This window comes from Spinacia oleracea, chromosome 3 (genome assembly GCF_020520425.1).
Source record: "Spinacia oleracea cultivar Varoflay chromosome 3, BTI_SOV_V1, whole genome shotgun sequence".
Taxonomy (NCBI): Eukaryota; Viridiplantae; Streptophyta; class Magnoliopsida; order Caryophyllales; family Amaranthaceae; genus Spinacia; species Spinacia oleracea.
In genome coordinates, this window is record NC_079489.1 from 98234203 (window position 1) to 98300217 (window position 66015).

The 66015-nt window shown below is 38.9% G+C and overlaps 3 protein-coding genes across 3 annotated transcripts; 2 read left to right on the forward strand and 1 right to left on the reverse strand.

The window, feature by feature from the left end:
• Positions 1-30394: 30394 nt before the first annotated feature.
• On the reverse strand, positions 30395-36716 carry LOC110783456 (GATA transcription factor 5). Its single transcript, XM_021987794.2, has 2 exons — positions 36063-36716; positions 30395-32067 (listed from the first exon to the last, which is right to left on the reverse strand). Exons 1-2 carry the CDS (start codon positions 36306-36308, stop codon positions 30781-30783), a joined length of 1533 nt encoding a protein of 510 aa, XP_021843486.1. The 5' UTR covers positions 36309-36716; the 3' UTR covers positions 30395-30780.
• A 5139-nt stretch (positions 36717-41855) lies between these two features.
• On the forward strand, positions 41856-56261 carry LOC110783437 (uncharacterized). The gene is made up of 2 exons (XM_021987775.1): positions 41856-42375; positions 55999-56261. Exons 1-2 carry the CDS (start codon positions 41856-41858, stop codon positions 56259-56261), a joined length of 783 nt encoding a protein of 260 aa, XP_021843467.1.
• A 124-nt stretch (positions 56262-56385) lies between these two features.
• On the forward strand, positions 56386-57956 carry LOC110783438 (uncharacterized). Its single transcript, XM_056839434.1, has 4 exons — positions 56386-57033; positions 57082-57260; positions 57305-57416; positions 57549-57956. Exons 1-4 carry the CDS (start codon positions 56386-56388, stop codon positions 57954-57956), a joined length of 1347 nt encoding a protein of 448 aa, XP_056695412.1.
• Positions 57957-66015: the final 8059 nt, after the last annotated feature.

Below are 66015 nucleotides of genomic sequence, written 5' to 3' on the forward strand. Positions count from 1 at the left end.
TCCATCAGCCCTAGCCTCCCTCACAGCCGGCATCGAACGAGCAGCCAGTTCATCTCCTACAAATCAAACTTCAAGTCCCTTTCAAGAATCAATTCAAATGGCCACTGTCGATCAAATCACTCAGCTCATGGCCGTCGTAGCCAACCTCAATACCAACCTGGAGAAAGTCCCTCAGGATATCTGCTCCAAATCGCAAGATGTTCAAGATTACTGTGGGCGAAGGATCTATGATGAGCGAGTCCGAGTCTGAGGATGAGTCTGGATCTGAGTCTACCAATGAGTCTAAGTGTCTAGAACTAGAGTCCTGCATCAATCAAGAGCCTCTAAAGGCCGAGCTTCAAGTCAAAACAGTCGATGTAATGATTGCTGATTTCAATAACACTTCAATTTCTACTTACTCTTCGAGTCCTAATTCAAAACACAATCCTAATCAAAACAACTTTGCTTCACAAGAAACTGACTTTGAATTTCTAAAAGCTATCGAAAATCACGAAAACAGGACGCCCATAGTTAAGGAAACGGAAAAAATCAACCTTTCTAACAACAGTGATCCAAAACTAGTTCAGATTGGTTTAACTCTTTCTCAAGCAGAGCGGGACGATCTTATCAAGATACTTTCAGAGTATGTAGACGTCTTCGCATGGTCCTATCATGATTTGCCAGGGGTTGATCCAAGCATCGGTCAGCATACAATTCCCCTTATTCCAGGTTCAAAACCCATCAAGCAGAAACTCCGTCGCATGAAAGCGGACGTTTCCCTCAAAATTCAAGAAGAGGTCTCTAAGCAGCTAGAGGTCGGGTTTATTCAAGAGTCCAAGTATCCAGATCCTTCAAGGTATTGGGTTCCAAGTAAGTGTCCCTGTTCATTCAAGAAAACATTACATGCAGATACGGTGTTCCTCACAAATTCATCAGTGATCAGGGAACCCATTCCCAAGGAGAATGTGAAAGCCCATTCAACAAAGTACCAGATTCAAAATTCAAGTTCTATAATCTTTAACCGAGCAAGGTTGTGCCAAGCAAGGCATCTACAATTCCAAAGTACAAAATTCAAGTTCTATAACCTCTAACCGAGCAAGGTTGTGCCAAGCAAGGCGTCTACAATTCCAAGATTCAAAATTCAAGTTCTATAATCTCTAACCGAGCAAGGTTGCGCCAAGCAAGGCATCTACAATTCCAAAGTACAAAATTCAAGTTACTAACTCCAAGGGCTCAAGTTCTAAAAACATCTACAAGCTTCAATAGTTCAAACTTCAATACAACAATCCAAATGGACCCATGCTCCGGGAAATTCAACATCATCGCTCTTCGCCTTATCGCCCACAAACCGATGGGGCAGTCGAAGCAGCCAACAAGAATGTCAAGACCATCATCATGAAAATGACTACCAATTACAAGGACTGGCCCCAGAAGCTGCATTTCGCATTGTGGGGATATCGAACTTCAATTCGCACTTCAACTGGTGCAACTCCGTTCTCATTAGTCTATGGAATGGAAGCAGTATAACCTATCGACCTGGAGATACCGTCTCTAAGGATAGTCCTCGAAAGCAAAATCCCATAAGCTACATGGGTACAAGCAAGATATGACGAGCTAGTCATGCTCGATGAGCGGCGGCTTCAAGCCGCTCACCATGTACAAGTCTATCAGCGCCGAGTGGCCAGACATTTCAACAAAAGGGTCAGAACCCGAAACATCAAGGAAGGCGAGCTTGTCCTGAAAGACCTTCGCAAAAGCACCATGCACCCAAGGGGAAAATTCAAACACAACTGGGCAGGCCCATACATTGTCAAGAAAATCCTCTCCGGGGGAGCAGTCGAACTAACAGACATCGACGGAACAGAATTCAGATCTCTGACCAACCTTGATCGACTCAAGAAGTTCTATGTCTAAGTTCCATGTTCAAATTCAAGAATCCAAATTCAAGTCCTGTAAGGTAGTCAGAACTACGTCCGGCCTGATTCCCTAACGGGACACGTAGGCAACCTCATTTCGAGGCCCGACCACTTTAATACAAAAAAAATTCAAAATTTCCTCAATTAAGGGAATCCTAAAAATCAAATCAAATCAAAATTCAAAACTCAAATTGTTGTTGTCTTTATTCCAAATGTGCCAATTCAAAGCAAAACATGTTCAAGCGGAATTTAACACAATAACTCTTTATCTGGCCCTAACGCCTTTAAAGCTAATTCAAATACAAAGTCAGGATCAAGTGAAGCAAAGTTCAAAAACCTTTTCACTTCCTAAACACATCTTCCAAACACATTCCAAACACAATTCATTCCAAACACATTTAGCCCACAAAGATCTAGGGTCGGGCAACTATGCTATCGAGTCCTGGCACCTTGAGTACTATCCCCTGGCTCCTCCCGCAATCAATCATCAATCTTCCCTTTGCCTAAGCGGAGGGTGAAGGAACTTGCAAGCCTTCCAAGACGGGAGGACGACGAACCTCCTTTGGATTCTGAACGGTCAAGCACCGGATGGGCCACACTCCCGTCACCTTCCTCATAGTCAGTTGATGCATGACGTCTAGCTCTAGAACCTCGGACTCTAGCTGGTCCGGAGGAAGAAATGTCCCTCTGGATTAGGCCTCTCATCCATACAATATACCCCGCAGACAGAGTAACTAACTCAAGTGGGAACTGGATACTCAAGAATGGTTTGGCAACCCAATACCGCCTCCAAAGTTCAAGTCGACTCGCATTCAGCACAACAGGTTTCGGGTTCTCTTCAGTACAGTCTGGGATCTCCTATTTCAAGCCATATTGTCTCATCACTCGAGCGGGCGAGTAGAAGACCAGCATTGTGAGGCTTGGCACCCTCAAAGCAGTAGAACCAGGGGCATGTCTCATAGCAGCAATTCCCCACCAATGAACTACCCACCTTATACAAGATTTAATCCGAGAGAGTGCACACCGCCACTCATCCAATGAAAGTCGGCCATACAACGTGGGTCGCACAGTGAATCCCTTTCTATTATAGCTCGCCATGTTCTCCGGTGGTGCCACCAACATGAGCCTCTCCATAAGCCAAACCTTGGGGAGTATACAAAAAGCGCATTTCAAAATTCAACCTTCAAAATTCAAATACAAGTACAAATTCAACATAAAAGAGAGCTCCAGATCCTTACTTGGAGTAACACCGGACTTCCCGATGGCAAGGAAGAGGGGTCCGACTTCAGCATATCAAGGCCCGTCAACGTTTCGCCAATCACAAGCGGCATTGGGTCCCGACCATTAGCAAACTGCTCTACAATTTCTATTAGGGAGGCATCACCATTGGCAAACCCCTGTTTCGAAAAGAGAAAGCGAACGAATATACAAAAACTCAAGGCTCTTAGGCGGAATACTTTGGGAACATCAAGCCCAGCAAAGTAGATGACAAAGAGGGACAAATCCACCCCTCTGCCATATACAACGGCACTCAAAAGTGGGGGCTTCAAGCCCAAATACCTTTCAAAACTCAAGATAAAGTGTTTTTCAACACTGGGCTTGCATGGCTCCAGCATAATGGGCCACCCCAATATAGCACTAAATTCCTCAAGGAGGGGACATACCTCATTATTTCCAAAACAGGAGACATGATGATTCGGGTCCCAAGCCTCCAGAGCAGCAAGAATGAAGTGCAAATCCAATTTTACAAAGCGGAAAGAGACGAGCACCCCAAGATGCATGCCATCAAGCTCCCTTTTCTCCAATTTGCCTAGCGAACCATGCCACGAATTCAAGGCACTCTCAAAGGACACAGCCATATTTTCTTTTCTTTTCGAGAGGAAGAAGTATGCAATGATAGCAGGGAAGGATAGATGCAAGAAATGATCCAACAAGCTCCCTGTTTATGCAAGAGTCGGCCTGCACGACAGCCCACGAGCGCCAGGCGCCAAACCTGCGCTAGGCGTCGAGGCCACCGTCCTCTCTTATGACTCCGAGTACACACTCTTTAGTGTTTCGTACAGCAGAGTACAACCTCCATTATTCAAGGTTCCAAAGCCGCAAACCGCGCAACTTCAAGCAGTCCGGATCAACGCTTCGAGCAGATTTCGGGTCATTTCAAAATTCAAGCATCCTAGTCCTCGTTCGGCGTCCTAAGTCGAGTCTGCATATGCATAGCAAGAGTTGAATATACTTTGACTTGCGCTTTTCCTAACCAAAAAATCTCAGTCAAAGTGGGGGCTTATAGTGGGTATATACACCCGAAAAAAATGGGCAAATTTTTTCAAAATTTTTTGGCAAATTTCTCATGCATGCATCTAGCCACAAATTTCAAGGCACACACAACGCATACAATTCCAAACATTCAAGCATACAAAAACCAATCTTCAAATTTTGCAAACCAATTCAAAGTTCAAAACCATACAACCATATAAAAAGTCAAGTTTCAATGCATACAAATACAATACAATACAACCTATACAAAATTAACCCAGGCAAGCTGGAACTCGCTACCATGCAGGGTCAGTCCGAGTCGTCACCAGCAGTGATATCAACCACAGGTGCCTTATCCCTGTTCCGCCTCCTGAGGCGCTCCAACTCCTGATCCATCTCCGTCCCAGGGGTACTAGGATCCTGCTCCGAGATACGGAGTGTGTCAGTGGTAGGATGAACTCCCTGCTGAGGAGAGGAATACTGATACGGCGGCGGCATCGGCATATACTGGTACGACCCAAACATCTGAGCCTGTGGCATCCTCTCCATCTCTGCATAGTAAGCCCAGGAATCTGCACCCCAGGGCTGAGGACCACTTCCTCCGAAATAGTAACCAAGGGAAGAAACAAAGGGTCGTGAACCGCCTGCACCTCCAAATGAATGCCTGGTGGGATCAACATGTACAAAACGGGAAGCTCCCCGCTCAGCATCAGAATGCCTCTGATGAGCACCAGCACCGGACCCCTGTCCCAGATCCAAGCTCGGCCCCTCCTGCCTCAAGGGCGTCTCCGCCTGGGGTTCTCTGTCAACGGATCCTCTACGGTCTCGACGGCACTCCTATACAAAATACAATTCAAGAATTAACATCCAAGTTCAAATTTCCATAATATAAGTTTCAAGATCAAGAAAGGCACCTCTCTGTCCCGGCCAGAAAGCTTCCGGGTTAGCTTGGCACAATGCCTCTTCCAAGAATCAAGCAAGAGCATCCAGCGACGCACTCTCGCCCGAGGCGCCTGCATACAAAATCCAGGATCAATTTCCCAATACAAGATTACAAACAGTTTCAAAAAAAATGCAACATTACTTACAACAGCATAGTGCTCAGGTACAACATCATATGATTTCCGGTGCGTAGGAGAAGCAAAAGGGATGGTCTCCACCACCTCTTCCCCATCCGAGTTCTCATAGCGGAGGATCCTATCAGCATGGGGAATATCCTCAAGATCAACCTCCTCCTCCTATATACAATCATACAATCATCCAAGAATACAAGAATACAAGGTTCAAAGCTCACCGGCAGTACGAAGCGTACTGGTGGAGCCAGCCTCCTCAGGAAGTCGTCATAGCTCCCCTTCCTGTGTACAAAATCCCTCCAAGAGCGGCAAACAGCATCGCCCCTAGCCTCCACATAGAGCCGGGACAACTCTTTATCCAACGCCAGCATGGACCCTGGTGGGTCCTTGGGGATAAGTCTCTCCCCGAATTGTGCTGAGGGGACACTCTCTCTCCTAGGTACCACATATGGCGGTACACACCTGGAAGCAAAACCCGCCGCCTAGACAGGAAATGGGCACGTGCAGCCGAGGCAGGTATAAGCGCGTTGGTAAAAGGACACCATACCACCTGCAAAACAGACAACTCAGGCAACAACACAAATACAAATACAAAGAGGGCACAACAGTACAAGAATATTACCTCGTCAGCATGTAGGACTCTCCAAGCTTTGCAAGAGGCCGCTAGAGGCACACTGCTGCGCACCGCTCCTATCCAAGAGGCAGCATACGGGTAAGCCGCATCTCTAGTACGATCCGGCGCCAAAGTCGAAAAGTGCTCATATATCCAAATCTTTCAAGAAGCAAGCAAAACATCAGTCAAGTTCAAATACAAGCATACATGTATAAAGTACAAGGTACAAGGAGTCTTAAATACCTCCAGCACACTCCACAGAGCAGCCATGCTCGGGTCACTCCCCACCGCAGTCTAGGAAGCCCGCTTCATCTCATACAAAAGGTGGCTATATGCCAAGCCACCCCAGTTATAGCTCGAAACAGCTCTCAAGTCCCCTAGAACAGACAGGAACCGGATGTGCACCCCACTATTCCTACTCGGGACCATCACTCTGCTCACCAAGGCTAGGAGGAAGAGCCTAACCCTCTGCTCCGCGGATACACCCACACCGCAGATAGCCTCCACGATCACCGTCACAGAAGCATGGGCATCGTCATCTGACAAGTTAACAACAGGGCCAACCAAGTCCCTGGCAGCGGCAGAGCGCCACGTCAGCTCCGGATCAAAGGTCACATTCCTCTCAAAAAAAGGAAGACCCGTGATCATAGCAAACTCAAAGGGGTTAATGGTGATCTCCCCCCATGCCATGTGGAAAGTGTTGGTGGTATCCCACCACCGCTCCAACAAAGCCCACAGTCAAGGCTTGATCTCAGTTCTCCTCGAAGAGCCTCCCATGGTACGCCAGAAGTCGCCCAGGCCCGTCTGCGACCAAATCTCCATGGCCTCCTCATCAGCACGAAGAGCTTTAAAACCCCTCTGAACCTCCACCAAGGACCTGAAAGTACGAAACGGCTTTCCATCGACCTACAGGTGAACGAGTTAACTCCAAACCTATACAAATACAAGATACAAATTCAAAGCACAATACAAGACTCACCATGCCAGCGTGAGGCCGCTGAGACAAGTGCCATCCGGCCGAAACACCAGGTCGGAAGGGCTCCAACCAGTACCACTAAATGTAGGCGCATCCGAGGGAACCATACCCTCGTTGGGCGCGTTTATTGCAGCCGCTTCATCATCCGAAGCGTCCTCCTCAGCAGCTCGAACTACCGACGATTCGGCGAGCTTCCTCCGAGTGTGACGAGGCATACTAAATCAAGCGGAGTACAAGGTGTCAAAAATCTAAACTGGGGGCTATCATATACTAGCCTAAACAAAGTCAAAAAATTCAAGACGTATCCCCAATAGACCTCTAGTTCAAGGTACAAGTTCAACACCAAAGCCTAGGCTACCCATGCCAAAGCAGGTATACAAGTTTAACACCAACGCCTAGGCTACCCATGCCCAATCAGGTATACAAGTTCAAACACCAACGCCTAGGCTATCCATGTCAAAGCAGGTATACAAATTCCACAACAACGCCTATGATATCCATGCCAAAGCCGATACAAAAAATATACATTCAAGAAAACTTTCAAAAATTCAAAACTACAAGTTCCAACAATTCAAGTTCAAGTGGCTATCAAACAGTCATCTACAATATTCAAAAAGCTTAAGCATACAAGCATCATTTCAAAGTACGAGAAAATCAAAACTACATGCAATCCTAGAGTTATTTCATAAGCAAAGATATGAAATACTTACATGGATAAGGCAAGAACAAGACCAAGGGAAGACAATTCGACCTTTGAGAGAGAAAGAGAGCAAGAAAGCAAGATGTTGCTCCTCAAAATGGCACGGCAAGGGGCACTTATATAGTGCAGCCCCGCGCCACACGCAGCCCCAGCGCCCAGCGCTGCCCCCCTGCATGCGCGAATCTTCAGCGCGCGGTCTCCCGTGCTGATTGCACGTCCTTTGCTGCTACGGTCTTCCGCACCAAGCATCAAACATCGCATCAAGCCATCCATCGTAAATACGGGTATACACCTGTATCTCTAAGTACAAACAGATGCATATTTCAAGAATACAAAGTCCAAAAAATACAACGACTCAGGCGTTCAACTCCCAACGGACCCAAGCTCCTGGAAAGTCGATCGAAATTCAAAATTTTAAGGGCCAGCAAAAAGCTCTTATCCCCAGCAAAGCACATCCCCAACGGATTAACTCCGGGTATTCAAAAATTCAAGATTCAAAATTTTCGATGCCAAGCTCCGTCCTGAACTGAAGGCGGAAAAATACAAGTAAAAACCGGAGTCATCACCAACCGCACCGAGGTAGACTCTATCCTTTTTTCTAACGCCTGTTTTATGCAGGTACCGGCGTACAAAGAGTGGTCTCGATTGCAGAACATCTTGATCATTCTCCGTCCCTTTCGAAATACTTTGACTTGCGCTTTCCTAACCGAACGCTCAGTCAAAGTGGGGGCTTCTGTAGACACCTAATTTGTGTCTCCCCTTTGGGATGATGACGATACCATTATCCTTATTAGGTGATTGGAATAACTCCAAGAGAAAATTCCAATTGGTAAGAATGCTTCCAAAATTCAAGATCCAAAATCCAACCCCTGAGACCGTTCCCCTTTCGACTCTCGGTACAAAATACAACTTTCCAAATCTAATTCCAAAATTCAAGTACAATCTCATCTAGTAGACCATACCATTGGTTTTACTAGGCATTTTCCACTCAAAATCATATAAGGCAAGTCAAATTCGGGCGCCGACCCACAAAACCGAGCATGCCGGGCCCCGTCCCGTAAAACCGGAATTCAAAACCCGAGCAAGGCTTGTTTTTAGACGCTAAATGATGCCTTAACCTCCAAGAAAATACAAAACGCCAAACCTAGTACTATTCGTACAACAGGTACAACACTACAAGAAGAAACAAGGACGGATTCCCCGTCCTTGCTTTGGCGGCATTCAAGCAACGTCACCAGCGCCCAGCGTTGGTCCAGCGCCCTGCGCTGACGTCTGATGGCGCCTTGCATCCATATCCCCTATAAATACCCCTCATTTTCAGCATAATGGGAAGGAGAACAACATTACAACGTCGTAATTTCGACATTACGCCTCAAAATACAACTCAAAAACTCCTCAAAAACACATACAAAATTCCTAAATTCAAAAGCAATTGGGAGCTCTTGCCTAAACCTAACTAGGTAAATCCGAATCCAATTCTAATCAACTATGTTGCTTTGATTTCTAAATGATTAGCAAGTTGGTGTTTTTAATCATTAAAAAACACCACCTGCAACAATCATACATGTTTTCCAAAAATACAAACTTTTTCAAAATACAAAATACAAATTTTCAAGATTCAAGGATTTCCAAGTTGTTTACAATCACCTCTTGGACTAGAATGACCTTCAAACATGGGGTAATCAAAGATGACACCTTTTAACATTTAAAGGTTTAGTCTTTTGAGAGTCAAAACTCCATTTTTAATATACAAGTTCAAGTTTTCAATTTTCAAGATCCTACCATGTTTAGGGTTGTTCATACTTATTTCCCTAACCTAGGATCATTTCAAGTTCAAATTTCAATTATTTCAAGTTCAAAACTTCAATATTCAAGCTTTCAAGTTCAAGTTTAACATGCAAAATCTAGGATATTTGGGTTGAGCAACCTCTCCCAAGTTGAGATTTTTGGCTTTGAATTCGAGTCGGGCGCACTTATTTTTAAGGAGCCGCTTGGCGTTCGAATCTCATGTGCCCAAGTACAAATTTCAATTATGCACCTTTCAATATTGCAATTTCAATATCGCACCTTTCAATACCGCAAATTCAATATCGCAATTTCAATACCGCACTTTCAATACCGCAATTTCAATTCCGCACTTTCAATTCCGCATCTTTACTTGCCTAGTCCATTTCTAGGCAATGTGGACCTAATTCCAAGTCCTTTTCTAGGGGGTCTTGAATTTACTAATTCCGCACTTTATTTAGTATTGTGATGTTGCTTTATTTACTTTATTGCTTTCATCACCAACATGCTAAATACAATAAAATACAAAGGTTACATCACGCTTAACAAAGATATTTTTGGACAAACCGGCCTTAGGTTCCTTACATCAATCTTTAAAGCAAAGTGACCACCATACAATTAGAGATTCAATTTGCTCTAAATTCAAACCAACATAGTCTAATCTAGTGTATATTTTCGAAAAAATGTTGTGCCAACGTACTTGAATATTTCTAAAGCTCGCGGAATAAGCATTTTTGTTCCCGTGCCCGGATCTCACCCATCCGTTTCAAGGATTCAAGGCCTTATCCAAAATAGAGTCACTTGCGGTCTTTCAAGACGAGACTTTAAACAATGTTTGGTGGCGACTCCTTCGAGGTACAAAAATTCTACGGTTTTCTAAAGAACCGCCCCTCTTGTAGAACGGGAAACAAGTTTTGCACAAAAAAAACCCCCCTACACTCTCAAGTAAACTTTTATCCCCATTAAACCCCTCCAATTATTTCTCTCTCTTACCTACATTCATAAGACAATTGTACTTTGGTTGGATAGTCTTAGATTCCAAAATAGACTAACATTCAAGAACGGAGGGGAATAATATTAGTAAAAGTATGTCATTTATATTACTATTTTCTCCAATTTTTTTTCTCATCTAGTAGATCCAATTATGAGAATTATAAGATAATTTTTTAATTAAGACGAAAATCGAACAAAAATGAACAAAACCTAGAAAATTGGGCAAAAATCTGAAAAGCAAAGAGAGAAAGTAAAGAGAATGAAATGAACGGAATTCAGATTTGAAATTTTTGAAAAATAATTTGTTTTTGAATGGTATATAAAGTGGGCTAAGAACAACTTGCATAGAAACTCTCTAAATTATATAGAAATTCTTAAAATCACATAGTTGCTATTTTAAATCGCGAAGTAACTGTCACGTAACAATTACACACATTGTCCAACCAAAATTACTCCATTGCCATGGTTCACGCTAAGTTAGCGGTGGCCAGGTTTATAATAGAGTTTACCTACAACTACATGTACGTTTTGTTACTAATTATTTTAAAATACATAACTAATTTAGACTTTTTAAATTTTCGGTCCATCCCAACCTTGGGCCCTAGGCAGGCGCACTCCTCGCCTACACCACATGGTCGGGCTTGTTAGTAGTTCCTTTATTTTAAAAAGGTTTCCTTCAAACACAACGTAGGAAATATAAAATGCAAAATCAGAAAACTGTTGAAGTTATTGCTTCAAGTTTGTGGTTAATTAGTGCTTCATATTTGAAGCACTAAGTCCAAAAAATTGATTAGGAAAATATTGGCCGAATGTTTGCTTTGTTTGTATAAAGTTGTTACGTGCTGATGATCATTGTCTTAGAAAAAAATTTCGCCCCTACTATGTGCAATCGAAAACGGCGATATCCCCAAGATCTTACACATCTATCCTCCAGAATTTGCATCACCTAAGAAGCAAGGGCGGACCTATGTATACCTGGAGGGGTCCAAAGGGACCCCCATTATTTTTGGAAAAAAACTGTAAAATTGATATTTGGGTAATTAATTGCACTTGATATAGTTAAGTTATGTATAATTAACTTACATTAATAACAATGAAATATACTTGTAGCATAATGGTGGCTTGAATACTATGTTACACAATTTTTCTGGGTTCGAATCCTCCTAAAAAGATGTTAAATATAATGTTTCTTAGACTCAGAGGCTTAATTAATTTACTCGTATGTATATAATAGCATAATTCCCCATAACCGTTAAGAATGTTGTTCCTTTTTTTATTAGTGTCTTTGTGTGCTATTTGTTCAGTGGCAATTATTGTAATAAAGTAAATCTTCTTCTGAAAAACTCATTTTTTTCATTATAAATTGATATCGTTCCAAATTATTGTTGAAATTTGGACTATGTGTTGAGTTTTATTGTTATGAAAACCCAAAAAAATATTCCTAAATCCTACATATATTTTATTATGGTGCTTTTAATATTTCGGCTAGTTATCTCTCAACTTTAACCCACTAAAAGGAGCAAATATGAGAAATTAGAAAGCAGATCATAATTTTTTTGGACCCACATTTATAAATTCCTGGATCTGCCCCTGCTAAGAAGGATTGTTGAACTTATAATAATACTCAGAACAATATAGAGAGAGAGAGAGACAACGCTCACGGGACCCAAATCTTTTGCATGCTCAAAGCCAAATATCAATGATATCCCTATGAAAATAAGTGAGTACATAAAAAGAACTACTATTAAGTACTAATAGGTTTACATGATATGAATGATGCAGTCCACAGCTTCTGGTGCTGTCGCGGGTGTGGTTCTTAGAAAGTACTTCCTCCGATTCTTTTTAGTTGCAACACTTTGTTTTTCATGCTTTCCAATGCATATCTTGAATAATTAATATATTTAATTACCGTTAAGTAAAAATTATAAAAAATAATTTTCGCAAAATATACATTAAGATGAATCTAGCAGATCTCACGTGAATATGTTTTTCTTAAAGTATAGATCATACAAAATAAATAAAGTAGATTTGTGAATAGTGCAAAAAAAAGGGTCGCAACTATTTTGAAACGGAGGACGTAGATGACAAACGTCTTAGCATGAATAGTAGCAACATTGAACAACTAGGAATTTGGGATTTCCTGGCTTTAAACCAATTCCTCGAACATTTGATGACTACATCAAAAGCTTCAAAGATAAGGGCTTTCTTAGATGCTCTTTGGCTTCGAAGAGAAGTAAATAATTCTTAATCTGTATCTGCTGCAACTACATATAGGCTTTCATGTTGGCCATGTACAGTAGAATCTAATTTCTATTCCAATAACAACATAAGATTCTACTTGTTCCGGTATCGGAATCGAGTGATATGGTCGGATCTTTTCTATTCCAATAAAAAATTAAGATTCTACTTGTTCCGGTATCAGAATCAGGTGATATGGTCGGATCTTCGGATCTTGAGCATGGATGTGAGTTCCTGCAAGGTGAACCCGAACCCGGAGGAGGCTCCCTAGATCAGGGCCTCCAACCTAACATTAGTATCATATGAGGATGTGGCAAAAGATGAGAGAGAAAAAAAGGAAGAGAAAAAAGAAAAATAAGATTCCAATGAAACCTAGTGAGAGAAAACCCCTAAACATTAGCCTTGGTTCTTCCGCCGCCCACCATCTTCCTCTCTTGCCTCCATGGCAACTCTTCACCTCCCCTTTCAGAATCAATGGCCTCAACCATTGCCTCGGAATCAAACCTAAAACCTATGGTAATTATGTTCCTAATTTTTCCTTTTTGCCTACTTATCAAGTCCCAAAATCTGGGTTACTTTCTCGAGTTACCTTTTCGGCTACGATCGTCAATCGAACGGTGGAGGGTGATTTCTCATCACCTTTTTTGGGTTTCTTCAATAAGATTAATGATGATTCTGGTTTAGTTACGAATTATTTTTGTGATTTAAATCAAAGATTATCCATGCTGGCCAATGGGTTCCTGGGTTCTCTTTGGATGAAGAGATCTGGGGATTTTCTTCTAAAAAACGCCCCTTTTGCGTCGTATTTTTGCCCAGGGAAGTCTCTTATCTTCCCCCCTTTTATTGTTCCCATGCTCAATTCATCATTATCTTTTGTCGATCTTGTGTTAAATTGTTGTGGATTGTTTTGTTACCCTGTGATTTGTTGTGTTGGCTGAATTTTTACTGTGATTTAATGCGTGTGTGGTTGTATAATCTTGTTCTAAAAACCTTTGGTATTCCGATTTATATTTTGTTTCAAATTTTTTTAGAACACCTTGACCCCCAAGTATCCTTGATCTTCCCAGTTGGTGCCTGCACTTTGAACATCTATATGAATAATTACTGGTTTACCCCCCCATACTTGCATGCCTTGTGCCACGATTCCTGTTTACTATAAATACTGTACTTCTATGATCATAGTTGATCACCCCACCTCTCTCTCTCTCTCCTTCTCTAAGTCTCAATCTGAACAAACAATCTTTGCTAAACTACCTAAGTCTGAAATATTGTCTTAGCCCTCCCTTCATGTCTGATCACCTTGTCCAAAACAACTATGCCGCCATTCTCAAGACGAACCCAACTAAGTTTTCCACTGAGCCTAAACATTCCAGTAATCCTAGTACTTCAGCTGAAGCCATGTCAAACCACCCCAATGCCACCCCAACCGTCTCTGTGGGAAGTGTCAATAATCCTCCTACTCCCGGTACCCCACCTCAGAGTGTTGCACCCAATCCTGGTTCAGAGGTTCACGGTCAACCTGGAGCTGTTGTAACAATTCCTGCCCCTGCCTTAGTTGATTCTGAGATCAAAAAAATGGAGGATACTTGTCTTCATGGGAGAGCTTGGGGGGAATTCATCCCTCGGGCTGCTGTCTTGGCTAGGCTGAAAAAAGACTGGAGTAACACCCATGGTGAGGTAAACTTTAGGTACTTAGGTAATGGCTGGTTTATAATTCAATTTAGCAACCCTATTGATAAGAATGATATCTGGAATAATAGGTCGTGGTTTGTTCAGGGTCTTAACTTTGTGTTGCTGCCTAGCTTGGAGACCTGGTTTTCGTGCCCAATTAAACAATATTACCTCTGTAGATCAATGGGTCAAAATTCCTTTTCTCCCAACCGAATATTGGTCTTGGCGTTATTTGAACCAAATTGTAAGTTGTGTTGGTCATCCCATTTGTCTTGATAGGTACACTAAGAAAAATGTGGAAAAAGGTCAATTTGCTCGTGTCTGTGTTAATTTAAACATTACTAAACCTGTCCTGAGGTCTATCCCTCTGAATTTTGGTAATGATTCCCAACAATTCTATCTGACGTATGAGGGTGTTTGGGAAGTGTGTCCTGTTTGTGGTGATCCTACCCACACTATGAACCAATGCCCGGCTAAACCTGCCCATGTCTTGAACTTGTTGTTGCAAAAATGGATGCAACGTCCCTCACTGCACCTACTTCTTTAGATAATGCTGCTGCTACTAACTGGCTCACTGTTGTTCCTAAGAGAAGGGCTAAACCTCGCACTTTCCTGAAAACTAGTCGTCCTAAATTCCACCCTTATGACAACACTGCCCCATCAGTTGCAATTGTCTCCCCATCCAAACCCATTGTTGTAGCTGGTGCTCCTATCCCTGCCAAGAATCCTTTCCAAGGTCTCGCTGATTTTGAGGTGTCAACTGGTGACACGGTTACTCTTAACCCTCCTGTTGTTGAGCAAATGCTCCCTGAAATGGAAAATGACATGGTTGATGATCTCCCGGGTTTCAAGGAGCTTCACCATGTTCCCTTTAATGTGCTTGATGATGAAATGGATGACATTGAGGCCCATGCTGATTTCTTTAACCCTGGTACCCCACCTGGTGAACTGGAACTGCCTAAGAGAAGAAAGAGAGATGGCTCTAGCCTCTCTCCCTCTTCTTCAATGTAATTCAAGGAATGTTGCTGCTGTACTGTTTTTGGTTGGTTTTTGTTGAACTAGGCTGCTAGTTGCTCTACTTTGGTTGGTGTTTTTGCTCGTTGTTCATTTGCTGCTGGTTTATTAGCCACTTTTTCCCCTGTTGCATATGTTGCCTAGCATTATTTGTGGATGCTGGTGGTGGTCCTGTTATAGTGTACCTAGTCAGGGTCTGGCTTTTTTTTATTACTCTTAGTCTTATTTCGGTTTGTATTATGCCTATGTTCGCAGTGCAGCTGCTGGATTATGTATGTCCCTTTCGTTTTCTCTATTAATGAAACTTTGTTTTTCCCTTACTTAAAGTATCAATCTTTTGCATATGCCCATCTAAAACAGCTTCTCTTATGTCTATTGTTGGATAATCTTTTGTGCTTGGTCCCCTTGCTATGGAATCAGCTCTTTTGTTCATGCTGGATAATTCTAGTTCAATCTTCTGCAATTTGGCCTGGTTTACAGAATATTAGTCCCTTATTTATAAGCAATATGTTGAATTTAGACTATGTTTTTGGCCCTAAATTGCCTAACTGGTCCGGTCCCTTGTCCCTTTGGTTACTCGAGTCAGCTCTCCATTTTGAGCTCCTCATATCCTTTAGTTACCCTCCATTAGGGATGTTAAGGATTGGGTGGAAGTTTAGTCTTGTGAGACAACTCTGAATCGACCTTTATCTCGATGATGCAGCTCAATCTAAGAACACTAATGAGCCTGAGGGTTTTACCCGTAACACTCCCCATAGTAAACTCTCCTTACCATTTGCCATTGTCTCTGTTATTATGTTGTCAAATGATCTTATTATTCATTTATGCTTTGTTCCTCTCATGCCTATGCAGATTCAACCACGATGGCATCAAAAATGGAACACAAGCAAAGATAAATTCATCTTCGATGTGGCATCAACAACTGAATTTTGTATTTTATACGAGGTATTTTAATTTTCGGATTTTTCATGAAATGCCCCTGAGGTTTATCTTAATGCACCAAATACCCCTAAACTTTCCAGAATGCACCAAATACCCCTGAGGTTTAGTATAAATACACAAAATGCCCACAAGGCTAACGGACGTTAAGTACCCGATAGCGTATGTTTACCTTTATGCCCTTAATAAACCGTTTTCTCTACTTATCCTAACATTAACCCCTTAATTATATTAATCAACTCTTAATTACATTAATTAATCCTTAATTAAATTAATTAACCCTTAATTACATTAACTAATCCTTAATTAAATTAATTAACCCTTAATTAAATTAATTAATTATTATCTAAAAAAACCAATTACCCCCAAATTTTTTTGGATTCTCCATTGCCACCCTGTTGTTTCCTTTGGTCTGTCTCCTCAATTCCCACCACCACCATGTCAACCCTCTCTCCATTATCAATACCAACCATAACTCCTGCTTCCAAGTTCCACCTCCATGCCTAATCTCTCTCCTTCCCTCACCCTCCACACTGATCGAATTTGAGGAGTTAAGCAACCACATGACCTTCATCCTCGCAGCACCAACGAATTAGAGGAGAGAGAACGCCACCACCACCAAACCCCACCGCCGCCATGCCGCCACCACCAAACCCCACTCCCCCTTCCTCACCGATGACGTTTCCCTCCCCCGCACTTCCCCCATCTTCCTCATTGCTCCCCACTGCCGCCGCCACCACCAAACCCGTGTTTCCCTTCCCTGCACTTCCCCCACCTTCCTCATTGCTCCCCACTACCGCCGCCACCAAACCCCACTCCCCCTTCCTCACCGGCGTCGTTGCCCACCCCCCACTTCCCCCTCCGTTACGATAATTGCGACTAGATTGCTGATTTGGGGATCAATTTTTTTGGGATCTGGATTTTGAGGAGAGAGGAAAATCGATGTGCTTATCTGCCGTGGAGCAGGCTGGTGTCGGTGGCGGTGTGGGGTGGTGGTGAGGAAGAGAAGGGGTTAGCAGGGTGGTGTGTGTGGTGGTGGTGATGAAGAGAAGGGCTGCCATGGAAGACAGGGAAGAAGGAAGGGGAGAGAGAAAAAAACAAAAAATAAAAAATAAGAAATTAAAAGGGAAAGAGAAAAAATAAAAATTAAATTAAATTAAAGTTAAAGTTAACGGATAAGTTAACGGAGTTAACGGAAAATAGTCATTTTGGGTATTTTGTGTATTTATACTAAACCTCGGGGGTATTTGGTGCATTCTGGAAAGTTTAAGGGTATTTGGTGCATTAAGATAAACCTCAGGGGCATTTCATGAAAAATCCGTTTAATTTTTGCTATTTTCTACAACACGATCTTACTCCTTATCCGAATCGGATTCATATATCCGCCCTGGTTTTATCTTTTGTATGTATACTAGGGATCTTAACTCCCTACTTGATATGTTGTAGTTTATTACTACTACTCGAACTGCCTAAGGAGCTCACTCCTTATCGGAACCGGATTTATATATCCGCCCCCCCCAAACTCTCTTTCGAAATTAGTTTTTATTTCCAGTATTCGGGACACTCCTTTTACAACTACTTTCTCTACTCTAAATACGTCACACAAGAACTGCTTTAGTCATATTCCAACTAGAACTCCGGTGACTGCGGGTTTTTTTCCAATCCTAACAAAATTGGGTCTATTACCTGTTCAAAGGAAACGGAGTTTAAACTCCGCACGAACTGCTCATTGTAGCTTGTCACTTTCGATCTTGAAAGAATACTTACCACTTTTGTGTTTATTATGAAAATACTTTCTTGGAATATTCAAGGAGGGAAGCGAGGTCAAGCCCTTGCGGAACTCATTCACATGAAAAATAACTTCCGACCGGATATTCTTTGTATTCAAGAAACAAGAACCAATAATTCAAACAGCAAAACACTTTTAAGAACGCTAAATTTCCACCAACACTTAAACATTGACCCCACCAACCATAGTGGTGGACTATGGTTTTGTTGGAACAACGATAACATCTCAGTCTTAAACCACTCAGTTTCAGAAAGGTGTGCTCACCTGTCAATCCTGTACAAACCAAATAACAAAACGTTTGTAGTAACGGGAGTTTACTGCCCGGCCCAGGAAAATGATAAAGATTTTTTCTGGGAGTACCTCCGTACTTTCCATGACAATTTATCCCAGCCATGGTTAATAATTGGAGATTTTAATGAATTACGAACCCCTGACGATAAACTCGGTGGAAACCCAATAACGGACACCCAATGCCAGCGGTTACCATCCCTACTAATGTACCTTAACGCTTATGATGTAGCTAGCACTCAACCCTCATTTTCATGGAAAGCTAATCGACAAGACTTACTTCTACAACGTCTAGATAGAGTCGTTGCTCACAACAGTTTTAACACGGTCTTCTGATAAGGTTTTTTCCGTCGTTGAATAGAAATTAACCTCATCAAACAAAATTTATAAAACACCTAAACTACCGGCTATATTGACTATAGCGGCAAGTATAGGGATTGTCCCATAGGAATGGATATGTTTGACTATTCAATCTATGCGTTCACAAACTAGTTCGAAATAGAATTTGAGTTTTTGAACTAATCTAATCTAAGCTAGAAATGCAAACAAATAAAGAAATTCTAGAGGATTCGGGAATCGATAATGGGAATCGAATCAAAGGTATAACAAGATCAAGACATTCATGAATATGCAACGACATAGCAAATAGGGGAATGAAAACTAATGACGTGATCGCCCCCTCTCGGATGGAGCACGCGAAGCAACCTAGCCTATGGAAAGCTTTCACATAATCCTAAACTAGATAAGCTTGCATATAATAGGAACTATCATTCACTTGCACAAAATAGGCTCACAATGTCTTGCCAAACTCAATCATGAATGGAAATCCTATCACTAAATCACATTTAATCACAACATCAATCATGAATTTTCCCTAAAGTTCCCCAAATTCAATGACAAGGCTTCATCCCTAACCTCTAGACTAAACTACTCAATTAGCATGATTAACATCAACATTAAACTAATATTAATCCTAATCATGAAACTAATTGAACTAATGATGCTAATTTAAACAATAAAATTCAGAAAATTAAAACCACAAAATTGGGGAAAAATCAATGAAATTCAAAATAACAAACTAATCCTAGAATTCAAGCATGAAATCAAAGCATAAACGAAATTAGTGAAGCAATTAAAGAATTAAAGAACAAATCAAAAGAAGAATTAGAATTATACCTTGAATTGAAGAATTAGCATCAAACTTGAAGAACAAAATGAAGAAAATAGCTCAAAAGAAATAGAAAAGAAATCTGAAAATTTGATGATTAAATTGAATTTAGAATCAAGAATTTGAGGCTAAGAATCCTTAATCCTAATCTCTAATCAAAGCCCTAAACTAATTCTAGAGAGAGAATTCTAAGCTAAGCCTAAAATCTAAAATTACGTAATTAACAAAATGAAAGCCTAATTACAATGCTGCGATTTTCGGCTTTTATAATAGCAGCCCTGCATTCCAATTCGGTCGCACAAAGGGTGTTGTGTGGTCGCACAAATTCTGTGCGGTCGAACAGGGACAAGCATTCGGTCGCACAGCAAAAATGGAACATTCTGATCTCTAAACTGCAGTTTGTTCGACCACACAGGTCCTGAAACTCGATCGCACAGAAGCATTCGATCGCACAAAGAGGATTCGAGCACACATACTGCTCATTTCAGGTTCTGCGCGTACTGTGGCTGCTTGTATTCTGCTGCGCTCTTGCTGCGTGTTATTGCTGCACTGCTTTGCCTTGCTGTGGCTGTGTAGGGATGCTGTTAAGGAGCTTCAAAGCTCATGAAAATAATCCCACAGGGCTGCTGCAAGGGCTCATGAACCGCACACACAAGGCAAGCAAGGTTGCTGCCATACTCGTGCACGAGGCTGCACTTGGCTGCTGGTTGCTTGCTCGTGTACAGCAGCTGTGGTGAGTAAGAGAGCTGCTGCAAAGAGCCTTGGAAATGGATGCAACGAAGCTGAATGCGCGCTACTGTTGTACTGTACTTGATGTTGTTGTGTGTGCACGAGTGCAGCTGCTGGGGCTGTTGTGCCTTGGCTCGTGTGGCTGCACTTGCGAGGCTCGTGTGTGTTGCTTGTATTGCTGCTGTTGGTATGCACACACACAAGGCTTCGTTGCTGCTCATGCAAAGATTCGTATAGCAAGTTAGCAAATCGCAAAGCACGTTATTAAAAATCAAAAATCGTATTAATAATTCGTATCGCATTTTTGCAAATCGTAAAATCATTTTAAACATCGTCAAGCATAATGACCCAATATTAACACGTCAATACTCGAAACGACCCTTACGCAATGAGAATGCGCACAAAAGGCACGTTTTAAGCAAAAACGACTAAAATCTACGCAAGACGAGAAAATATTACGATTAATGCAAAAATGCTATAAACGAACTAAAAACGATAAAACTAAGCAAAAATAATAATAAAATGAACCAAAATCCTAAGCTAAGAGCGACATAAATGTCGCTCATCAAACTCCCCCAAGCTAACCCTTTGCTTGTCCTCAAGCAAAGCTAGAATGAGAAACGGGGAGGAGAATGAGCTTATTTATTAAAAATCAAAATTACGAAAATAAGATCTACAAGAATGCACACTAACTCACTTTCGTAGGAATCACGGTTGCAGTTAAGCGCATGCAACAAGCTCTTTGAACCCCACAATCGCTCATGAGGGCGAGTGGGATCTTGCAAGGGTTTCCAAAGAGAAACACCCATAACTCTTCCAAAAATTGAATCAAGGCAAGACCTAAATGAAAAACAAACCAAGAAAAAGAAAAAAAAGAAAAGGAAAAGAAAAGAAAGGAAAAGAAAATAAAAAACGAAACTACAAAACTCAAGATAAGGGCCTTTATTAAGGAACGAGCACAAGAGAATGCTAATATTACTAACTAAATAAACAAATGCACGCTAACCAATGTCCTAAATCGAGTGAAAGATTCAAGTGCCAAGCAAAGAGAACTAAGGGCAAACACTAGCCAATTCCCCTTCAACCGAGCATACCATGTCAAATCTCTAGATCCTATCCATTCTTGAGAATAGCGTCTCGAGACACCGCGAAGGCGCCGGAAAACAAGATTAGGCTACCCGACATCTTAGCATGACAATCCCATTCCATAAACTTGACCAAATCCTCCCTCCACCGACAATGACTCACCTCAAAAGGGTCAAGAGGACTTTTTAGGGTGAAACGTAGGCTAGGGGTAAGGTGTGGAACAAATTTGGTAATTTGGTGCTCATACCTAAAGTGAAGCGCAATGATAGAACTCAACTCAAGTAAATCGAACCAAAAATAAACTCATACCACTTATTTGGGGTACCCCCAAGCTTATTCAACAACAACACTAAACTAAAACTCTTTTTGAACTTTTCTTGATTTGATTTTCTCTTTTTTTTGTGTTTCAAATGAAACTTTTCTCATGCCTTGTTTTTCTCTATTTTTGGCTTTTTCAAAACTTTACTTTCGCTTATTTATTCACTATATACAACATACTTCCCAAACTTTGCCATTCATACCAATAACAATCATTCCTCAACTTTGCATAATCATTCAAAACCTCAAGCATCATAACACAAAGCTTCACTATCACTTCTAAGGGTGAAAATAAAACAAAGGCTATTAGGCTTGTAATGTGCTCATAAGAAATGAAGGGGCAAGGCTCAAATGGCTGGCAAGGGGGTAAATGCAAACAAAAATATATGAAAAATAGAAAATAAAGTCCTAAACTAAAAAGAAAAATAGTCACCAAAAGAAATGCCTCTATCGTCCCCTAAAGTAGTTCGGTCGCTGTCTCGGGAAGGAAATAGTCAAACTCGGGGAATAAGAAAGTCAATGCTAAGGATCCATGCCACTCAATATGTGTAAACAATGTGTTTGGGCTAATGAACATGATTCTTACATGGGAGCAAATACCACTCTCTCCGGTTTCAAGTCACTAGAGAGATCGACACCATCTTACCACAAGCCAAGGGTTCAAGGCGCATGCTACCCAAAGTTCAACCAACTTTCTTAACACCTAAATCTTAGATTCGACCCAAGACATTGAAAACCGTGCAACCATCTACCAATTAGGAATAAAAGCATTCTAACCTACAAGTTCCAATTTTATTTGCCCAAATCAAGAATAATGCCTAAAAAGCTAGAAAAGCTTGCCTTGACAAAGATCGAAAAGGAAAAAGAAAGAAATGAAATGAAAAATAAAAGGAAAGGAAAAGAAAAGAAATGAAAAAGAAAATGAAAATAAAGAAAATATTCACAAAATCAATGAAACTAATCAAGAAATATGCACAAAATCCAAAATATTCACAAAATCAAGCAATCCATCACATGGAGATCAAAGTAGCAAACAATTGAATCTCCCCCCAAGCTCGAATTAGGCCATGTCCTCAAGGCCTAAAACGAAACTAGGAGGGGCACAACTACCCATCCAACCAATGCCCCGCATGTATGATGCCCGACCCCAAAGAATGCATGTGAGTTAGAAGGATATTACCGGAAATGTCGTGGGAGCAAGTCCCGCAAAGAACCGTAATAACGAACGAACTCACCAAGAAGAATAGCCGGACATGGCAAAGATGGATGCAAAGATTTTCACATCAAGATAGCTTGAGGCACAAAAACTTCAAAATTCAAGAAAAATTAGTATACATGGGCCAAATGGCCAACACCCACGGGTTGCCTCCCGAGAAGCGCTCTTTTTACGTCATTAGCTTGCCGCCTCTTACCTCTAGTAAGTACCCCGACAATGATCGCAATAGTTTGTCATATGCAATGAAAAACATATCAAAGTGTAACAGGCAGGCAAGAGTCAAATGAGATGCAAGCACAAAGTAATATGCAACTCTATGCCTACGGGGGGTAGGGAACCAAAAATAAGAAAAATCATAAGAAAAATCAAAAGCAAAAATAAGAATATAAGAAGAAGAATCAAAAGGAGAAGGAGAAAAAAGGGAAAAGAGAAGCCTCATGCTCCTCGACGAACTCTTTTTGGGTGGCAAGAGAGCCAATTTCCTCATTATTGTTCAAACAAGGCAATGGGGAATGGATAGGAGGTGGAAAATCCTCAAGTGGTGGGGTTCGGAGGCAATAAGGAAGAGAGATGGGAAAGGAAGGATAAATCTCGAGTTTCTTGATTCGGAAAGGGGTATGAGGGAAGGGAGTGGGAACAAAAGTTTTACAAATAACTTCACTCACATCACAAGGAACACAAGAAATCTCAACAAGGGATTTTGCAACCAAATTCACATCATCAACTTCAATACAATTCTCGGAATCATCCGAAACCACCAAATTAGGTGCTTCACACTCAATGACATCCTCAATAGAACAATCACAACCCAAATGAATCAAATCATTCTCAACATGCAATGGGCAATCATCAATGGGGTGAGGGTCACTTTCGCTCAAGGGGGGGGGGGGGGGGGGTGGGAGAAAGAGGAACAACCTCTAAGTTCAACATCATTCTCATCACTAGATTGATTATCATCCGTAGCATCACATGAATCATAATCATAATCATAATCATCATCATCAATATAATTGTGACACGGACAAGATTTTGAAAATTCACAATGCAAGGAGCTTTGAGAATCAACATGGGGAGAATGGTTGTCATCAAGCTCATGAGCATTATCATTAGAAACATGAGGGAAATCATTGACATTCATGCATGGATGCGAAAAATTACGAGAATAAGCACGAGAGTCAAAATATTGAACTCTAGCAAACCACGTAAAGAAAGACATGGCATCTTTCCAATGCATGAGATGAAGCTCTCCATTACAATTGGATTGAAGAATCACATATGTATCCATATTCACTCCATAGTATATGCAATCCCAAACATGCCATCCCTTTAAACCATTAGAAGTTCCATGGATGCGACGATGTTCAAGCTCCGCATGAACTCTATTATAATACATGTAAAATGGTTCATGAAGAACTTGAGGAATATAGAACACTCTTGACATTTTTGATTTGATTTTTATTTGAAAACTAAAAGAAAAAAGATAAAATGAACTAGACTAGAGAACTAGAAAGAAAAATCAAACAATGATGCCATTCCCCGGCAACGGCGCCATTTTGATAAGGTGTTTTTCGGTCGTTGAATAGAAATTCACCTCATCAAACAAAATTTATAAAACACCTAAACTACCGGCTATATTGACTATAGCGGCAAGTATAGGGATCGTCCCATAGGAATGGATATGTTTGACTATTCAATCTATGCGTTCACAAGCTAGTTCGAAATAGAATTTGAGTTTTTGAACTAATCTAATCTAAGCTAGAAATGCAAACAAATAAAGAAATTCTAGAGGATTCAGGAATCGGCAATGGGAAACGAATCAAAGGTATAACAAGGTCAAGACATTCATGAATATGCAACGACATAGTAAATAGGGGAATGAAAACTAATGACATGCTCGCCACCTCTCGGATGGAGCACGCGAAGCAACCTAGCCTATGGAAAGCTTTCGCATAATCCTAAACTAGATAAGCTTGCATATAATAGGAACTATTATTCACTTGCACAAAATAGGCTCACAATGTCTTGCCAAACCTAAATCATACATTCCAATCAATTCTAATCAAATAGCATTCGCGACTACTACTCAACTAGTCATGGAAATCCTATCACTAAATCACATTTAATCACAACATCAATCATGAATTTTCCCTAAAGTTCCCCAAATTCAATGCCAAGGCTTCATCCCTAACCTCTAGACTAAACTACTCAATTAGCATGATTAACATCAACATTAAACTAATATTAATCCTAATCATGAAACTAATTGAACTAATGAAGCTAATTGAAACAATAAAATTCAGAAAATTAAAACCACAAAAATTGGGGAAAAATCAATGAAATTCAAAATAACAAACTAATCCTAGAATTCAAGCAAGAAATCAAATCATAAACGAAATTAGTGAAGCAATTAAAGAATTAAAGAACAAATCAAAAGAGGAATTAGAATTATACCTTGAATTGAAGAATTAGCATCAAACTTGAAGAACAAAATGAAGAACAAAGTTTAAAAGAAATAGAAAAGAAATCTGAAAATTTGATGATTAAATTGAATTTAGAATCAAGAATTTGAGGCTAAGAATCCTTAATCCTAATCTCTAATCAAAGCCCTAAACTAATTCTAGAGAGAGAATTCTAAGCTAAGCCTAAAATCTAAAATTACGTAATTAACAAAATGAAAGCCTAATTACAATGCTGCGATTTTCAGCTTTTATAATAGCAGCCCCGCATTCCAATTCCGTCGCACAAAGGGTGTTGTGTGGTCGCACAAATTCTGTGCGGTCGAACAGGGACAAGCATTCGGTCACACAGCAAAAAATGGAACATTCTGATCTCTAAACTGCAGTTTGTTTGACCACACAGGTCCTGAAACTCGATCGCACAGAAGCATTCGATCGCACAAAGAGGATTCGAGCGCACAGACTGCTCATTTCAGGTTCTGCGCGTACTGTGGCTGCTTGTATTCTGCTGCGCTCTTGCTGCGTGTTCTTGCTGCAATGCTTTGCCTTGCTGTGGCTGTGTAGGGCTGCTGTTAAGGAGCTTCAAAGCTCATGAAAATAATCCCACAAGGCTGCTGCAAGGGCTCATGAACCGCACACACAAGGCAAGCAAGGTTGCTGCCATACTCGTGCACGAGGCTGCACTTGGCTGCTGGTTGCTTGCTCGTGTACAGCAGCTGTGGCTATTTGTACGTGCTGAATGAAGAGTGCAAGCTAGGCTGCTGTGTGATGGCTTAAAGGTGAGCAAGAGAGCTGCTGCAAAGAGCCTTGGAAATGGATGCAACGAAGCTGAATGCGCGCTACTGCTGTACTGTACTTGCTGTTGCTGTGTGTGCACGAGTGCAGCTGCTGGGGCTGCTGTGCCTTGGCTCGTGTGGCTGCACTTGCGAGGCTCGTGTGTGTTGCTTGTATTGCTGCTGTTGGTATGCACACACACAAGGCTTCGTCGCTGCTCATGCAAAGAATCGTATAGCAAGTTAGCAAATCGCAAAGCACGTTATTAAAAATCGAAAATCGTATTAATAATTCGTATCGCATTTTTACAAATCGTAAAATCATTTTAAACATCGTCAAGCATAATGACACAATATTAACATGTCAATACTCGAAACGACCCTTACGCAATGAGAATGCGCACAAAAGGCACTTTTTAAGCAAAAACGACTAAAATCTACGCAAGACGAGAAAATATTACGATTAATGCAAAAATGCGACAAACGAACTAAAAACGATAAAACTAAGCAAAAATAATAATAAAATGCTAATAAAATGAACCAAAAACCTAAGCTAATGTCGCTCATCATCTTCCCTGACACCCGTCTAAGCTATGGAAACTTTACAGTCTCAGATCATGCCCCCATTTTTTTAGATACCAATACATCTACCAACACCAAAAATAGATTATATAGATTTCAGAATCTATAGGCCCTAGACAGGGATACCTATGATATTGTTCGCAAAGAATGGCAAACGAATATCCCGGGAACCAGGTTTTTTAGAATAGGTCAAAAACTACGAGCAATCAAAATAAAACTCAAAGATTGGGCTCAATCGAAATACGGTCATATGAACAATAAATTATCTCTGAATTTGGACAAAATTCAAAGTCTCCAAGCCCAACTTCTTAATCAACCCTTTAACAGAATTCTACATGACCACTTGCTTAGAATGATCAAGCAACGAGAGAAACTTCTCTTATACGACCAGAATAGCTGGAAAAAATTCGCGCGTAAAGAATGGTTAACAAAAGGAGATCGCAATTCACATTTCTTTCACCAACGAACTAAATCGCAACCTGCTAGGAATCTTATTCACCGTTTAAAAAATGACCTACAACAATGGGAAGATAATCCAGCTACAGTTCAATCGATCCTGGTTCAATATTTCAAGAAACGGTTTACCTCCAATAGCCCAAGCAACAAGAATATCGACCTATGTTTCCTACCAAAAGTCCTCTCCCGAGATGAACAAAACCACATCATCGCCCCTTTTTCAGATGAAGAAATCAAAGCAGCCTTTTATGAAATGAACCCACTCAAATATCCGGGCTCAGATGGATACGGTCCAAAAAAATTTCAAGCATATTGGAACATTATCGCAAAAGAAGTCACGACAGCGTAAAAGCTTTTTCCACCATGGATCAATCCCATCGGCCCTCAATCATACCATCATTGCCCTTATTCCGAAAAAAAATCTCCCGGAAAATCCAAATCACTTCAGACCAATTAGCTTGTGCAACACAATGTACAAGGCTATTGCAAAACTGTTAGTTTCAAGACTCACTCCAATTCTTCAACTCCATATAAGCCCCTACCAAAATGCGTTTACGCCAGAAAGATCAATTCATGACAACCTCCTAATTGTTCAAGAAATTCTTAATGTCTTTCAAAAATCTAAATCGAAGGTAGGTTGGTGCGCCCTCAAATTAGACATGGAAAAAGCCTACGATCGGGTAGAATGGGACTTTCTTTGGGCAACCCTAGGAGCCTTTGGTTTCCCAACCAAATGGATAAAATGGGTCAAATGTTGTGTGACCACGGTTTCCTACTCATTAAAAATCAACGGTTCAACTACAGAACATTTTAAGCCTACTAGAGGTCTTCGTCAAGGTGACCTGCTTTCACCTTACCTCTTTCTCATTTGTATGGACGTCTTTATCATTATGCTAACCAGAGCAGGACTCAATACTGCTTCTGGCATTGGTTTTAAAATTGCTCCTCATACCCCGAAAGTTCCTTGCCTCATGTTTGCAGACAATAGTCTTCTTTTCAGTAAAGCAACAAACACTTCATGTAGCAATCTTAAGAATATTATTACAGAATTTTTTACCCTCTCGGGCCAATTAGTGAACTTCCACAAGTCCGCTATTGTCTTTTCTAAACAAATTTGCAACACTAGGAGACTAAATATTGCAGGAAGTTTCAACTTGCAAAGCTCGATGTCACTAGGTAGATACCTAGGTGCGTATTTTTCCAGCTACAAACCTTCAAAAACCGACTATAACAACATAATGCACAAAAATCAAAATAGAATTCAAATGTTACATGCAAACTACCTTTCTAAAGCAGGAAGATTAACACTAGTTCAGAGCAATCTTGAAGCTCTCCCAGCCTACGTATGCTCCTCTTTCCTCCTTCCGAAAAAAATTTGCAACCATCTAGACGCTACCCAGAGTAACTTCTTTTGGAAGCAAACAGACAAATCCAACTCAACGCCCCTCATTTCATGGGACACTATCTGCAAACCGAAATCCCAGGGAGGCCTGGGTCTACGCAAACTTAGACCCCTCAACAGAGCATTTTTGGCAAAATTAGGATGGAAAATAATGACAAACCCCTCCAACCTTTGGGTTTCTATTATGACTAAAAAGTATCTTAATAACACGACCTTTCTTCCATGCAAACCAAAACAAAAAGACTCGCAGATCTGGAAACAGATTCTCTGTCAACGTGAAATTCTCCGTAAAGGAATCCGTTGGAAAATCGGGAATGGGACCTCTGTCCTTTTCTGGTTGGATAATTGGATTTCTCAAGAAAATTTGTTGTCCCTTACAAACTCAAATCGAGAATCTATTGATAAAGACCTTCGGGTTTCAAAGTTCATCCTGTCGGGTCAACAATAGAATCTCCCTCTTTTAGCGACTCTCCTACCTGAGCACATAGTTTTGAAAATCAAAGGCCTCCCCCTCCCACTAATCACAACAGATGACATGCCAATTTGGGGACCCACCACATCGGGGGACTTCTCTATCAAATCAGCAACTTGGCTCGCCCATAAAATACCACAGAACTCTAGTAAATGGGAATTCAACTAGCTTTGGAAATTAGATATTCCACCAAAAATCAAAATTTTTCTATGGGAAATTGGTCATAAAAGCATCGCAGTCCGGCACATTCTTTTCTCCCGTCACATCTTAAACACAGATATTTGCCCTCTATGCGACACTTACGTCGAAACAATCGATCATCTCTTTCTTCAGTGTCCAATTGTCAAAAACGCCTGGAACTATCCACTCGTAAAAAGGTACGTGGCTTGACTTCTCCTTTCAGTTTCAACCTATTATGGAGCTCCTAAGCTCTCTGCGAAAATTTTCTGAAACCCAGATTAAGGTTGTTTTTATGATTTGGGCAATCTGGAAAGAAAGAAATAACTGCGTCTTCAAAAATAGACCGTTTAACCCAGTCAAAATCTACTTTGTAGCCATTTCAGCTCACTCAGAATGGATTTCCATAAACAAACTGGACTCTGCCCTTGAAACAGGACTCCTTTCAGGTTCCTCACCATCCACTTCCACCAACATTCCTGTCCGTTGGCATCCACCACCTCCAAACCATTTCAAACTCAACTTTGATGCATCACGCAAAAACTCCTCTGCTGCAGCAGGCTTCATCATCAGAGACCATATGGGCCAACACTTAAGTGCCGCGACTTCCAACATCGGCAACTCTCAAGTCTACATGACTGAAGCGCTCGCCCTCCATAAAGGCATTCAAGAAGCAATTCATCTATAAATCAAGAATTTATGCATAGAAGGAGACAATCTATTAGTCATAAACACCGTGAAGGGAATATGGGCAACACCATGGAAACTTGACACCATCATCAAGGATATCAAAAAGCTTCTTTCTCAACACTTTGACTTTTGGGAGATCTCGCACATCTACAGAGAAGCTAATCAGACGGCAGATTGGATTGCCAAACGTTGGTCATCTGATTCCGAGTACTATGCATGTAATCCGGGGATTAGCCCTATGTTGTCTTCTATTATCTCAAACGATTACTTAGGAGTTACCCACGTGCGGAGGGCCTCCTAATGTACTTTCTTCTTACCTCTCAAAAAAAAAAAAATTAAAAAGTAAAAAAAAAAAAAAAAAAAAGTATCATATGAGAGATAAAGTAGGGAGAGATGAGAGATAGTGGAGGAGATCCTCTTAACCTTCCCCCATAAATAGGTATTAATAGGTGTTTGATGGATTTATTAGGTCATTGATTTGGGCCTTAGGACTTTGTCTTTTGGGCCCATAATTCTAGAAAATGCTATTCTTGTATTAAATTGGGCTACGGGAGTATCCCGTACACTAATGTTCCTTGATTTCGGAATTGGATCTCATGATAAAGCATAATGAACACATTCTCCTTTGATAATTTACTGATGTCAAAATTAACTGCTTCACATAATCATATTGTACCAAAGAAATCAATACTACCTGCTTTAAGATTACACTATACATAGAATGAAATAACTAGGAGACAGATTCTAAAAGGGACACCAGCTATGAAAATCCAAAAAGATAACATGTGGTTCAGAGTATTCAATGACTCTTTACTCTATTTCTTCCCTTGTAATTAGCCAGCTCAACCCGCAAACTTGAGCTATTTTTAGCGGCTAACAGGCATTCCTATCCAGCTATCATATTGTAATGTGTACATAAAAACAGAGAAAGGGGGATACTGAGCACAAGAAGCTGTGAGTTGCGGGGAACTAGCAGAGGCGAACAGTACCATATACATTCTGCGAGAAAATTGCTTAAGAAGTTAAACTCAAGCTGGCTTTTCATGGTTGCCAGAAGTTGCACAATTCTCAGAACTGCTCATTCTCATCTTTAGGACCTTCTTGGGTAAATGGGAGTGCAAAGACGGATTATAAGTAGGACTTTTTAAAGGACGGTACTCAGGAAATAGTCTACCAGCTTTGTATTGGACGCCACATGCATTGCAAAGTGTCTTTCGTCCCATGGGCCCTTCCCTCCATTGCGGGGTCTCTGTTGATTCACAATGTAGGCACTTCTTGGCCACTTTTCTCGCTAGTTTGCGTTTTACAGTCGGATAAGAATCAAACTCCCGGTTCCTCTTTCTAGAATCTGATTGAACTACATTGCTAGCCTTCTCTCTCATCTCCTCAAATTTCTTTGCTCTATGGGCACGGTTCTGATATCTTTCATTCTCGTTCCCCAAGATCATCTCCTCGGCTTTTCTTTGTTCAAAAGAAAGGTCCCGGGCCATGTCACTATTGTTACCCTTCTTCATCTCCTCGGCTTTTCTTTGTTCAAAAGAAAGGTTCCGAGCCATCTCACTATAGTTACCCATCCTCATCTCCTCAACTTTCTTGAGTTCAGGAGTAGGCACAACTTTCTTGGGTTTAGGAGTCGGGCTTGGATCCCTCTCACTTTTGTTACTCATCCTCATTTCCTCAACTTTCTTTTTTTTGGGTTTAGGAGTAGGAGGATTTGGATCCCCTTCATTTGAGCTACCTTTTCTCATCTCGTGGACTTTCTTGGGCAAATTGGAGTGTAAAGAAGGATCAAATGCCGGACTCCTTAAAGGACGGTAGACGCTAAAAAGCCTACCCTGTTTATACTGAACTCCACACGCATTACAGAGGGTTCCTCGTCCTAAGGGCCCTGTTCTCCACTGCGGGGTATCTGTTGTTTCGCAATGCATGCATTTCTTGATTGCGGGGTCATAATCCAAGTCAAGTAAATCACTAATTTTCCTAGTCCGTACCGATTTGGATGGAATAGACTCTTCATTTTCATCTGATAAGGACTCCATAGAGTACTCTGATTCAGATTGAAGCCCACACCGTTGCTCTCTAGTAGACATAGTGGTGCCCAAAAACTGAAGGCTTCCTGAAAATTTGTGTTTAGTGGGTGGAAGGCATTTGCTTTGAGAACATATTGTAGTTATGTCATCTGAGTATGAGCTCTTCGTTTGGAAAACTGAAATTGGGCTTGACAGATTCTGAGAACAATCCTTCAAGGAGGTCAACTTTTCTTTCACAGTTGCCATACCTCCATCACAGACAGTCTTGTCTACAAATTCTGAAGGCTGCACCACATCAAAGAAGTTTTCATTATGAGATGGAAAGAAAGAGGAACATATCACAAAACTAATTTTATTTTTTATTTCAAATGACAGCTAGTATCACAACATAAACTTTGAACTTTGAATTAACAAAAAATGGCCAAATGTCATCATTTTTATGATTTGTTATGAGTGCAAAACTGAGTACATTCAATTTATGTTACAAACATCTTCAGATAAATGTTTAGCCTATCAAATATTAGTATAACAAACTCAGTACATTTCAAGGAATGATGTGTCTCTACATGTTCATAAATGCGTAAACTCATTAAGCATTAATACACGAATTACGACAAGATGTAGATGCATCAGTCTTATCCTTGCAATCAAGCTTAGTTGAGGTTATGCCTGGAAAAATCATCAATAGAGAAAATATCCAACAGTAAACCAGTAAACCTAAGTAGGTTGAAAGCAGTAGCATAGATACAAAAGAGAAAAGAGGGTCGGATAGAGAAGAGGGGACCAACTGATGAATTGATTCTAGAAGCAAGAATATGACCAAGTAGGAATCTACAGATGAAACACAAGAACCAAAGTTTCTAACCAGCACAATATCCTAGGTCAATTTAACTTTGCCAAGTCGTACCTAATCAATTCTTATTTCCGTTACCTTTTCTTTCTTTTTATTTGTTTTGGTAATCTATTTATACACTAGTTAGACTGGAATCAGAAGATCTTAAATTGGGCATGGAACTGAATTTGTAGTAAGTGGTCTCAAGGCGTTCAAACGGCATAACTAATACAGTGAAAATGTCAAACCAATCTAAAAGAAGTACCGCAGAACACTTTACTAAATTGCAGCTCTTATAATACTAGTCAGAGAGCTTTGACTTGAACGTAAAACAAAATAAAATGGGGAGGAAGAAAAGAGAGGAGAAAAAGGCATGCTCTTCAGGAAAGGAGGCAAAAAACCAAATAGTAGTCCAGATAAGAGACATGTTCATATGAGCATACAACAAGAAAATACTCATATCATAAAAGAAAAAGAAAAGTATTCCCAGTCAATTTTAACATAGCAGGAAGCTGAAACTGGTGATTGAAAAGAGCAGACAGTCTTTACAAGTTCACAACAGACAGATGAGAAGTAGAAAGAAGTTACAAGATTGAATATCATCAGAAAAGCTAACTATGTTTTTGTGAAGTTAACCCCATTCTGTTGCTAAAGATGTTCTGTATGGACAAAGAACTGATCATCCTTTCCGGCTTGATCTTTTTTGGAAAATGTAAAACAAAAAAGCTGTCTCACTGAATACATTGACTACAAGTTTTATCCTTTAGTGACTTATGCGTAAAAGTTCATATCACTCAACCACAGATGGCTCTGATTCAAAAAGCTAGCCAAATACAAATTCTCCATACAGGACATGAGATGGCAGGATTTAAGAAGTAGCAACGGCATTCTAAATACATAATCAGATCAATGGAACTCAAAATGATACGGGTACAACATATCTGAAACACAATGGAACATTAAAAAAGAGGGGTTAACTCAGTCTTACAGTTCCTAGAATGAGACATAGAATCTCCAAGAGGAAGACCCTATGAATTTTTTTCTTTTTCATGCATAAATAAAACAGCATACGAAGTTTGGGTTTCCCTTGGTTATGGTGGATGGTAAAGGAATTGAGCATTTACTCTGTGGAGGACTGGAGGTGTTTAGCTACCTGTGTCCTTCCACCTCCTTATCCTCTCATAGTCTCATTCACCCTACTAAAAGATCCTTTTGCTGCATCTCGTCATCCACAAATATATAGCCAAACCCTTAAACTCTATGACTGCAACTGAGGGAAATACCAACATGAATAGCAAGATAGACAGGAAACGAAAGGGAGGAGGAGGAAAGGAGGCAGAAGGTGAAGCTCCATTTTCCCTCTAATTCTCTCCAATTTCGGAAGGATATTGTTTATTAAAGAAGAAGGGAAAATGGATTCCTCTCACTCCCTCCATTTCCTTATCCAAACAATGGAACTTGTTTTCCCTCCCTCTCTTTCTCTCCATTTCCTCTTATTCAAAAAACTGTAAATCTGCCACGAAAGTCACCTTATCTGCATGCAGTACATTGATTGCACTAACTGCAGTCTGATATGGAACAATTCACATCTCAAATCTTACGACTCCACTGGGGACAAACGAAGCAGAGAAGGTTTTGCATCTTTCCAACATAACTAGTTGGTCATCTAAATGATCTCTAGTCCCCTCTTACAACAATAAGTACGGATTGCACTAACGCTACAGTCTAAGAAACTTCAAAACCGCGCAACCTTATCCCTATCTAGCAACAACATACATATAACTAACAACGTTGATCCACAAATGTTTTTCACCCCAAGAATATTTTTCGTTTATTCTTTCACTAGATTCCGCAAAATCTTTATCCCAACTGTAATCCAACTTTGGATGCTAGGCTAAGCAATGTTATTAGGCAAGCATATTGATCAATATGGAGATCCCTTTCAACACATTATTCCGAAAGTGAAATATTTTCAACGTTTAACACATGATCCATCGTGGAAAATTGAAATCAATTACTGTTATTTTTGTTATTTGTGAATAGTCGAAATCACATAACATTTTTGTAACTAAATAGGTAAGGAAAAAAAAAATGAGATGGAAATAAAAAAGAACTAGTGTGTGGCCCGGGCGATGCCCCGGTTGCTACATTCAATACTTAAGATTTTAGATTTTTCTTGAGCTCAATATTTGACCAAAATACATGTATTCCATAAAGTGAAAACATCCATGAGGTTCGTCAATTACAAAGACACACTACGTCATTTATCATGCTAAGTAATTTTTCAATTAAATCATTTTACCATTTGTATAATTTGTTTTCTAGTGGAACTAAGTGCTTCAAATTATTAAACACCAAATTATATATATATATATATATATATATATATATATATATATATATATATATATATATATATATAATTTACGTCAACATGTTTTTCATGTTTTAATGCTATAATTGTCATTACTTTTTTCAAAATAGTCCAAAGAAAATAAAATGTCATGTAAAAATTTAGTTGTGTTAAGACTTATGTTAACATTTATTTATAAATTAATGTGAATTAATAAACCACAATTGGTGGTTGGTTAAGATGGTAATGAAACTTATCTTCTACACATGAGGTCTTGTGTTTGAATCTCATTGCATTAGTTTTGGTTGTCTATGACATGGCATAACACTTGGTGAGTGGATGATGTGGCGTAAAGGGGAGAGTACTATGTGGCACATATACATTTTTCACAACGCCTTTTAATATATTATATATATATAGATAGATAAGGAAAAAAGTGAATTAAATGAATTAAATTTGAGCTCAATTGAATAATTTGGTCTCACTTGAAATTAAATTTATTTATGATTATGCCATTTAATTTGCACTATTAACAAATACTCCATAATGAAAATCAATGTTGATGCTCATGTGGTTGAGGGCGTGATGGTGGGGCTTGGTGTTGTGATTCGAAACCATGAAGGGAATCTGATTGTGGCTGGAACAAAGAGGCTTACTATTTTACTATCACAATGTTTTACTTTTTATGTTGTTTCTCATGTTAAAAGGGCCGAGAATACTGTTGCTTACCTTGTGGCAAAGGGTATTGCTGAACTTGTTTTGTATGGAACTATGGATTTATTCCCCCAAAAGTACGATAACTTTGGTGGAACTTGATTTGCAATAAAATGCCAGCCTAATGTTTTCCTCAAAAAAAATTGCACTATTAACAAATACTCCGTAAAAGTTATTGATTTTGAAGCTCCCATCAATCATTAGAATCATACACTTAACGCAACCAACATCAAACTACACATATGTTCATAAAATTATCAACAGGTAAACAGCAGAACTTATTCAGAAATTTAACAAAACAAAACAAACTTTTTTTGGTATTGATTATATAATCGGTAGAATTAACTGAGCACAAATTGAACAGAAGTTAATTAAACTTACAGAAGTTGCAAAATGATTAACCCCATCATCGCTTCTATCCAGATTATCCACTACATCATCAGGCTCGGGTTTCGAAAGCCAGAGTTCTTCATCCAATCTGCTATATTCACCAAGCAACTGCCCATATTGATTAATAACACCCAAGTCTAACAATTGACCAAATGAAAAATGGGTATTTGATATTGGATCATCCCCATTTTCACCATTGCCAGACATTGCAAGAACCTTTTTTCCAGAAGCGGCCATATTAAAAATGAAAACTTTGATATAATAAAATCAAATGCAAAATGATCACATCTTGATTTTTCTAGTAGAAACTGAGAGATATATTGGGTTGTTGCAAGATTAGAGAAGGATTTTGGATTGCTCCTTAAATAATTTGGTTATTTACTTCATGGGTTCAGCTGTTTAGGGAATGAAAGCACAAGATTTGGATAATTTAGGAAGTAAATCATTTATCTGGACAATTTTGGGTGGGGGTAAAAGTGATATTCCTAATTTGCAGCATCACAAATCTGGTCCGATTCTTCCTCTCAAAATAAAAAAATTAAAACTTTTGTTCAGAATCTGCTCACGGCTTGCTTATAACTAACTTTTATGGACTATGTCACTCTGATGTATCGTATTTTCTCAATCCCAAATTAATTGACACATTCTCCTTCCTTTTATTTTTTTATTTTTTATTTTTTTTTCTTTCTCTTCTTTTTTTGGTAATGCATGTCACATCTTTGTAAAATGCTCATGCAAAATTATTATTTTGGTTCCATTTAGTTCGCCTTATTTCTTCTAAACGGAATTGAATTGAACTTATTTTCTGATCTGATATTAACTTAATTGTTTTAGATATGATCCGATCAAAACAACAAAGAGTAATGTCATGTGAGAAATGGTGGGTTTTAAATTATTAAGAGTAACTCCAATGGTTGACAAATTTGTTTGACAAACAGTAATTAACGGTAATTAATCATTGGGGTTCAAACTAGCTAGCTGTACAATAAGGCCATGTTTAGTTTACCTTGTTTCAGGACCTTCAAATTAGATCATATCAGATTAGATCGGATTAGAAAAAATAAGTTCATAGCGGTTCAGATCAGAAAAAATAAGGTGGAAATATGTTAGGTAAAAATTATGAGGACCCTATCAAATTCATTTCATTTTCATTTTCGTAATCATTATTGTTATTTTATATATTTTATTCATATTTTATAATGTTAAAATCGTCTAACGTGTGTATTAATGCGTAGGTACAAATTCGTTTATTTAGTTTTTAATATTGTTATTGTAGGTTTTAATACACGAATCAAGTGTTAGTTATATATATTAATTGTAATTACCTTGTTGAATTTTGTAGGTTTTAATTAACACACGAACCGTGTAATTGTTCGTATATATTAAATATTTTATTTGCATATTATTGTAAAATCACCTAAATAACAAAATCTGAGGTAAGTGTTTGCGCTTGTTACAGGTGCGGGCTTCTGGCGCTTTACGCTGCAAGCTGGTGGCCTTCGCCTGTCCTGTGGCTGAATGCTTCCGCCTCTATCCAATTAACGCTAATCCTTTTCTTACTTATTTTACAGGTATAATTAGTCAATTTAAGCGTATAATTTATTCGCGTAATCGCACAATTAATCATATTTATCTTCGAAAAATGTTTGTTTTGAAGGGAGCGATAATTAGGAGTAAGGGTTGCCCACATGATCAAGTTGTGTGCGTCAGCAACGGGCGCACTACGCTTGATCCAGAAGGCTCCGCTAGCTTCTGACGTAGCACCCTGTCTAACCATGAAAAAGAAGACCGAGAAAACCTAAAAGTGGAATATGTACAAATCAAAATGAACCGATTCATCATAAAATTAACAACTTAACACAACAAAAACGCCAAGTTAATTTACCAAGTCAATTAAAATCAACCATTTTTCAACAATTACTCGGGAGAAACAACAAAACCTAATTCAAAAACACCTTATAGCATATTTAGGATATTAGTAAAGAAAAGCTTTTGAGGAAGATTGGTACCAGAAGCCACGAACAAAAGTCACTTTGATAGTTGAGCAAACATTTGTAGACTAAAACATCCTGAAACAAACAATGAGACTACCATTAGTTTTTATAAGGATGCAGGCACAATCTAATACCAACTACTCTCATAAAAGATCATTTCACAAAAATTGAAACACATATGAATTACGGATGTCGAATTACATTAATAAAACATTAAACATCAACAACATTAAAAAATGAAATGAAATTATAGACAAAAGAAGAAAACTTACCATTCTTAAAGTAAGTTAGAACCCTACCAGAAAAAAGTGAAATTCCCATGTTTCTCATGATCTCTGTCCTTACACAGTTCTCCGTAGCGGGTAAATTTGAGAGGACAGATTGAACTATTTGGTGACGGGGCCATGAGAGTATGTATCAAATGAAAATTTCATGTGATTATTTTACTAAAATACCATTAAATGTGGTATTCAAGTATGAGGTCTTCAAAGTTAATCATAGTGATTGAAAAAGTTTCCCAATCAAATGACACTTTCGTAACTAACTGATGGTTTTATTACGAAAATGCCATCAAAAGCATCACGTACAGTCACATAGCTTTAAATGTGGGTCACATGTACATTCAATGTTATATTTTCGTAATACATCAACAACTATGTAATATGCAGTAAACAACTAGCATTATACTTGTAGGGGCCGAGTTATTTTTCTCTCTCGTATTTTGTATTAATTTATTTTTGAGTTTCGTAATGTATGTTTTGGTAATTTGACGAATCCCATTTGGAAAACGCCAAAGTCCTAAACTTGGCCGATTTTTCGAAAAGTTCGACCATTGGATTTGGCTTAATTTTTGACAATCCAACCCCCAAGGGGTGCCAAATTCTAAGTTCGGACTAGTGACTTTAATGGGTATGAACATATTGAAATCCGGAATTCAATTTATGCAAAATGCGTTAGAAATTTCCCCTACGGCTATTGAATATTGAATTCCAACGGAGTCCCCACCAAACAAGTTTATGCGTCCGGTTTGGAAAGACCAGATGACTAGGGAGAAGACTAGGACTTGAAACCGCATAGAGACTCGGATAAGGGAACGAGGCACTTATTTAGAAATATTTGACAAGTTTGGTTTAATCAAGACAAGGATAGTTTCGTGCAAGAAAATCCTAATCATGACACTATGCTTAGGTTTGTTTTGGCATGCATTTTAGAACATTAAGTTTGATAATTTTGTATGTGATCACTTTTCATTAAGTCAAATTGAAGGGAACCTAGTCTGGTTGTCCAAGAATTATCTTTGGTAAGCGTGATTAATTAGAACTTGTATTTTGTTGATTTGGCATGTTGGGTGATGAAAGCAATAACAAATAGAGCAAAGCATCACAATAGAAAATAAAGAGTGAAATAAGTAAAATTATACATCACCACCTAGAATGGACTAGGTGTAAACCAAATTGAATGAATGATAAAGGTGCAGAATTGAAGAGTGCAATATTAAAGCAATGTAAGCATAAAGAATCAAATTGCAAAAATAGAACTTGTATGATTGGTGTTGGAAATCCAAACGAGAAACACTTATTCAAGTATGACTTGGTTTCCCATGGATTCTACTTTGAAATAATCTAACTTTAAATGAGGTTGCTCATTAAAAAGTATCATCGATTTTGTATTTGAACATTGAAATAGAACTTGAATATTGAATATAGAACTTGAATATTGAATATAGAACTTAATTATTGAACTTGAATATTGAAATTAGGATGATTGGTTCTTAAATATTAAACCTTTTCATGTGAAAAGACCTCATCTTTAATAAGCTCCATAACTTGAAATTGGTTCTAGTTTAAAGAGGAATTGTTCCCATCTAAACATCATTTAACTTTGAATGTAGGAATTGAATATTAAACATGAAACTTTGATGTTCATGTGTTCTAGTTTGGAAAAGGGTTTGCACTTTTCCAAACATCATTGAACATTCATAAAATCTTGGATTTTTGTAAGAATTGGATGATGATTGTTGTAAGGAACACTTTCAAGAATGAAAGCCTCAACTTACTAATCATGTTTTGAAAACAAAGCTTAAAGATTGAAATTTAAAACTTGGAAATGGAGTATGGAAGACCATTAAAGGGGGATTCAAGTGTGAAACCCCTGGTTACTCCTTCTGTACAAATCCTAGCTTGAGTGAGTTATGACTTACAAAAAGCATCATGGGATTATGGGGAAAAAAAGATAGAAAAATAGATTTGAATAGTCCTCGAAAATTTACCTAGACTTGGATGTTGATTGATTTCCAAGCTTGGACTCCCAAATTGCTTAGGATGTTAGAACATTGAACTTGTGTTTTAAGAATTTGTATGATTGTGTTTTGTAGAGATTTTGAGGATTGAATATGGAGGAGTTTCGAAATAGGCAGAGCTTCGCTGCTCGAAATTGTGTGTTTCTTCCTCCGTTCCTTCGGAGAAAATGGGGGCTATTTATAGAATGATGTGTTGGGGGTAAGGGATCTGCGCCAGGTCCAGGTAGGAGGTGGCGTCAGGCACAGGTACGACTGACAACATGAGAACTGTTTGTCCGCTTGTGCTTTTGGCGGTTTGCAAAAGATGCTCTTTCGTACCTTCTCCGTCCTTTTTCTTCGAGGTTAAGGAATGGCTTTTTATTTGTTTGAAAGTGTCATTTTTGAGGAGTTTCTCGGGATTGCTGATTTGTACGGGTTTTTCGCGGTTTTGCGGGTCGGCGCCCGGAATGCTCGGTTTTGGGGTCTACGCCCGAATTAAACTTGCCTTATAGTATTTTGAGTGGAAAGGTGCCTCGGAGAATGATGGTGTCACCCGTTTCTTGAGATTGAACTTGGATTTTGAAATTGTATTTTGGAAATGTCTTTGAGCTTGAATTGGAGCCCGAGGTTAGGATTTGGGCTTAAGGTTTATATCTTTGAATTGGAAGTTCATAATAGAAATTGAGCTTGGGGATTGAATTTGTATAGCCTTGAATAAGGAATTGGAGTTGGATTTTTGGAGTTGAAATGTGTTTGTATTGGAATTGTGTCTGCTTCAGATTTTTACATATGTTTTGAACGAAAGTTGGGAATTGAAGGCAAAATAAAACATGCACATATAAGAACGATTATTACGAAGAGGCGCGCGTTTCTCTCTCTAGTTTCTCTCCTGCTTAGCAGTGACGCCATGGCAAGGAAAGCTAGAGCTCGGATGAAGGCAATAAATTCGAACCTCGATAAGAATGGAAGTGACACACAAGCTACTGGATCATCTGCGAGAATCTTGGAGGACCTTGAACAGGAAAGGGAGTGTTGGCGCCAATAATTGTGAATACCCAGAATGTTGGAAACGGTGGTTTTGGGGATATTTTATCTCCGGCGGCGTCACTATTGGCTCTGCAACAACAATCATCAGCACGAAGGGATTTCTCTGCTTGGCTATCACACATTCACTCGAACTCAAGCCCAATTGCGTGGGTGGATGAAATTGAAGGTAACCCTGATTCTCCGATTAACTTGCGATTTGGGGATATAAGGAGTAATTTGAACACCGATTTTGACATAGCTGCACATAATCATGTTAATATTGAAGCAATTCCACATAACACTGAGAACACATTGAATCAATCCGTACCATTGCATAATCTGGAAACAGGGGATTGTGTGACCATTGACTTAGAGGACATTCAGGAGGAAATCGATTACTGGAATTCTGCTGTAATGTGCTATGTGGTGGGTTCTAATCCCCCTATTCATGTTATGGAGGGGTTCTTTTGAAGAATTTGGAGGAATATGGGGGTGGACAAGGTGGTATTGGGGGCAAAGGGGGTATACTTGGTGAGATTTGCTACAATGGAGAAGAGAGATGTTGTGCTGAAACTTAATCGACCCTTTTTTGATAGTAAACCCGTTGTACTGAAGCCTTGGACTCAGGACATGGATTTCACAAAGGAGGATTTGAGATCTATCCCTATTTGGGTGAAACTGCACAGGTTGGGATTCATGTATTGGGGGGAGAGAAGTTTGAGCAAAATAGTGGGGAAGCTTGGGGTGCTGAAGAGGGTAGATAATGCAACTGCAAAGAGATATAAGTTGCAGTTTGCTAGGGTGCAGGTGGAGGTGTTAGTAGAACAAGAATTTCCAGAGGTGCTTAGGTTTGTAAATGAGAAGGGGGTGATGGTGGAGATTGATGTGGAGTATGAATGGAAACCACTGGTGTGTACTGTCTGTAAGACTATGGGGCATGATGCCACAAAATGCAGGAAGGGTGGTAGTAGAAGGGTTTGGGTTCCTAGACAACAGGTTGCACCTTGTAGGGGGTGTTTTTTGGGTTCGCATCGCAAGTATGCTCTTTCCCTACAAGGGGGCGGTTTTTTAGAAAACCATTGTATTTTTGTACCTCGAAGGAGTCGCCACCAAACATTATTTAAAGTCTCGTTTGGAAAGACCACAAGTGAATCTATTTTGGATAAGGCTTTGAATCCTCGAAACGGATGGGTGAGATCCGGGCACGGGAACGAGATGCTTCTTCCGCGAGCTTTAGAAATTATTCAAGTACGTGACATAGCATTTTCGAAAATATACCCTAGATTAGACTATGTGGGTTTGAAATTTAGAGCAAATAGAATCTCTAATTGTATGGTGGTCACTTTGCTTTAAAGGTAATTTAAGGGAACCTAAGATCGGTTTGTCCAAGAAATTATCTTTGTTAAGCGTGATGTAACCTTGCATTTTTTTCTATTTAGCATGTATGTGAAAGAAATAATGCCCTTGGTCCAAGTATGCATTTAATGTTAAGTCTAATAAATGCGGTTCAGTATTAATTAACAAGTTAATAATTCAGTGAGATCAAGTGAGCTGAATGCCTAGCTAGAGGCCGCTTCAGTTCAAGTGGAATTAATGATATTAATCCACAGCTTACTCTTGACTGAACCCGTAGGGTCACACAAATAGTACGTAAACAGATCAAGTATTTAATGGCATTAAATACTCCATCTATGGATATTCGGAATCGACGGATCTTGGTTTCAGTGGGAGCTGAGATCGTCAAAGGCAAGTAAATGAATACTCCGGAAACGATGATATTGCCGGAAACGGAAATATGGATCGTATCGGAAATATAAATATTATCCAAGTCGTAGATGTTGCCGGAAACGGAAACATGGTACGTATCGGAAAATATTATTGGAATCGGAAAATAATTCCGGAAACGGAAATATTAAATATTTGTTCGAAACGGAAATTAATTCCGGAATCGGAAATGTTAAATATTGTTCGTATCGGAAATGAATTCCGGAATCGGGAATTTAATCGGAAGCACATCGTACGAATTAGCATCGGATGAGACTTGCTAGACGAAGGCCCAGCACGAAGCCAGGCCCGCACCCAGCAAGCCAAGAGCCCAACACACACGCCAAAGCCTCGCCAGGCCCAGCGCAAGGCCAGGGCCAGCAAGGCATGGCGCGTGCGCGAGCTATGTGGGCTGCGAGCTGTGCAGCTCGCGTGGGCCGCGAGGGTTGCGCGGGCTGTGCGATGCTCGTGCTCGTGTGCGGTTGTGTGCGATACGAATCCTAAAGCTATTGGAATTCGTTCTATGATTAAATCCTAATCCTAGTAGATAGAATTTATTTAATAGTCCTAAAGGGATTCTAATTAAACTAATTGGTATTCTAATAGGATTCTAAATCCTTTTCCATACTCTATAAATATGTGCCTAGGGTCACAAATTTATACACGAGATTGTTAGGTTATGATACATATGAATAAACATAAATCATGCGAAAAAACCATAAAGCCAGGAAACATATTATTTACACATAATCATTTAGCATAATTCAGATGCATACACTTTGTAGCGTGCCCTCCCTAGCTGCGCCCGAACCAAACAAGAACATGTCTTTAGGACTCCAAGTTTCGTCCCTCCGTAGATAGTCCACAGCACGTCCGGATCCGCCTTAAGCTTGACCAACTAGAATCGCCCTTAAGGTTACTAGGATTTTCGGCTATTTGGGTTGTAAGTGTTTTCCTGATTTTTGCTTAAAAATCTTACCTTTGAATACTTCAAAATCGTCTGTTAAATATGTGACCCTAGGCCCTTATTTATAGAGTTTATGGAAAGGAATTATAATCCTACTAGGATATGGATTTATTAATTAGAATCCTAATAGAACTCTAAATAATAAATTTAATCTTTTAGGATTAGGATTTAATCAATTCACGAATTCCGATAGGATTAGGATTCGTTACGAACACGAGCGTGTACGACTACGAGCATCGCAAAAACCCGTGCAGGTCTTACGGCCCACACGAGCAGGCGCTGCTCGCAGCCCACGAGCATCAGCCCGCGCGCGCCTCATGGCCTTGCTGGGCCTGGCCTTGCGCTGGGCCTGGCGAGGCTCTGGCAGCTTCGTGTTGGGCGCTTGGCTTGCTGGGCGCGGGCCTGGCTTCGTGCTGGGCCTTCGTCTAGCAAGCCTCGTCCGATGCTAATTCGTACGATGCGCTTCCGATTAAATTACCGATTTCGGAATTCATTTCCGATACGAACAATATTTAATATTTCTAATTTCCGGAATTAATTTCCGTTTCGAACAAATATTTAATATTTCCGTTTCCGGAATTATTTTCCGATTCCGATAATATTTCCGACTCTGACAATATTTCCGTTTCCGGCAATATTTCCGATTCCGGCAATATTTCCATTTCCATTAATATTTTCCGATACGTACCATGTTTCCGTTTCCGGCAACATCTATGACTTGGATAATATTTATATTTCCGATACGATCCATATTTCCGTTTCCGGCAATATCATCGTTTCTGGAGTATTCATTTGCTTGCCTTTGACGATCTTAGCTCCCACTGAAACCAAGATCCGTCGATTCCGAATATCCATAGATGGAGTATTTAATGCCATTAAATACTTGATCCGTTTACGTACTATTTGTGTGACCCTACGGGTTCAGTCAAGAGTAAGCTGTGGATTAATATAATTAATTCCACTTGAACTGAAGCGGCCTCTAGCTAGGCATTCAGCTCACTTGATCTCACTGAATTATTAACTTGTTAATTAATACTGAACCGCATTTATTAGACTTATCATTCAATGCATACTTGGACCAAGGGCATTATTTCCTTCAGTCTCCCACTTGTCCATAGGGACAAGTTCAGTCTCCCACTTGTCCTTAGGGACAAGTGTGCATTTCCTAATTCCTTTGTCGCTCGATGCTTGCTCTTGAACATAAGGTAAGAGTTGTCATCCTTATTATGTACAGAGGTGTTTCTCGGTTTTAGAGTTCAACTAATCAAATAAACAGATAATCATAGCCTATGATTCATCTGAGCACGGCCATGCATTTTACAGTTTCTAGCTCTCCGAGTGGCCTTGTACAACTTTTTAAGCATCTCATCCCGATTTATGGGAGGACAATCCCAATCTTGCGATCTTGAGATTAGACTTCGTTTGATAGGTGATTACCTGAGCGTTGCCTTTATAGCCTCCTTTTACGGTGCGACGGTTGGTCAACGTCAAAGTAAGCAGTTCTCAAACAAGTTATCTCAAATCACTCAGGTATTGAAGATTTAATGTCTAATAATTTTAATGAAATTTACTTATGACTGATTTTCATCTCTTACAGTAAAGTTTCATAGGTCTGTCCGATACTAGTCTTCCCAAAGTAAGTATCTATGCAAATGATTACGACATTGCCATGTCTACATAGTTCAAGAAATAGAACTACTAGTCATCTTGCATTCCCGTCGTCTAACGTTTTCTATGCGTCCATCTTTACAGAAAACTCCGACCAGGGACCATTTTCAACTTTTGACATTCAAGTTCACTTGATAGACATTTCTTAGTCACAGGACTGGTCCTGACAGTCTATCTTGAATATATCGTCAAATTGAAGGGACTCATCATTTAATACTAAACTAAGATTAAATGGAATATGAAAATACATTTCATATATGATAAATGTTCAACCCCAATGTTTTACAACCATGGGCCTCAAACCCATCTTCTAAAACTGTTCATGGAATTCAAAGCTATGCTTGATTTCCAGTGCTACAATGTGAGTGTTGCTTCTCACTTGTTGCATAGGTTTAGTTATCATGCTTTGCTAATCTTAATATCCTTTTCATCGAATGTTCTTCGAGATATGATGATAATAATTTTTGAGTATGTTTATTTTGTGATCTAGTCTTTCTTTGCTACATTAGTGGTTCTACGCATTTTGCAATGAAGAACCATTAAGTCAACAGACATGTGATCTACCCAAGTTCAGTGAAGAACTCTTTAACATAAACAACCCTGTTTTATTGCTTCTTAGGCAATAAGTACTTTTACTTCAACTGTATAGGTTGCTAGTGATGCTTTGGTTTGGATTTACTTATCCAAGCAGTTCACGGATATGTGGAATACTTTCCAGCTGTATCTTAGAACATAGAAATTATTATTTCAATTTCCCATGCAACAACTCATGGCCTCCAATTCATGTTGCCATTTTGAAACACGATGCTCTTTAGCTCGTCCTTGTCAATGGTTAACTCCAAAGGAATCTTTCTTGATCCTTTGCCAGTGTTTATGCGTGTAGCATCAATATTTAGCATATCTTTATTTCCTTGAATCAAGAACTACTCTTATGTACCTTTTCAAGTACCATAAGTTTTTCTTGATCTCAATCTAGTTGATCTTCACTTAGATCAATAGAGATTGGTATATGTTCGTCATGCCTAAAGTCATACGATACGTTTTTGGCGATCCTCATATTATATCATACATGATAAATTCTTTTGCAGAATAATTCCCAATTGAATTCTATTCATTTAACTTTAGCTCATCTAGTTTCAGTAGATACTAAATCCAGCTAAATTCTTTGACATATAATATAGGTTAAGAATCTTACTTAGATCCTTTGATGTTTAACTTAGTAAACGCTTATACATAGTTCAAACATCTTTTACTTAGATTTATTCACATGGGTCGAATATCTCCAATAGAGTATTTCGTGTTTGATTTAGTAAATGCCATTACTTAATCCAAAACAACATTATAAGATCTTTGTAAATAGATCTTAATACCTAGTATGTACTAAGTTTCGCCATGGTCCATCATTGATGAATAATTTCAAATCTAAGTCATTAGCATTTGAATGTCATTTTACAATAGAGAGATATGTGTGTGATACACATATGACCAATTAAGTTTATGTACTCCCACTAAACTTCTTATATATCTATAAGAATCATGTAAATTTTATGAAACTAAATACTTATCAGCTTCACTAAAATACAGTTTCAATTCCCAATTTGCTTGCTTAAATTTGTACTTTGATTTCATAAGCTAGCATTCATTTCAAGCATTATTTGGATCCACAAATCCTATGACATGCCATGTACATAGTATTCTTCCAACATTTGATTGAGGAATACGTTTTGTCATCCAATTGCCATATGTACCAATATGAAATTATTGCTTGAATTATAGACTTAAGCATTACGATTTTGCATGAGGTTTCAACACAATCCACACCGTGAATTTGCTTGTAACCTTTAGCAACTAATCTAGCTTTGTGTGTGAACACAATTTCATGTTTGATGGTTTCTAACCTTAAAACAAACTTGCAACCAATAGGTGTGAAACTATTCTTGCAAATCAACAAAATTTCAATTTTGTCATCAAAACATTGAGTATGTTTTATGGCCTCTAACCATTGAAAACATTTGAGTCTATATATGGCCTCTAACCATTTTAGGGAATCTGGGTTTCGTCATAGCTTTCTTACAGGTCACAAACTCATTAATCTACATGAAAATAGTTTGACTGCAAGTTGTAGGTTTCTTTACTATCTAATAGAAGAATCGCATAGCTTCAGTGACCTGAACTCCATGTTTCTTCACTATCTAATAGAAGAATCTCATAGTTTCAGTGACTTGAATTCTATGCCTACTTGGGTATAGAACATCAAACAATAGAATATCAATAGTCACTTGAAAGTCCTTTGAATATTCTGTTCTCCTTGAAGCACTTGTAAAGTCTTCTAAGAGATGTCTATTCTTTAAAGCCACTTCTAAAGTCCTTAAGAATAAGTGTTTGGATTTTCTGAAGAACTTCGAAAAGCCTCCTGAATGTCCGTTTATGTTTGTTGTTCGCCTCTAAGTCTTTCGAGGTCTATTTTCTCCCACTTGTCATTTTGGACACGAATCTCCAAAAGGATATCATTTCGAGCAAACAAACATTATGTTCTCAAAAATTCGTGGTAGAAACAATACCCTTGTGTCTCATTTGAATAAATCACAATGAAACATATATCTATACTTGGGCCTTAGTTTGTTGGATAACAAACACGAAGCTCCCACTGAGTTTAGCATCTCTTTAGATATATAATTATGAAAAGATATTCTGAAATTACTTTTCAATAGCTTTGACGAATTTGGTTTAGTTTGTTGGTAGTTGAGCATTCTGTTTTAGAAATTATAGAAAAAGTCTTTATGATCTATCATTGATCGAATCAAGTACTAATTGACTTCGATCATTCCAACTTAGATTTTCCATATCTCATGGAGCTAGATTGTGAAATTACAACACACAATCATTGATGATCATTTTTGGTCTCAAGCAATCATTAACATGATCTATCCTACATCTTTATGATTTCTTACCAAGTGGGATTTATACTTCTGAATCTTTGAACTAGCCAAACAGATTCAAACTTATATCACATTGAGTAAATAAACCTATATTCACTCAAATTTGTGTGACATAATAAAGTCATAAAACCTTTCTTTAGCTTTGAACTCTATCGTCTAGGCGTTCTAACAATAGTTCATATCTTTTGTTACTTTCAACAAGTAAGACTGGATTGTCTTGAATTGATCTAGAAATCAATCAACTTTCAAAAGTCCATTAAAATAGAGCTTTTGAATGTTAACTTGTTGATATGGTCTAAGTAACAATGCCAAATATTTGTGGAACTCAAATCAAGGGTTTGATTTGAACCTAGTAAAGTTTTTATTGTTAAAGAGTTGTTTGTTTTAATCAAGCATATTGACTCATCCCGTAAATGACTATTTCATTCAAATAAACAAACAAACATTGTTTTTGTTCTTCTGAATGTGAGTCTTTCTGTGTTTGAAAACAGAAATTTAGGTATGCTGATTGTGGAACAAAATAGCCATTAAGTTCCAGCCTTTGAAAGGACTTAAAACAAACTAGATGACCCTACAACTAATGTAGCATTTCCATGCTTCATTTCCCACTTGTAGGCCACTAGTGTAGCCTAGCTTCCATTGTTTGAGCTATTACCGAAGTAAGAACCTCAAGCGGTATATGATACCAAGGAAGTTTGATTTCTAGGTCACTGCTCTTTAAACATAAACTTATAGGTAGAAACGGAATTGTAAATTCCTTTCATTTGTTCCTTTGTTTTCCTATTTCTTGTACCCTTTCTAATAGCCTTAAGAATTGAATTCTCTAGTGTTGACTTTTATACTTTGTTTAGACATGTCCAATGTCACTCCAACAAAGTTCTTACCATTTGTGTTGAATATTCTGTTCAACTAGATGATCTTACCAGAAGCTTCTAAAGTTCTCTAAGCATCGATCTATTCGAATGTCTAGGGACTAGACTCATTCGAGAATTAAATGGAAAAAAGATTTTAGGTTGTTAACCATTGGTAAAGTTGAGCGTTTAAACTCAATGCTTTATGATCTCAAAACTACATTGTATTTTGAATTCACAATCACCAATCGGTTCGCCATTCGACTTTGATACTCGAAAACAACCATAAAAGTCGCTAAAAGAAAAGTACATTTTAAATTGCTCATTTTCTCTCATTTCTGTGAATCGTTCTTGGATTCACTACCAATCGAGGAAATTTACTGTTACCTTTCTAAAAGGATTTATTGCAGTGCAAGATATTCAATTATAAACAATAATTAAAACATACATTGAAGCATACAAAGTCTAAACATTTATCATGAGTAATAACTTGAAAATTAAAGCAATAATGCAATTTAAACAAGTCATTAGCATTTTATTCGAGTTATGTGTTCCGGCAGGTGTTAATAAAATGATTCCAAGACCCTAAAATCCATTGAAGAATTAAGCACATTATGTATTTAGACTCAATTCTAAAATCTTTTAGGTAAGCAAAAGCCTTTTGCTAATAGTCTAGAAACTACTCTTGGTTGATAGGTACGTCTAATAACTTATTAGGTAAACCTATCGATTTTGCTACGACATAAAAGGACTCCTTACTTATATCGTTGAGTTTCACCAAAACTAACATGTACTCACAATTATTTGTGTACCTTACCCCTTTAGTATCGATAAGTAACACCTCGCTATGGCGGAAAACTATTACTAAGATCGATGAAAAAAGGATATCCAAGTAAGTGTTATTTTGGCATGGCACCTTTTAACTCAATTTTAAGTTTGGAACTTAAGGCTCTTACTATGTTGGTTAGATTTTAAGTGAACTAAAATCCTTAATCATGCAACATAGTCAAGCCACAATCTCATGCATATTTAAGACATATTTAAAAGCAATAAATAACTTAAAGCATGCATAAGATAAATGTGATCTAGTATGGCCCGACTTTATCTTGAAGCTTCAACTTCAAAGTCCGTCTTGAAAATCTCCGTGGGAGGCGCCATTTTCTTCAAATAGGATAAGCTATAATTAAACTAATTACAACTATTTGATGGTACGCAGACCATATTTGAATTGAAAAACAAATTTGGTGCTTTAGACCAATTACATTCAAATTAATGGTACGAAGACCATATTTTCTATCCTATTTGGGCCATACTAGTCACTTCATAACCTGCAAAACAGTACATATACAATATATACCATTCACCCATTCATTATCATGAATGGCCCACATAGCTGGTTAGTAAAAACACGTTGTATGCATCACATAAACATTTGCAGCAATTAATCAAGGGCACCAATAATCTACCAATTATTCAGTCCTTATTAATTCTAATCAAGTTGTTTAACCTTAAAGAATTTGTAGACCTAACCAAGAGTTTATGACTAAAATTGCTCCCACTTAAACCAATAAATTCATATGCTTTACTAATTTTAAACATAAAAATGTATTTCTAGTCTAACCGGAAACATACAAATTTAATTAAAATTTAAAGCTCATATAAATTTATAATTGAATCCACTTATTCAATTTATTTTCAGTCGAATTTAAATTAATTCAAGGTTTTTAATTTTAGTAAAATAATTAGAATAAATTAAAATTTATAATAATTATAATATTCAAAATTAAAATCCAAGAAAACAATTTAAATTATTAATTTTAAAATTAATTAAAATTACTCGAACTGAAAATCTCAAATTAAAATTTAAAACGATTTAATCGTAACACAAGGTACGCACATCACCACGCAACGCACAGCCATAGGCCACACGCACACGCAGCCATCGCTGGCCACGATGCGCGCAGCCTCTGTGCTGTGTCGCGTCTGCTGCTGCTCACCCTCGCAAGGCACCGCTCGCTGCGCGAGCTTTGCTTGCATGCGCGAGGCAGTGTGCGCTGTGGCGCAGCTCGCTTGCTGCCCACACGCGACTGCTCGCTTGCCTTGCCCTCGCCCACGCCCATCGCATAGCACACACGGCCAACACCTTTGTTTCGCGCGCGCGCCATGCTATGCTGCTCGCTGCATTCGTACCGCACGGGCGACGAGCTCCCTTGCTCGTCGTCGCGTGCCCGCACTATACAACACCCCTTAAGGGTAACACGTAGCTTCCATTGCTTTGTGCGTGCAACATTCATGAGCGTTTTCATAAAAATTTAAAATTTTTAATTTAAAATTAATGACAAATTAATAAAACATATTAATTTCATAATTTTAGGGCGAAAAATGGAAAATTTATTAATCAATTAATTTCCGACTAACATGGATTCAAATCTAGGTCATAAAAATTAAAAATTTAACATAAATTAGAAATTTTTATGGTGGATTTTAATCATTGGTACCTAATTAAATTATTAATTAATTATGAAAAACAAATCAATTCTAAATTATTCGAATTTCAACAAATTAATCATAATTACAAATTAGGTTGTATAATTAACAAGTCTAGGCATTCATAATTGTTAAACATATACAGTAGGTCAATCAAAAACTCAAGATTTATCAACAAGAATCGCAAATACTTAATTTCACATCTTAAATTTACAAACTTTTGTGTTCGAAAAACTAAAACCTCCAAAAAGTCATAGTTAGGCTTCGAATTTTGGAATTCTGGGTTCGGCCGAAAAAATTTATTTTTGTCAAAATTTTAGAATGCCTTTTACATGCGGAATTGACACAAAAATCACTCGATTTGGATGAGTAACGAAGAAACTGCCGAAAAACTGCGTACATATAATTAAATAAACGCAATTTGCAATTAATTACGAAAATTAATCACCCCTTTAATTCTTTGCAAATTTGTAAAATTTAACCATGTTCATGAAATTTAGATTATGAGAATAATAAGAGGCTCGTGATACCACTGTTATGTTATGATACATATGAATAAACATAAATCATGCGGAAAAACCATAAAGCCAGGAAACATATTATTTACACATAATCATTTAGCATAATTCAGATGCATACACTTTGTAGCGTGCCCTCCCTAGCTGCGCCCGAGCCGAACAAGAACAAGTCTTTAGGACTCCAAGTGTCGTCCCTCCGTAGATAGTCCACAGCACGTCCGGATCCACCTTAAGCTTGACCAACTAGAATCGCCTTTAAGGTTACTAGGATTTTCGGCTATTTGGGTTGCAAGTGTTTGGCTGATTTTTGCTTAAAAATCTTACTTTTGAATACTTCAAAATCGTCTGTTAAATATGTGACCCTAGGCCCTTATTTATAGAGTTTATGGAAAGAAATTATAATCCTACTAGGATATGGATTTATTAATTAGAATCCTAATAGAACTCTAAATAATAAATTTAATCTTTTAGGATTAGGATTTAATCAATGCACGAATTCCGATAGGATTAGGATTCGTTACGAACACGAGCGTGTACGACTACGAGCATCACACAAACCCGCGCAGGCCTTACGGCCCACACGAGCAGGCGCTGCTCGCAGCCCACGAGCATCAGCCCGCGCGCGCCTCATGGCCTTGCTGGGCCTGGCCTTGCGCTGGGCCTGGCGAGGCTCTGGCAGCTTCGTGTTGGGAGCTTGGCTTGCTGGGCGCGAGCCTGGCTTCGTGTTGGGCCTTCGTCTAGCAAGCCTCGTCCGATGCTAATTCGTACGATGCGCTTCCGATTAAATTCCCGATTCCGGAATTCATTTCCGATACGAACAATATTTAATATTTCCGATTCCGGAATTAATTTCCTTTTCGAACAAATATTTTATATTTCCGTTTCCGGAATTTTCCGATAATATTTCCGACTCTGACAATATTTCCGTTTCCGGCAATATTTCCGATTCCGGCAATATTTCCATTTCCATTAATATTTTCCGATACGTACCATGTTTCCGTTTCCGGCAACATCTATGACTTGGATAATATTTATATTTCCAATACGATCCATATTTCCGTTTCCGGCAATATCATCGTTTCCGGAGTATTCATTTGCATGCCTTTGACGATCTTAGCTCCCACTGAAACCAAGATCCGTCGATTCCGAATATCCATAGATGGAGTATTTAATGCCATTAAATACTTGATCCGTTTACGTACTATTTTTGTGACCCTACGGGTTCAGTCAAGAGTAAGCTGTGGATTAATATAATTAATTCCACTTGAACTGAAGCGGCCTCTAGCTAGGCATTCAGCTCACTTGATCTCACTGAATTATTAACTTGTTAATTAATACTGAACCGCATTTATTAGACTTATCATTTAATGGATACTTGGACCAAAGGCATTATTTCCTTCAGAGATTTCAAGTTTTCAAAGCTAGGATTTTTAAGCAGAAAAATCAGTCAAAACTCTTGCCCTATTTGGCCGAAAATAATAGTACCTTAAGGGCGATTCTAGTTGGTCAATCTTAAGGCGGATCCGGACGTGATGTGGACTTTCTACGGAGGGACGACACTTGGAGTCCTAAAGACTTGTTCTTGTTCGGTTCGGGCGCAGCTAGGGAGGGCACGCTACAAAGTGTATGCATCTAAATTATGCTAACTGATTATGTGCAATTAATATGATTCTTGGCATTAAGGTTTTTCCGCATGATTTATGTTGTTCATGTGTATCATAACCTAACAGTATGGTGATGAAAGCAATAAAGCAAATAAAGCAACATCACAATTGTAAATAAGTGCGGAATTACTAAATACAAGACGCCCTAGAAACGGACTAGGGAGTAGGTCCACATTGCCTAGAAGGACTAGGCAAGTAATAAAGGTGCGGAATTGAAATGCGGAATTGAAAGTGCGATATTGAAATTGCGGAATTGAAAGTGCGATATTGAAATTGCGGTATTGAAAGGTGCATAATTGAAATTGCAATATTGAAAGGTGCATAATCGAAATTGCGATATTGAAATTTGTACTTGGGAACATGAGATTCGAACGCCAAGCGGCTCCTTAAAAATAAGTGCGCCCGACACGAATTCAAAGCCAAAAATCTCAACTTGGGAGAAGTTGCTCATACCAAAGTATCCTAGATTTTGCATATAGAACTTGAACTTGAAAGTTTAAATCTTGAAATATTGAACTTGAAATAATTGACCTTGAACTTGAAATATTGAACTTGTACTTGAAATATTGAAACTTAAGAGACTTGAATCTCAAAGATCGGGCCTTTTAATGTTGAAAAGGTTAGATTTTTTATGTGCTCTTACTTTGAAAGGATCCTAGTTTAGGGAGGTAGTCATGAGCAACCCTAAACATTGTGGGATCTTGAAATTTGAAAACTTGAACTTGTATATATTGAAAAATGGAGTCTTAAATCTCAAAAGATTAAACCTTTAGAAGCTAAAAAGGTGTCATCTTTGATTACTCCATACTTGAAAGTGATTCTAGTTCAAAGAAGTGATTGCAAACAACTTTGAACATCCTTGAATCTTGAAAGTTTGCATTTTGAAAAGTTTGGATTTTGAAAAGATGTATGATTGTTGCAAGTGACATTTTTAGTAGTAAAAATGCCAACTTGCTAATCATTTTTGAAATAGGAAAATCAAAGAAACATGATTGAATATAGTGGGATTCGGAATTACCTATTTAGGTTTAGGCAAGAATTCCTTTTAGAGCTCCCAATTGCTTAGAACTTGAAGTTTGTATGTGTTTTTGAAGGATTTTTGGACTTGAATTTGAGGCGTAATTTTTGTATTACGACGTTGTATATTGAAGTTGCCTCCCTAAATTCTGAAAATTAGGGGTATTTATAGGAAAAATGGCTGGAAACCGCCATCCAGTGCCAGCGCAGCACGCCAAACAAGCGTTGGGCGCTGGTGACGTGGCATGCGTGCTGCCAAAATCAAGGACGCGGGCTCCGTCCTTGATTTGTCTTGTATTGATGTACCTTCGTACGAATAGTACGATTCTTGGCACGTAGTGCTTTCTTGGAGGTTAAAACTTGATTTTGCGTAAAAAAAACAAGCTGTTTCGGGTTTTGAATTCCGGTTGTACGGGACGGGGCCCAGCTTGCTCGGTTTTGTGGGTCGGCGCCCGAATTTGACTTGCCTTATATGATTTTGAGTGGAAAAGGCCTAGTAAAACCAATGGAACGGTTTACTAGATGATATTGTACTTGGATTTTGAAATTGGTTTTTGAAAGTTGTATTTTGTACCGATTTCCGGGAGGGGAAAGGTCTCAAGGATTGGATTTTGGATCTTGTATTTTGGAGAGGTTCTTAGCAATTGGGATTTCCGCACGGAGTTGCTCCAACCGCCTAGTAAGGATAATGGTATCTTCATCATCCCAGAGGGGAGACACAAATTAGGTGTCTACACACCTGTTGTTCCACCAGTTATCAGTAATGTTATGGTGCCTAAGAATGGTGGATTTCAAACTGTGTTGCACTCTAGCAGGAGGAGAGATCAGAGACCTCCAAGTATTCCTATTGTGAACCATTTCCCGGTGCTGGACACTGATGATACCACAGTGGAGGATGATGCCACAGTGGAGGATGCTGGGGGTGAGGATCAACTTGCGGGATGTGAAGTAGGGGGAGGGGAGAATTTGCAGAACATTGTTTCTAGGAGAGGGGACTCTCCTGGTCACAATGGATAGGATTATTAGCTGGAATGTGAGGGGGATCAACACCCAGAGGAAGCAAAATGAGGTGAAGGCTTTTATTCACTCTCATGGAGCTGGGTTAGTTGGTCTCCTTGAGACAAAGGTGCCTCATACAAAAATGGGGGCCTTATATGTTAATATGTTCAATGGTTGGTGTTTCACTACCAATAGTAGCAAATGTAAGGGGGGGAGAATTGTGTTACCATGGAATCCAAATGCTTTCACTCTTAGTGTTTTGAAGGTTACTAGCCAATTGATTCATTGTTTGGTTTGTCCAAAAAGTGGGAGTGTGGAATTCTGTTGTACTTTTGTCTATGCTTTTAATCAGAGCAAGGAGAGAGAGGATCTGTGGAGCGATCTGAGTGGTTTTGGTCTTGGTATGCACAAACCATGGCAGTTTTTGGGTGACTTGAATTGTGCTCTAAATATAGATGAAAGGGTTGGAGCTCCTGTGAGGCATCAATCAGTGGTTGACTTTAGAAATTGTGTGGATATATGTGGGTTAGAAGATGTTAAAGCTGCTGGACACTTCTACACCTGGAGTAACAAACAAGCAGGGGATGATGGGGTGTTTTCTAAAATTAATAAGGTTATGGCAAATGACTTATGGTTCCAGAATTATCCTAATGCTGAAGCTGGTTTCTTGTCTGAAGGTGAATATGATCATTGTCCTATTGTGCTTGCTGTGTACCCTTGTGACAACATTGCAAAGAAGCCATTTAGGTATTTTGCCATGTGGAAGCATGCTGAGGGCTATACTGACCTGGTTTAGGTGAATTGGTCAAAAAGTGTTGTTGGCACTCTGATGTATCAGGTGGTTCAGAAGTTAAAAAGAATGGAAGGGGTGTTTAGAGAGCTGAATAAAACAGGTTTCAATGATATCCATGGTGCTGACATAAAAGCTAAGCATGATTTGGAGTTATGTAAGAAGGATCTTCACCTAGCACCTGGTGCGAGTGAGCTTGCTGATAGCGAAGTTGAAGCTGCTAAGAGGTACAAATTGATGCATGCTACTTATATTTCTTTTTCTGAAACAGAAAGCAAAAGAAGCCTGGGCAAAGGATGGGGATGAGAACAGCTCTCTCTTTCACAAAAGCATTAGAGCTAGGATCATTCATAACACAGTGCATGTTATCCATGATATGCATGGTAAGTGGGTGTGTGATCCAACATCTGTGTCTAATGCATTTCTGGAGTACTACCAGAAACTCTTGGGCACTAAAGCTGCTAGTAGAAGTACTGTTATGGCTGATATTGTGCATGCTGGTCCAACTCTTGCAGCTGCAGAAAGATCAATTATTAGTTCCTGTCACTAGTGAGGAAATCAGGCATGCTATGTTCTCTATCAATGGTGACAAAGCCCCTGGCCCTGATGGGTTTGGGAGCCATTTTTTCAAAGAAAACTGGATCATAGTTGGGGAGGATGTAACAAAGGCTGTCCTGGAAATTTTTCACACTGGAAAACTTCTAAAAGAGATCAATTCCACTACTATCACCCTGATTCCCAAGACAAAATGTCCAAAAAGTGTTACTGAATTCAGGCCCATATCCTGTTGCAATGTAATTTATAAATGCATCACAAAGATCCTTTGTGAGAGAATGAAATGTGTTCTTCCTATGCTGATAGCTGAGAATCAAGGGGCTTGTGTACATGGTAGATTTATCATGCACAACATCATGATGTGTTAAGAAATTGTCAAACAATATGGAAGGAAGAATGCATCACCTGGTTGTTTAATCAAATTAGACATGAAGAAAGCTTATGACACAATTGAAGCAGAAAATTTTGGAAGAAATTTTGCTTGCCTTGGGGTTTCCTACTCAGTTTGTTAATTGGATCATGATTTGTGTTACAACTCCCAAGTTCTCAATCATGATCAATGGTTCAGCTCGGGGTTATTTTGCCTCCAGCAGGAGTGAAGGAAATAATGCCCTTGGTCCAAGTATGCATTTAATGATAAGTCTAATAAATGCGGTTCATTATTAATTGACAAGTTAATAATTCAGTGAGATCAAGTGAGCTGAATGCCTAGCTAGAGGCCGCTTCAGTTCAAGTGGAATTAATGATATTAATCCACGGCTTACTCTTGACTGAACCCGTAGGGTCACACAAATAGTACGTAAACAGATCAATTATGTAATGGCATTAAATACTCCATCTATGAATATTCGGAATCGACGGATCTTGGTTTCAATGGGAGCTGAGATCGTCAAAGGCAAGAAATGAATACTCCGGAAACGATGATATATACACTAGAAGAAAAAAGCTCAAGTGCGAGCTCATTTTAAGGGGTTAAGTGCGGGCTTTTACATGTGCAGCACATGGCTTGCCCGCACTTGATGTTTCTCAAGTGCAGCACATGGCCGAACTCAGAATTCCCAAATTCGAAGCCTAACTATGACTTTTCGGAGGTTTTAGTTTTTCGAACGCAAAAGTTTGTAAATTTAAGATGTTAAATTGAATATTTGCGATTCTTGTTGATAAATCTTGAGTTTTTGATTGACCTACTTATATGTTTAACAATTTTGAATGCCTAGACTTGTTAATTATTCAACCTAATTTGTAATTATGATTAATTTGTTGAAATTCGAATAATTTAGAATTGATTTATTTTTCATAATTAATTAATAATTTAATTAGGTATCCATGATTAAAAACCACCATAAAAATTGTTAATTTATGTTGAATTTTAAATTTTTATGACCTAGATTTGAATTCATGTTAATCGGAAATTAATTGATTAATAAATTTTCGATTTTTCGTCCTAAAATCATGAAATTAATATGTTTTATTAATTTGTCATTAATTTTGAATTAAAAATTTTAAATTTTTATGAAAAACGCCTATAAATGTTGCACGCACAAAGCAATGGAAGCTACGTGTTACCCTTAAGGGGTGTTGTATAGTGCGGGCACGCGACGACGAGCAAGGGAGCTCGTCGCCCGTGCGGTACGAATGCAGCGAGCAACCAAGTCATGGCGCGCGCGCGCGAGGCAAGGAGCCTAGGCGTGTGTGTGATGTGTTGATGGGCGGTGGGCGAAGCGGCGTGGCACAAGACGAGGCGCGCGCGCGAGGGCAAGAGCTGGGTCGCCCAACGATCGCTGCTCCGCGCACCAACGAGCAATGCCTCGCCACGAGAGCTTGCTTGCGCCTAGCGAGCGAGCACTACTTCGGTAGCTGCTGCGATGCATGCTGGCGAGCAGGCTGTGCGCAAGCGTGGCTTGGCTTGCTGCGTTTGCGCGTGGCTGCTGTTGCATTGTGCCATGGGCGTGTGGTCGATCGTGCACTCGATGGGGCTTGGGCGCAAGCCCAAGTGCTCGTCGTGTTACGATTGAGTCGTTTTGAATTTTAATTTGAGATTTTCAGTTCGGAAATAATTTTAATTAATTTTAAAATTAATAATTTAAATTGTTTTCTTGTATTTTAATTTTGAATATTATAATTATTATAAATTTTAATTTATATTAATTATTTTACTAAAATTAAAAACCTTGAATTAATTTAAATTCATTTAAATCAACTGAAAAATAAATTAAATTAAATGGATTCGATTATAATTTTATACGAGCTTTAAATTTTAATTAAACTTGTATGTTTCCGGTTAGACTAGAAATACAATTTTATGTTTAAAAATAGTAAAGCCTATAAAGTTATTGGTTTAAGTGGGAGCATTTTTAGTCATAAACTCTTGATTAGGTCTACTTGATTAGAATTAATAAGGACTGAATAATTGGTAGATTATTGGTGCCCTTGATTAATTGCTGCAAAAATTTATGTGATGCATACAATGTGTTTTACTAACCAGCTATGTGGGCCATTCATGATAATGAATGGGTGAATGGTATATATTGTATATGTACTGTTTTGCAGGTTATGAAGTGACTAGTATGGCTCAAATAGGATAGAAAATATGGTCTGCGTACCATTAATTTGAATGTAATTGGTCTAATGCACCAAAATTTGTTTTTCAATTCAAATATGGTCTGCGTACCATCAAATAGTTGTAATTAGTTTAATTATAGCTTATCCTGTTTGAAGAAAATGGCGCCTCCCACGGTGAAATTCAAGACGAAGTTTCCAACCATTTTCAAGACGGACTTTGAAGTTGAAGCTTCAAGATGAAGTCGGGCCATACTAGATCACATTTATCTTATGCATGTTTTAAGTTATTTATTTCTTTTAAATATGTCTTGAATATGCATGAGATTGTGGCTTGATTATGTTTCATGATTAAGGATTTTAGTTCACTTAAAATCTAACCAACATAGTAAGAGCCTTAAGTTCCAAACTTTAAAAATTGAGTTAAAAGGTGCCATGCCAAAATAACACTTACTTGGATAACCTTTACATCAATCTAGTAATAGTTTTACGCTCAGCGAGGTGTTACTTATTGATCCTAAAGGGGTAAGGTACACAAATAATTGTGAGTACATGTTAGTTTTGGTGAAACTCAACGATATAAGTAAGGAGTCCTTTTATGTCGTTACAAAATCGATAGGTTTACCTAATAAGCTCTTAGACGTACCTATTAACCAAGAGTAGTTTCTAGACTATTAGAAAAAGGCTTTTGCTTACCTAAAAGATTTTAGAATTGAGTCTAAATACATAATATGCTTAATTCTTCAATGGTTTTTAGGATCTTGGAATCATTTTATTCACACCTGCCGGAACACATAACTTGAATAAAATGCTTAATGAACATTAAATTATGCATGTATGCTAGAATTTAAGTTTATTAAGAGATACTGTGAATGATTATTTATTTGTTTATTCTTTTTCAATTGTAGTTTCAAATTATGGCAAACAACAATTCATTCAACGTTCGATCAATTCTCGAAAAGGAGAAGTTGAACGGGAAAAACTTCCTTGACTGGCAGAGGAACTTGCAAATAGTCCTTATGCAGGAAGAAATGGAGTATGTCCTGGAAGAGGCGATGCCCGAAGCCGCAGGCGATGGGGTCACTCAGGCAGCCCTCAATCGTTGGATTGATGCCAACAAGGATGTGAAATGTCTAATTCTTGCAACCATGAGTGCAGATCTACATAAAATGTTCATCAACTCAGATGCTTTCACGATCATCAGTGAGTTAAAGAACATGTTCCAAGATCTGGCTCGGGTCGAAAGATTCGAGACTCATAGGCAAATTCTTGAGACCAAGCTTAAGAAAGGCGAGCCCGTAAGTCCACATGTTCTCAAAATGATTGGACTCATTGAGAATATGAGTCGGCTGGATCAGCAATTCTCTCAGGAAATGGCTGTAGACACCATCCTCCATTCTCTTCATAACGGGTATGATCAGTTCAAACTGAACTACAGTATGAATAGTCTGGACAAAACGCTCACTGAGCTTCACGGTATGCTGAAGACCGCTGAAAAGACGCTCAAAAGTGATAAGCAAGATGTGCTTATGGTGCGTGGGGGCTAGTTCAAGAAATCTGGGAAGAAGAGGAATGCTAAGAAAGGTGGCAAGAAGGCCAGCCCGACTAAGCAAACTGGCGCTAAGTCTGAAAAGAGGAAGGTCAGTCAACCCACTTCTGAGTCCGAATGCTTCTACTGTAAGAAGAAGGGGCACTGGAAAAGAGATTGCTTGAAGCTAAAGGAAGATTAGAAGAACGGAACAGTCGTTCCATCTTCAAGTATTTTCGTTATAGACTGTATACTTGCTAATTCAACTTCTTAGGTATTAGATACTGGTTGTGGCTCACACTTATGTTCCAATTCACAGGGACTAAGAAGAAGTAGAAGGTTAAGCAAGGGTGAAGTCGACCTACGAGTGGGAAATGGAGCACGGATTGCTGCATTAGCTGTAGAAACTTATTATTTGTCGTTGCCCTCTGGGCTAGTTTTGGAACTGGAAGACTGTTTCCATGTTCCAAGTCTTACTAAAAACATCATTTATGTTTCTTGCTTAGATGCTAAGGGATTTTCCTTTTTAATAAAAGACAATAGTTGTTCGTTTTATTTTAAAGAGATGTTTTATGGATCTGCTAGATTAGTCAATGGACTTTATTTATTAGATCACGACAAACAAGTTTATAACATAAATACCAAAAAGGCCAAAAAGGATGATTTAGATCTCACCTATCTGTGGCATTGTCGATTGGGCCATATTAACTTGAAACGCATAGAAATACTTCAAAAGGAAGGAATTCTAGAACCATTTGACTTAGAGGATTATGGTAAGTGCAAATCATGTTTACTTGGCAAAATGACAAAGCAACCTTTCTCTAAAGTTCCAGAAAGAGCAACTGAACTATTGGGTTTTATCCATATAGATGTATGTGGACCAATGAGTACAAATGCTAGAGGTGGTTTCAGCTACTTCATCACTTTCACTGATGACTTCAATAGATATAGTTATGTCTACCTAATGAAGCATAAGTCTGAATCCTTTGAAAAATTCAAGGAATTTCAGAGTGAAGTAGAGAATCAATTAGGCAAGAAGATTAAGGCACTGCGGTCTGATAGAGGCGGTGAATATCTGAGCTATGAATTTGATGACCATCTGAAAGAATATGGAATTCTATCAGAATTGAATCCTCCTGGAACACCACAATGGAACGGTGTGTCGTAACGGAGGAACAGAACCTTGCTAGACATGGTTAGATCAATGATGGGTCAGGCCGAACTTCCAATAGAATTTTGGGGACATGAACTAAATATAGCTGCACTCACTATAAATAGAGCTCCGTCTAAAGCTGTTGAAAAGACTCCATATGAGTTATGGTTTGGAAAGCCTCCAAATGTGTCTTTTCTTAAGATTTGGGGATGTGAAGTATACGTCAAACGATTAATTTCAGACAAACTTCATCCAAAATCTGACAAATGTATCCTTGTGGGCTATCCAAAGGAAACAAAGGGGTATTACTTCTACAATACATCTGAGAACAAGGTGTTTGTTGCGCGAGATGGTATCTTTTTGGAAAAGAATCACATTTCCAAATGACAAGTGGGAGAAAAGTAGACCTCGAAGAAATTCGAGTCGAACAACAAACTCTAGAGAATGCTCAAGATGACATTCGAGATGAAACTCGGAGATCTTTAAAAGTATCTGGTGAGAATCATGGACCATCTAGAGATGTAACCCCGCGTAGATCGCAAATATATAGATCTCAACCGGAAAGGTACTTAGGTATTTTGACGAACGAGAGCTATGGCGTTTTGTTACTTGAAAGTGATGAACCTGCGACTTACAAACAAGCTATGACGAGCCCTAGCTCCAAGCAATGGCAAGAAGCCATGCAATCTGAACTAGACTCCATGTCAGAAAACCAAGTGTGGGATTTGGTCGATTTGCTAGATGGCTACCAAGCCATTGGAAGCAAATGGGTTTTCAAACTGAAAAAGGACAAGGATGGGAAACTTGAAGTTTTTAAAGCTAGATTGGTTGCAAACGGTTACAGGCAAGTCCACGGTGTGGATTACGATGAAACCTTTTCACCAGTTGCAATGCCAAAGTCTATTCGGATAATGTTAGCTATCGCTGCATATTACGATTACGAAATATGGCAGATGGATGTCAAAACCGCTTTCTTAAACGGCGTTTTAACAGAAACTGTGTTTATGACACAGCCTGAGGGTTTTGAGGATCCAAAGAATGCTAAAAAGGTATGCAAGCTAAAGAAATCAATCTACAGATTGAAGCAGGCATCAAGGAGCTGGAATATACGTTTTGATGAAGCAGTCAGTGACTTTGGTTTCATCAAGAACGCAGACGAATCTTGTGTATACAAGAAGGTCAGTGGGAGCAAAATTGCTTTTCTAGTATTATATGTCGACGACATATTACTTATCGGAAATGACATTCCTATGTTGAACTCTGTCAAGATTTGGCTTGGGAAATATTTTTCGATGAAGGATCTAGGAGAAGCACAGTACATATTGGGCATCAAGATTTACAGAGATAGATCTAAAAAGATGATTCGACTCAGTCAAAGCACTTATATCAATAAGGTGCTTGAAAGGTTCAAGATGGCAGACTCCAAGCGACGCTACCTACCCGTGTCTCATGGAATAACTCTAAGCAAGATTCAGTGCCCAAAAACACTTGATGAGCGTAGACGAATGAATGGGATCCCATATGCATCATTGATTGGTTCAATAATGTATGCTATGATATGTACACGCCTGGATGTTGCGTATGCACTCAGTGCTACGAGCAGATACCAGTCAGACCCAGGAGAGGCACATTGGACTGCTGCCAAGAACATTCTGAAGTACCTGAAAAGGCACAAAGATGATTTCCTAGTCTATGGTGGAGATGATGAATTAATTGTTAAAGGCTATACGGACGCAAGTTTCCAAACCGACAAGGATGATTTCAGATCACAGTCTTGGTTTGTCTTCTGCCTCAACGGAGGTGCAGTAAACTGGAAAAGTGCTAAGCAAAGCACCATTGCGGATTCTACAACTGAAGCGGAGTAAATTGCTGCACATGAAGCAGCAAATGAAGCTATATGGCTAAGGAAGTTCATAGGTGAACTTGGTGTAGTCCCCTCCATTAAAGGACCAATAGCCCTGTATTGTAATAATAACGGAGCTATTGCACAGGCAAAGGAGCCTAGACACCACCAAAGAGTCAAGCATGTACTTCATAGATTTCACCTTCTACGAGAGTTCGTTGAAAGAAAAGAAGTCGAGATAAGCAAGATTGGAACTGATGACAACATCTCAGATCCATTGACCAAACCTCTGCCGGAGGCGAATCACAACTCGCACACTGCAGCTATGGGAATCAAGCATATTGGAGAATGGCTTTGATGTCCTTGTTTAATGTTTTAAAGTTTTAGAGTTTAATACTTTGTAAAACATTATTGGTGAATCATTCACAATAAATGAATAGAATTCATTTTTCCATTTAATTTGTGGTTTATTAAATGATGAGTCAGGACCAGTCCTGTGACTAAGAAATGTCTATCAAGTGAACTTGAATGTCAAAAGTTGAAAATGGTCCCTGGTCGGAGTTTTCAATAAAGATGGACGCATAGAAAACGTTAGACGACTAGAATGCAAGATGACTAGTAGTTCTGTTTCTTAAACTATGTAGACATGGCAATGTCATAATCATTTGCATAGATACTTACTTTGGGAAGACTAGTATCGGACATACCTATAAAACTTTACTGTAAGAGATAAAAATCTGTCATAAGTAAATTTCATTAAAATTATTAGACACTAATCCTCAATACCTGAGTGATTTGAGATTACTTGTTTGAGAACTGCTTACTTTGACGTTGTCAACCGTCGCACCGTAAAAGGAGGCTATAAAGGCAACGCTCAGGTAATCAACTATCAAACGAAGTCTAATCTCAAGATCGCAAGATTGGGATTGTCCTCCCATAAATCGGGATGAGATGCTTAAAAAGTTGTACAAGGCCACTCGGAGAGCTAGAAACTGTAAAATGCATGGCCGTGCTCAGATGAATCATAGTCTATAATTATCTGTTTATTTGATCAGTTGAACTCTGAAACCGAGAAACACCTCTGGACGTAATAAGGATGAAAACTCTTACCTTATGTTCAAGAGCAAGCATCGAGCGACAAAGGAATTAGGAAATGCACACTTGTCCCTAAGGACAAGTGGGAGACTGAAGGAAATAATGCCCTTGGTCCAAGTATGCATTTAATGATAAGTCTAATAAATGCGGTTCAGTATTAATTGACAAGTTAATAATTCAGTGAGATCAAGTGAGCTGAATGCCTAGCTAGAGGCCGCTTCAGTTCAAGTGGAATTAATGATATTAATC

Bases quoted from the DNA above. Each gene is read 5' to 3' on its own strand.
- LOC110783437 (XM_021987775.1), top strand. From the start codon at position 41,856: ATGGGGGTGGACAAGGTGGTATTGGGGGCAAAGGGGGTATACTTGGTG. The intron at 42,376-55,998 runs GTAGGGGGTGTT...TTGTTCCACCAG, and splicing joins TAGACAACAGGTTGCACCTT to TTATCAGTAATGTTATGGTG.
- LOC110783456 (XM_021987794.2), bottom strand. From the start codon at position 36,308: ATGGCCGCTTCTGGAAAAAAGGTTCTTGCAATGTCTGGCAATGGTGAA. The intron at 32,068-36,062 runs GTAAGTTTAATT...GATGTGGTGCAG, and splicing joins TTAATCATTTTGCAACTTCT to CCTTCAGAATTTGTAGACAA.
- LOC110783438 (XM_056839434.1), top strand. From the start codon at position 56,386: ATGGGGGCCTTATATGTTAATATGTTCAATGGTTGGTGTTTCACTACC. The intron at 57,261-57,304 runs GTACAAATTGAT...TTTCTGAAACAG, and splicing joins GAAGTTGAAGCTGCTAAGAG to AAAGCAAAAGAAGCCTGGGC. The intron at 57,417-57,548 runs GTAAGTGGGTGT...CAACTCTTGCAG, and splicing joins TGTTATCCATGATATGCATG to CTGCAGAAAGATCAATTATT.